Here is a 72,089-nt window from a genome sequence, read left to right as displayed (position 1 = left end):
GATACTATAGGGAAGTAGAGAGGAGGGAGAGATACTATAGGAAATAGAGAGAGAAGGAGGAGGAGAGATACTATGGGGAAATAGAGAGAGAGGAGGAGAGATACTATAGGGAAGTAGAGAGGAGGAGAGATACTATAGGGAAATAGAGAGGAGGAGGATGAGGAGGAGAGATACTAAAGGCAAATAGAGAGAGGAGGAGAGACTATAGGGAAGTAGAGAGGAGGAGAGATACTATAGGGAAATAGAGAGGAGGAGGAGAGATACTAAAGGCAAATAGAGAGAGGAGGAGGAGAGATACTATAGGGAAATAGAGAGAGGAGGAGGAGAGATACTATAGGGAGAGAGGAGGAGGAGGAGAGATACTATAGGGAAATAGAGAGAGGAAGAGGAGAGATACTATAGGGAAATAGAGAGAGGAGGAGGAGAGATACTATAGGGAAATAGAGAGAGGAGGAGAGACATACTATAGGGAAATAGAGAGAGGAGGAGGAAGAAACGATAGGGAAATAGAGAGGAGGAAATATAATATAGGGAAATAGAGAGAGGAGGAGGAGAGATACTATAGGGAAATAGAGAGGAGGAGGACATATACTATAGGGAAATAGAGAGAGGAGGAGGAAATATACTATAGGGAAATAGAGAGAGGAGGAGGAAATATACTATAGGGAAATAGAGAGGAGGAGGAGGAGGACAGATACTATAGGGAAATAGTGAGAGGAGGAGGAATATACTATAGGGAAAGAGAGAGAGGAGGAGGAGAGATACTATAGGGAAGTAGAGAGTAGGAGGAGAGATACTATAGGGAAATAGAGAGGAGGAGGAGGAGAGATACTATAGGGAAATAGAGAGGAGGAGACATACTATAGGGAAATAGAGAGAGGAGGAGAGATACTATAGGGAAATAGAGAGAGGAGGAGGAGAAATACTATAGGGAAATAGTGAGAGGAGGAGGAGAGATACTATAGGGAAATAGATAGAGGAGGAGGAGAGATACTATAGGGAAATAGAGACAGGAAGGGGAGAGAGAGGAGGAGGAGAGATACTATAGAGAAATAGAGAGAGGAGGAGGAGAGATACTATAGGGAAATAGAGAGAAGAGGAGGAGAGATACTATAGGGAAATAGAGAGAGGAGAGGAGAGATACTATAGGGAAATAGAGAGAGGAGGAGGAGAGATACTATAGGGAAATAGAGAGAGGAAGAGGAGAGATACTATAGGGAAATAGAAAGAGGAAGAGGAGAGATACTATAGGGAAATAGAGAGAGGAGGAGGGATACTATAGGGAAATAGAGAGAGGAGGAGGAGGAGAGATACTAAAGGGAAAGAGGAGGAGGAAAGATACTATAGGGAAATAGAGAGAGGAGGAGGAGAGATACTAAAGGGAAATGGAGAGAGGAGGAGAGATACTATAGGGAAATAGAGAGGAGGAGGAGGAAAGATACTATAGGGAAGTAGAGAGAGGAGGAGGAGAGATACTAAAGGGACATGGAGAGAGGAGGAGAGATACTATAGGGAAATAGAGAGAGGAGGAGGAGAGATACTAAAGGGAAATAGAGATAGGAGGAGAGATACTATAGGGAAATGAGGAGGAGGACAGATACTATAGGGAAATAGAGAGGAGGAGGAAATATACTATAGGAAATAGAGAGAGAGAGGAAATATACTATAGGGAAATAGAGAGAGGAGGAGGAGAGATACTATAGGGACATAGAGAGAAGGAGGAGGAGAGATACTATAGGGAAATAGAGAGGAGGAGGAGAGATACTATAGGGAAATAGAGAGAGGAGGAGAGGAGATATACTATAGGGAAGTAGAGAGGAGGAGGAGAGAGATACTATAGGGAAATAGAGAGGAGGAGGAGGAGGAGGAGAGATACTATAGGGAAATAGAGAGGAGGAGGAAATATACTATAGGGAAATAGAGAGAAGGAGGAGAGATACTATAGGGAAATAGAGATGAGGAGGAGGAGGAGAGATACTAAGGGAAATAGAGATGAGGAGGAGAGATACTATAGGGAAATAGAGAGAGGAGGAGGAGAGATACTATAGGGAAATAGAGAGAGGAGGAGGAGAGATACTATAGGGAAATAGAGAGAGGAGGAGGAGAGATACTATAGGGAAATAGAGAGAGGAGGAGGAGAGATACTATAGGGAAATAGAGAGGAGGAGGAGAGATACTATAGGGAAATAGAGAGGAGGAGGAGGAGAGATACTATAGGGAAATAGAGAGAGAGGAGGAGGAGGAGGAGAGATACTATAGGGAAATAGAGAGAGGAGGAGGAGGAGAGATACTATAGGGAAGTAGAGAGGAGGAGAGATACTATAGGGAAATAGAGAGAGAAGGAGGAGGAGAGATACTATGGGGAAATAGAGAGAGGAGGAGGAGAGATACTATAGGGAAGTAGAGAGGAGGAGAGATACTATAGGGAAATAGAGAGGAGGAGGATGAGGAGGAGAGATACTAAAGGCAAATAGAGAGAGGAGGAGGAGAGATACTATAGGGAAGTAGAGAGGAGGAGAGATACTATAGGGAAATAGAGAGGAGGAGGAGAGATACTAAAGGCAAATAGAGAGAGGAGGAGGAGAGATACTATAGGGAAATAGAGAGAGGAGGAGGAGAGATACTATAGGGAAATAGAGAGAGGAGGAGGAGAGATACTATAGGGAAATAGAGAGAGGAGGAGGAGAGATACTATAGGGAAATAGAGAGAGGAAGAGGAGAGATACTATAGGGAAATAGAGAGAGGAGGAGGAGAGATACTATAGGGAAATAGAGAGAGGAGGAGAGACATACTATAGGGAAATAGAGAGAGGAGGAGGAAGAAAGATACGATAGGGAAATAGAGAGAGGAGGAAATATAATATAGGGAAATAGAGAGAGGAGGAGGAGAGATACTATAGGGAAATAGAGAGGAGGAGGACATATACTATAGGGAAATAGAGAGAGGAGGAGGAAATATACTATAGGGAAATAGAGAGAGGAGGAGGAAATATACTATAGGGAAATAGAGAGGAGGAGGAGGAGGACAGATACTATAGGGAAATAGTGAGAGGAGGAGGAAATATACTATAGGGAAAGAGAGAGAGGAGGAGGAGGAGAGATACTATAGGGAAGTGTAGAGAGTAGGAGGAGAGATACTATAGGGAAATAGAGAGGAGGAGGAGGAGAGATACTATAGGGAAATAGAGAGGAGGAGACATACTATAGGGAAATAGAGAGAGGAGGAGAGATACTATAGGGAAATAGAGAGAGGAGGAGGAGAAATACTATAGGGAAATAGAGAGGAGGAGGAGAGATACTATAGGGAAAAGATAGAGGAGGAGAGACAGGAAGAGGAAGGGGAGAGAGAGGAGGAGGAGAGATACTATAGAGAAATAGAGAGAGGAGGAGGAGAGATACTATAGGGAAATAGAGAGAAGAGGAGGAGAGATACTATAGGGAAATAGAGAGAGGAAGAGGAGAGATACTATAGGGAAATAGAGAGAGGAGGAGGAGAGATACTATAGGGAAATAGAGAGAGGAAGAGGAGAGATACTATAGGGAAATAGAAAGAGGAAGAGGAGAGATACTATAGGGAAATAGAGAGAGGAGGAGGGATGCTATAAGGAAATAGAGAGAGGAGGAGGAGGAGAGATACTAAAGGGAAAGAGAGAGGAGGAAAGATACTATAGGGAAGTAGAGAGAGGAGGAGGAGAGATACTAAAGGGAAATGGAGAGAGGAGGAGAGATACTATAGGGAAATAGAGAGAGGAGGAGGAGGAAAGATACTATAGGGAAGTAGAGAGAGGAGGAGGAGAGATACTAAAGGGACATGGAGAGAGGAGGAGAGATACTATAGGGAAATAGAGAGAGAAGGAGGAGGAGAGATACTAAAGGGAAATAGAGATAGGAGGAGAGATACTATAGGGAAATGAGGAGGAGGACAGATACTATAGGGAAATAGAGAGAGGAGGAGGAAATATACTATAGGGAAATAGAGAGAGGAGGAGGAAATATACTATAGGGAAATAGAGAGAGGAGGAGGAGAGATACTATAGGGACATAGAGAGAAGAGGAGGAGAGATACTATAGGGAAATAGAGAGAGGAGGAGGAGAGATACTATAGGGAAATAGAGAGAGGAGGAGGAGGAGATATACTATAGGGAAGTAGAGAGAGGAGGAGGAGAGATACTATAGGGAAATAGAGAGGAGGAGGAGGAGGAGGAGAGATACTATAGGGAAATAGAGAGAGGAGGAGGAAATATACTATAGGGAAATAGAGAGAAGGAGGAGAGATACTATAGGGAAATAGAGATGAGGAGGAGGAGGAGAGATACTAAAGGGAAATAGAGATGAGGAGGAGAGATACTATAGGGAAATAGAGAGAGGAGGAGGAGAGATACTATAGGGAAATAGAGAGAGGAGGAGGAGAGATACTATAGGGAAATAGAGAGAGGAGGAGGAGAGATACTATAGGGAAATAGAGAGATGAGGAGGAGAGATACTATAGGGAAATAGAGAGAGGAGGAGGAGGAGATACTATAGGGAAATAGAGAGAGGAGGAGGAGGAGAGATACTATAGGGAAATAGAGGAGGAGGAGGAGAGATACTATAGGGAAATAGAGAGAGGAGGAGGAGGAAAGATACTATAGGGAAGTAGAGAGGAGGAGAGATACTATAGGGAAATAGAGAGAGGAGGAGAGATACTAAAGCCAAATAGAGAGGAGGAGGAGGAGAGATACTATAGGGAAATAGAGAGAGGAGGAGGAGAGATACTATAGGGAAATAGAGAGAGGAGGAGGAGAGATACTATAGGGAAATAGAGAGAGGAGGAGGAGAGATACTATAGGGAAATAGAGAGAGGAAGAGGAGAGATACTATAGGGAAATAGAGAGAGGAGGAGGAGGGATACTATAGGGAAATAGAGAGAGGAGGAGGAGAGATACTATTGGGAAATAGAGAGAGGAGGAGGAGAGATACTATAGGGAAATAGAGAGAGGAAGAGGAGAGATACTATAGGGAAATAGAGAGAGGAGGAGGAGAGATACTATAGGGAAATAGAGAGAGGAGGAGGAGGAGAGAGAAATGTGTGCGTACGCGGGCTGTGTGCACACCTGTGTCAGTGAGTATACATTTACTGTGTGTGAGGAAGTATGTGGTTTATGTGAGTCTGCAGAACTTCTCTGTTCGCCTTTCTCTCTTCCTCCCCCCTCTTCTCTCTCACTCCTCCTCACCTGCGTGTGGTATTTTATGAGATTTGTATGAGTCTGCAAAACACATGTTCTCCTTCATTCATCTCTCTCTCTCTCTCTCTCCTCATCCCTCCTTTTAATTACACTTAATATCCTTCCTCACACTGCACACCTGTCACATGGCAGGACACAAGTGTCAGCTATATTATCCCTGGTACAGCTTACACACCATGGCATTCGTAGTAAATTATAGCAGTAGTGAAGTGTGCTGTTAGCAGGTGAATGTCAGTTTGTGTGTGGGCGGAAGGGTATGAGTGACACTGCTCTTCAGCCCTGTCTCGGCCTTACCAGAATTAGAGTGTGGTTAGCTAAACGTGCGCTCACCGTGCTAACCTCAGACCGTATCATAACTACATTAACCTGTTTCTTACAGACATACAGTGTTGGAGCGTTGTAAATTAAACAACTAGAGGTGGGAGGAGTATCTCCCCCAATACAAAGTTTAAGAAAACAGAACCACCAAAGATTGCATCAACTGTTTAACCAGAACAAAACCTTAGCTCTAAGCCTCTAGGATTCTAACGTAAAGTGATTTCTCTGCAGTAAAACAATGTGGAATCTTCAGAATAAATACATTACAATGCCACAACTCTTTGTAGTGCTGGGATTACAGTAAAACCCCATTAAATATCCCTCCCACTCACACATTTAGCACTACCAGTGGCCATGCACATTAGTGAAGGAAATGTGCAGACAGACAGATGTAATGGTGAGTGTGGGAGTAATTGTTATCCTTGAAACAGTCTTCCTCATTCTTCCCGTTGAGCATGAGGTCATTTTATTATTGAGATTCATGGTTCTCTGTCTCCACACACACACACACACACACACACACACACACACACACACACACACACACACACACACACAGACCCGTTTTCATGATCATATTTAATACAGACGAGGTTATAAATGATAACATACCATAGACACATTCACAGTGAATTTTAGGTGCTTTATCAACATAGTGTAACAAGGTTACTAAGGTTAGTTGCTGTCACATAGTGCAACAAGGGTACTAAGGTTAGTTGCTGTCAACATATAGTCACTCTCTCTCTCACACACACAGAGACATACACACACAGACACACACACACAGACACACACACACACAGACACATACACACACAGACACATACACACACAGACACATACACACACAGACACATACACACACAGACACATACACAGACACGGACACATACACACACACGGACACATACACACACAGACACACACACACAGACACATACACACACAGACACATACACACACAGACACATACACACACACACAGACACATACACACACACACAGAGACATACACACACAAACACATACACACACACAGACACATACACACACAGACACATACACACACAGACACATACACACACACACAGACACATACACACACAGACATATACACAGACACGGACACATACACACACGGACACATACACACACGGACACATACACACACGGACACATACACACACGGACACATACACACACAGACACACACAGACACAGACACACACATAGACATACACACAGAGACATACACACAGAGACATACACACACAGACATACACATAGACACATACACACACAGACATACACACAGACACATACACACACACAGACACATACACACACGGACACATACACACACGGACACATACACACACGGACACATACACACACGGACACATACACACACGGACACATACACACACGGACACACACACACACGGACACACACAGACACATACACACACAGAGACATACACACACAGAGACCTACACACACACAGACACACACAGAGACATACAGACACATACACACAGACACATACACACACAGAGACATACACACACAGAGACCTACACACACACAGACACACACAGAGACAGACACACACAGAGACATACAGACACATACACACACAGACTCAGACAGAGACATACACACACAGACACAGACAGAAACATACACACAGAGACATACACACAGAGACATACACACACACACACACAGACACACACACACACACAGACACACACACAGACACAGACACACACACAGACACACACACACGGACATATACACACACAGACACATACACACACAGACACATACACACACAGACACATACACACACAGACACATACAGAGACACACACACATAGACACACAGACACACACACATAGACATACACACACACAGACATACACACACAGAGACATACACACACAGACACATACACACACACAGAGACATACACACACACAGACATACACACACGGACACATACAGACACATACACATACAGACACACACACACAGACACATACACACACACAGACACATACACAGACACAGAGACATACACACACAGAGACATACACACACAGAGACATACACACACAGAGACATACACACACAGACACATACACACACAGACACAGAGACATACACACACAGACATATAGACACATACACACACGGACACATACACACACGGACACATACACACACGGAGACAAACACACACAGACACAGAGACATACACACACAGAGACATACACACAGAGACATACACACACAGAGACATACACACACATACACATACACACACAGACACAGAGACATACACACACAGACACAGAGACATACACACACAGACACATACACACACGGACATATAGACACATACACACACGGACACATACACACACGGACACATACACACACGGACACATACACACACGGACATACACACAGAGACAGACACACACAGACACACACACAGACACACACACACAGACACATACACACACAGACACATACACACACAGACACATACACACACAGACACATACACACACAGAGACATACACACACAGACACATACAGAGACACACACACATAGACATACACACACACAGACACACACACATAGACATACACACACACAGACATACACACACAGAGACATACACACACAGACACATACACACACAGAGACATACACACAGACATACACACACGGACACATACAGACACATACACATACAGACACATACACACACACAGACACATACACACACAGAGACAAACACACACAGACACAGAGACATACACACACAGAGACATACACACACAGACACATACACACACAGACACATACACACACAGACACAGAGACATACACACACGGACACATACACACACGGACACATACACACACGGACACATACACACACGGACATACACACAGACACATACACACACAGACACATACACACACAGACACACACAGATACATACACACACACAGACACACAAAGAGACCTACACACACACAGACACACACAGAGACATACAGACACATACACACAGACACATACACACACAGACACATACACACACAGACTCAGACAGAGACATACACACAGAGACATACACACATACACACACACAGACACACACACAGACACACACACAGACACACACACAGACACACACACACGGACACATACACACACAGACACATACACACACAGACACATACACACACAGAGACATACACACAAACACACACAGAGACAGACACACACAGACACACACACACACAGACTCACACAGAGACATACACACAGAGACACACACACAGACACACACACAGACACACACACAGACACACACACAGACACACACACACGGACACACACACACACAGACACAAACACACACAGAGACACACACACAGACACATACACACACAGACACAAACACACACAGACACACATACACACACAGACACACACACACAGACACATACACACACAGACACATACACACACAGACACAAACACACACAGAGACAGACACACACAGACACATACACACACAGACACATACACACACAGACACACACAGAGACACACACACATAGACATACACACACACAGACACACACACATAGACATACACACACACAGACATACACACACACACACATACACACGCAGACACATACACACGCAGACACATACACACACAGAGACATACACACACAGACATACACACACGGACACATACAGACACATACACACACAGACACATACACACACAGACACATACACACACACACATACACACACACAGAGACAGACACACACAGAGACAGACACACACAGAGACAGACACACACAGAGACAGACACACACAGAGACAGACACACACAGAGACATACAGACACAGACACAGACACACACAGACAGACACATACACACACAGACACACACAGAGACACACAGACACACACAGAGACATACAGACACATACACACACAGACACACACAGAGACACACAGACACATACACACAGAGACATACACACACAGAGACATACACACACAGACACATACACACACAGATAGATACACATACACACAGACACATACACACATACACAGACAAACATTGCAGAGCAGTGTATATCTTGATGTTGGGGCACCGCACCACCGGCGGTTGGTACGTAAATGGCAGTGGATAAATCCGTTCCAGATGATGTGTAAAGATCATAATTATGACACACTCACACAGATGGGCTCCACAAGCCAACCAAACACACACTCACACACACACAGTACAGATGAGCTCCAAATACACCCACCCTGGGAAACGGTGAATTCCCCAAACCACAGAGTGCATGAGAGGGAGAGGGGAGTGGGGAGTCATGGGAAACAGAGGCACAGGATGCGTGCAGCTGCAGTGAACGGGACCAGGCCGGAGCAAAAACAGACAGAACGACGGCACAGAACAAAGCCGGAGAGAGAGTGAACACACCCTCGTCTATGGAGGAGGATGGATGACAACATCTCATGGTTCAAAGGCTGGTTGGTCTGAGTTATACACACTGTGGGTAAGGGGAGAGAGCCACACACTGTGGTGGTGGAGCAGAGAGGGAAGCCTGGGGTGAGAGGTCACTCACAGCTCCTACGTTTTTATGATTGACAAACTTTGGGAAAACCCAAATATGACACGTGCAAGCACACTCACACAATCCAAATCAGAGGTATAGGTGTCAGGGCCTCTGGGTTATGGGGGATGCCCATGTCTACCCCAACTCTGGGGCCTGGAAACGGTGACGAGGAGGGAAGGAAAGGAGGGAGGAGTGGAACGAGGAAGGGTGGTAAAACCCAGTCTGCATCAAGGCGAGAAGGTATCTGGAAGTTTTCATTTTTTATGATCTGGGAAAACCAGAGTGGAGGGTTGGGTGACTGGCTGGGTGACTGGTTGGGTGACTGGCTGGGTGACTGGCTGGGGGACTGGCTGGGGGACTGGCTGGGGGAGCAAGCGAAGCGCCTTTGGAAATTTCCACCCATTTGGCTGAGTTTACTGACGTATGTGAGAAAATCAAAAGGTTACAAATCACGTCAAACACTCCTGGACTCATGTGTGGTCACTATAATTACTTTGTGTTTCCTGCATTGTGAAACGGATTCGTTTCTTGTGGTTCTCTAATTAGTCATAATCAACTCATGGACTATATCTATGTAGTATAACTATACTGAACAAAAACATAAATGCAACATGTAAAGTGTTGGTCCCATGTTTCATGAGCTGAAATAAAAGATCTTAGACATTTTCCATTTGCACAAAAAGCTTATTTCTCTCAAATGTTGTGCACCAATTTGTTCACATCCCTGTTAGTGAGCATTTCTCATTTGCCAAGATAATCCATCCACTTGACAGGTGTGGCATATCATATCAAGAAGCTGATTAAACAGCATGATCATTACACAGGTGCCCCTTGTGCTGGGGACAATAAAAGGCCACTCTAAAATATTCCGTTTTGTCACACAACATAATGCCACAGATGAAACTGTGGGTTTGCAAAACAAAGAATTATCACAAACCATCTCAGGGAAGCTCATCTGCGTCCTTGTTGTCCTGACTACAGTTCGGTGTCGTAACTGACTTCAGTGGGCGAATACTCACCTTCGATGGCCCCTGGTACGCTGGAGAAGTGTGCTCTTCATGGATGAGTGCCGGTTTCAACTGTACCGGGCAGATGGCAGGCAGCGTGTATGGCGTTGTGTGGGTGAGCGGTTTGCTGACGTCAACGTTGTGAACAGAGTGCCCCAAGGTGGCGGTGGGGTTATAGTATGGACAGGCATAACCTACGGACAACAAACACAATTGCATTTTGACAATTTGAATGCACAGAGATACTGGGTTGAGATCCTGAGGCCCATTGTCATGCCACTCATCCACCACCATCACCTCAGGTTTCAGCATGATAATGCACGACCCCATGTCACAAGGATCTGTACACAATTCCTGGAAGCTGAAAATGTCCCAGTTCTTCCATGGCCTCCATATTCATGTCACCCATTGAGCATGTTTGGGATGCTCTGGATCAACGTGTACGACAGCGTGTTCCAGTTCCCGCCCATATCCAGCAACTTCACACAGTCATTTTAGAGGAGTGGGACAACATTCCACAGGCTACAATTAACAGCCTGATAAATTCTATGTGAAGGAGATGTGTTGCGCTGCATGAGGCAAATGGTGGTCACACCAGATACTGACTGGTTTTCTGATCCACGCCCCAACCTTTATTTTAAGGTATCTGTGACCAATAGATGCATATCTGTTTTCCCAGTGGTGAAATCCATAGATTAGGGCCTAATGAATTATTTAAATTGACTGATTTACATACATGAACTGTAACTCAGTAAAGTCTTTGAAATTATTGCATGTTGCGTTTCTATTTTTGTTCAGTTTACTATTAGTCATAATCAACACACGGACTGCATCTATCTAGTATAACTAGTATTTCTTATCTAGTTTGACAGTTTGTGGGCCTACATCGTTGTTTGCTGAATAACAATGTCCTGTAGTATACTGTATCTATACGACCCTGTTCTAGCTTTGGTACTGCTGTGACCCCTCCCCTATTCTTGTTTTGAAAAACCTCTCCATCTAACCAGAGCCACCTCTCTACACAAGCTGCTTGACTGAGCATATAGGTATATACAGTGCCTTGCGAAAGTATTCGGCCCCCTTGAACTTTGCGAACTTTTGCCACATTTCAGGCTTCAAACATAAAGATATAAAACTGTATTTTTTTGTGAAGAATCAACAACAAGTGGGACACAATCATGAAGTGGAACGACATTTATTGGATATTTCAAACTTTTTTAACAAATCAAAAACTGAAAAATTGGGCGTGCAAAATTATTCAGCCCCCTTAAGTTAATACTTTGTAGCGCCACCTTTTGCTGCGATTACAGCTGTAAGTCGCTTGGGGTATTTCTCTATCAGTTTTGCACATCGAGAGACTGACATTTTTTCCCATTCCTCCTTGCAAAACAGCTCGAGCTCAGTGAGGTTGGATGGAGAGCATTTGTGAACAGCAGTTTTCAGTTCTTTCCACAGATTCTCGATTGGATTCAGGTCTGGACTTTGACTTGGCCATTCTAACACCTGGATATGTTTATTTTTGAACCATTCCATTGTAGATTTTGCTTTATGTTTTGGATCATTGTCTTGTTGGAAGACAAATCTCCGTCCCAGTCTCAGGTCTTTTGCAGACTCCATCAGGTTTTCTTCCAGAATGGTCCTGTATTTGGCTCCATCCATCTTCCCATCAATTTTAACCATCTTCCCTGTCCCTGCTGAAGAAAAGCAGGCCCAAACCATGATGCTGCCACCACCATGTTTGACAGTGGGGATGGTGTGTTCAGGGTGATGCGCTGTGTTGCTTTTACGCCAAACATAACGTTTTGCATTGTTGCCAAAAAGTTCAATTTTGGTTTCATCTGACCAGAGCACCTTCTTCCACATGTTTGGTGTGTCTCCCAGGTGGCTTGTGGCAAACTTTAAAGGACACTTTTTTATGGATATCTTTAAGAAATGGCTTTCTTCTTGCCACTCTTCCATAAAGGCCAGATTTGTGCAATATACGACTGATTGTTGTCCTATGGACAGAGTCTCCCACCTCAGCTGTAGATCTCTGAAGTTCATCCAGAGTGATCATGGGCCTCTTGGCTGCATCTCTGATCAGTCTTCTCCTTGTATGAGCTGAAAGTTTAGAGGGACGGCCAGGTCTTGGTAGATTTGCAGTGGTCTGATACTCCTTCCATTTCAATATTATCGCTTGCACAGTGCTCCTTGGGATGTTTAAAGCTTGGGAAATCTTTTTGTATCCAAATCCGGCTTTAAACTTCTTCACAACAGTATCTCGGACCTGCCTGGTGTGTTCCTTGTGCTTCATGATGCTCTCTGCGCTTTTAACGGACCTCTGAGACTATCACAGTGCAGGTGCATTTATACGGAGACTTGATTACACACAGGTGGATTGTATTTATCATCATTAGTCATTTAGGTCAACATTGGATCATTCAGAGATCCTCACTGAACTTATGGAGAGAGTTTGCTGCACTGAAAGTAAAGGGGCTAAATAATTTTGCACACCCAATTTTTCAGTTTTTGATTTGTTAAAAAAGTTTGAAATATCCAATAAATGTCATTCCACTTCATGATTGTGTCCCACTTGTTGTTGATTCTTCACAAAATATATAAATACAGTTTTATATCTTTATGTTTGAAGCCTGAAATGTGGCAAAAGGTCGCAAAGTTCAAGGGGGCCGAATACTTCCGCAAGGCACTATATATATATATATCTACCCTGTCCCCTCCTTCCCTTCCCTCCTCCCCCCACACTCATCACACCACTCACTCTCACCTGATTGACTGTGTGACAAATTAGGCTTCTGAAATGATCAACAAATTTGACAGGTGAGTAAAATGAACATCTGTTTTTGTTGTATTCATTGTTTAATGAGTTGAGAAAAGGTATATGATATAATATCACATGACGGGATTAACTGATGCATGGTACATTTTTAAAACTAATCCCTGCCAATTGGTGATTGCTGTCCTATTTATTATTGATGATGCTTTATGAAACCACTCCTGTCATCTTTCTCTTATGCAGCACAATCAGAAGTTTCGGTGATGATGACAACAATGTATTGAATAGCTTTCGCTAGTTTCACTGAAAGCTGTCTGATTCAAACTGAGACCGAGAGAACCAGGGCCAGTTTGTTAGACACCAGTTCATTGACAGACGGTTAACCAAACCTGTGGTTTTGTGAAAGAAGAAGAGGAAAGTGTTGAGTTGTTAGTGCAGTCCTCATAACCAGAATATATGATTTTTCCACACCAGAAAAGACACTACAGGGGCAGAGGAGGGAAAAGCAATAGTAGTGGCTATAACCATTCACCTTTTCACCATAGGCCTGCCTCAGTTTGTGTATAAAAATAGATGTAGCATTCATCTCTACTACTTATTTCAGTGAAAACCTACTTTCTGTGTCTCAGTGTTCTGTTGGCCCAGAAGAAGTTTATCTACCACTATAAGAACATGCGCTGGGCCAAGGGCTGACACGAAACCTACCTGTGCATCGTGGTCAAGAGGCGGGTGGGACCAAACTCACTCTCCTTCGACTTTGGACACCTGCGCAACCGGTCCGGCTGTCATGTCTGGCCTGCTCGCCTCCCTACCACTGAGGAAGTACAGTTCCCGCGCAGCCCAGTCAAAACTGTTCGCTGCTCTGGCCCCCCAATGGTGGAACAAACTCCCTCACGACGCCAGGACAGCGGAGTCAATCACCACCTTCCGGAGACACCTGAAACCCCACCTCTTTCAGGAATACCTAGGATAGGATAAAGTAATCCTTCTCCCCCCCCCTTAAAAGATTTAGATGCACTATTGTAAAGTGGCTGTTCCACTGGAAGTCTTAAGGTGAACGCACCAATTTGTAAGTCGCTCTGGATAAGAGCGTCTGCTAAATGACTTAAATTAAATGTAAATGTAAATGTTGAGGAGAGGAGAGGAGAGGAGAGAGTAGGGAGAAGAGGGAGGGGAGAGAGTAGGGAGAGGACAGGAGAGGAGGGGAGAGGAGGGGAGAGGAGGGGAGGGAGGGGAGAGGAGGGGAGAGGAGAGAGAGAGAGGAGAGGAGAGAGAGGAGAGGAGAGGAGGGAGGGGAGAGAGTAAGGAGAGAGAGGAGGAGAGGAGAGAGTAGGGAAAGGAGAGGAGAGGGAAAGGAGAGGGAGAGAAGAGGAGAGAAGAGGAGAGGAGAGGTGAGGTGAGGAGAGGAGAGGAAGGGAGGGAGTAGGGAGAAGAGGGAGGGGAGAGGAGAGGAGAGAGTAGGGAAAGGAGAGGGAGAGGGAAAGGAGAGGGAGAGAAGAGGAGAGAAGAGAGAGAGAGAGGTGAGGTGAGGGAGAGGAGAGGAAGGGAGGGAGTAGGGAGAAGAGGGAGGGGAGAGAGTAGGGAAAGGAGAGGAGAGGGAAAGGAGAGGGAAAGGAGAGGGAGAGGAGAGGAGAGAAGAGAAGAGAAGAGAGGAGAGGAGAGGAGAGGAGAGGAGAGGAGAGGAGAGGAGAGGAGAGGAGGAAACATGGAACAAATTTTATCATCTGTCATCCGTCGTTATATATTTCCTATCTCTCCCATTTTCTTTATTTCCTTCCCATCTTCATCACTCTCTTTCCCCTCATTCTACTCTCCACTCTCTATCCATGCATTACCTCTCCTTTCTCTCTATCTACATCTTCCTCCCTCAGTCATCCCCCCCTCTCTCTCTCTCTCTCTCTCTCTCTCTCTCTCTCTCTCTCTCTCTCTCTCTCTCTTCCTCAACTACATCCATCACTCTCTCCCTCATTCCTCACCTGTCTACCTTCCTCACCTATCCTCATCACTCCCTCATTCCTCACCTACCTCCATCACTCACTCTCCCTCATCCCTCTCACTTCCTCCCCTATTTCCATCACTATCTCTCCCTCATTCCTCACCTACCTCCATCACTCACTCTCCCTCCTCCCTCTCACTTCCTCCCTATTTCCATCACTATCTCTCCCTCATTCCTCACCTACCTCCATCACTCACTCTCCCTCCTCCCTCTCACTTCCTCCCCTATTTCCATCACTATCTCTCCCTCATTCCTCACCTACCTCCATCACTCACTCTCCCTCATCCCTCTCACTTCCTCCCCTATTTCCATCACTATCTCTCCCTCATTCCTCACCTACCTCCATCACTCACTCTCCCTCATCCCTCTCACTTCCTCCCCTATTTCCATCACTATCTCTCCCTCATTCCTCACCTACCTCCATCACTCACTCTCCCTCATCCCTCTCACTTCCTCCCCTATTTCCATCACTATCTCTCCCTCATTCCTCACCCCTCTCCTTTTCTCACACACCTCCATCATGCTCTTTCCTTCCACCCCCCAGCTGCTGTTCCTGCGCCTCATGGAAGCAGGCGCCCTGTGTCCCTGCCTGTGGAGTTATGGAGCTCCAGACAGTGTGGGACTGTGTTACTCAGTCACCTGGTTGTTCCTGCGCCTCCTGGAAGCAGGCGCCCTGTGTCCCTGCCTGTGGAGTTATGGAGCTCCAGACAGTGTGGGACTGTGTTACTCAGTCACCTGGTTGTTCCTGCGCCTCCTGGAAGCAGGCGCCCTGTGTCCCTGCCTGTGGGGTTATGGAGCTCCAGACAGTGTGGGACTGTGTTACTCAGTCACCTGGTTGTTCCTGCGCCTCCTGGAAGCAGGCGCCCTGTGTCCCTGCCTGTGGGGTTATGGAGCTCCAGACAGTGTGGGACTGTGTTACTCAGTCACCTGGTTCTGTTCCTGCGCCTCATGGAAGCAGGCGCCCTGTGTCCCTGCCTGTGGGGTTATGGAGCTCCAGACAGTGTGGGACTGTGTTACTCAGTCACCTGGTGCTGTTCCTGCACCTCATGGAAGCAGGCACCCTGTGTCCCTGCCTGTGGGGTTATGGAGCTCCAGACAGTGTGGGACTGTGTTACTCAGTCACCTGGTTCTGTTCCTGCGCCTCATGGAAGCAGGCGCCCTGTGTCCCTGCCTGTGGGGTTATGGAGCTCCAGACAGTGTGGGACTGTGTTACTCAGTCACCTGGTTCTGTTCCTGCGCCTCATGGAAGCAGGCGCCCTGTGTCCCTGCCTGTGGGGTTATGGAGCTCCAGACAGTGTGGGACTGTGTTACTCAGTCACCTGGTTCTGTTCCTGGTCCCCCTGCTCAGACTGCTCCTACAGGCTGGCCCAGTTCCTCAGCCAGACCCCCAACCTCCGCCTCAGGATCTACGTCTCCAGGAGGACAGCAGTGCGAGAGAGGGTCTCCGCATGCTGCAGAGAGCCGGGGATCACTGTCATGAACTATGAAGGTAGAGAGGGTGTGTGTGAGTACGTCTCTCATTATAATTCTGTCTCTTCCCTGTAGACTATTTCTACTGTTGTCTACTGTTGGCAGACCTTTGTAGCTTGCAGACAGCGTGTGTTTAAGGCCTGGGACGGACTGCATCAGAACTCTGTTCAACTGGCCAGGAAACTTAATGACATCCTCCAGGTAGGACACACACACACTACACAACTAACATACACACACACACACACACACTACACAACTAACATACACACACACACACACACACTACACAACTAACATACACACACACACACACACACTACACAACTAACATACACACACACACACACACACACACACACATACACACACACACACACACACACACTACACAACTAACATACACACACACACACACATATGCACTGTACCCTTGAGTTAGGCTAATAATATTTACTGATTTGTCTTTCAGCCTGGTGAGGCAGACGATTGGGGAGATGCTTTCGAGCTACTTGGACTGTGATTCACCTCTATCCCTGTCATATTCGCTGATATGGAGCTATATTATTTCTGCTCCTCCCACTGGTGTCAGTGATATACTGTAAATGTCACTTTAATCTATCACGGTAAAGTAAATAATAATAACTGAAACAGGTCAACTGTACAACTCAATAATGTGTTTATATGCTGTTATTTAATCCATGGGATTTACATGTTTACCCTTTTTCCATTATTATTGTCTTGTAACACATCCATTAAATCATTCCCTCCAACTGTGATTGAGTCGTTTTGTGTTGACATTATCCTATCCTCTATTTACATTTGACCAGCTCTTTATCTCTCACATAGCCAACGATAAACAACCAAATAAAACGTAGGCTAATTGATTACAATGATCCCTAAACTATCACTGACAATGGTTGATTAATCTGGATAAATGACATTAGAAATGGATGTGAACGCTTCTTGTGCGCAAATACACAGTGTATTACGGTCTCGCACCCGTTAACGTGCACGATCACCACACACCGATTGAATTAAAGTCAAGATGGCGACCGAGGGCGAATACGAGTCGATCCTGTGTGTGAAACCTGACGTCAACGTTTACCGAATCCCGCCGCGGGCATCGAACCGGGGAGTCAGGTAAGAGACACGGTTCCGTCACCATCAACCGGTGACCTTGCCCTTGTCTGACTCCAGCATCCATTGTTGATGCGGCGATATATCAACCTCCCCGTAGGCAAAGCTCTTGTCCCCACATCAAGGCAATGCATAGCCCATATAAAGGCTATAATGCTCGTCTCTGTTGCCTTTGCAGTGCGCAATAGCTTTTTCTAAGGTGGTTTACTAGGCAAACTGGTTGGGGAGGAATAGTCTACCACCAGATGTCAAAGTTGTGCGTGGTGGGATGGATCGGGAGAATACACCTGCCATTATTGATGTCCACCTTTCGGTATCAGACAATGAATGACATGGAATCCTGTTTTCAGTGCGAAAACGTGACTGTGTCGTGTCCCCGTTTTATAAAATGCGCTTTGACTGCACTCTTATTTGGGGCGAATGTTGAATGAAAGGCTATAACAGATACTACGGTATTTAAAGGTCCAGAGGATTAGGTGAGATTTTTACTCCCTTTGAGGATTATCTGGGCATTTTCTCTGTTGTCGCCTATCCTATTACTTTCTGACCAGGGTTCGTTAAAGGATATCTTGTTGACAGTGACTTCAGTCCTGTTAGGGTACAGTCTATGTTTGGCAATGTGACTATATTGTGTTTACCCATTTGTTCATTGGCTGGTGTTTTAACGTGATCCAGTCTCCATGCTGACTGGACAGCGCTCCATACTGTATCTGTCTCCTGGGAGCTGATTGGCTGACCACCAGTAACGTGCCATGACCACGCACAAAGCTGAGTCTGTTGTGTGATGTAGTGAGTAATAATAATGAGGGGGTATTCCACCCCAGGTCTGGTGAACTGCCAGCTCAGACACTCTCATTTCAGTAGCAAAGTGTGGTGGTTGGCTATCAACATGGTCTCCCTCTTTCTCACACACACACCTATACAGTCAGTCTCATCTCTGATTGGCTGTCTGTGTCGCCCTCAGGGCTGCGGATTGGAAGCTGGACGCCCCTGATTGGACAGGCCGTATGAGAGTGACGGCTCGGGGAAAAGTGGCTTTCATCAAACTGGAGGACAAGATCTCTGGTGAGAGGCCAAATCTTTACAAATAATCATTTTTGTTCATGGACATAAAAGACTGTAAAATCACCAGGAAGAGATCAAAGTCATTTTAATGTAGGAAATCTGTTCCCAAGTATTCTCACGCATAAATAGAGAGGCATATGTGATCGTATCCCAATGTAATCAACGTTTGAAACTATTCTGTTTTTGTCAAATACTATATCTGTTTCTTGCGGTCAATTTGCAGTGTGCAAATAATTTATAACTATGTTCCGAGCATACGCTCAAGGAAAAATTGGCCCACTGCTGAATGTAATTGGGAACTCCTACCCTAGCCCCTAGCCCACCTCAAGGCACTTCTAGTCAGAAGATCATCGTGCCCAATTCCAAATTGTCCCCTGGGCACTTCTTGTTGATCTGAAAGGACTATGTTAACTTCTCCACCTTGCCCTCTGACTCTTGACTCGAACCATTAGTTATAATGCCTGAGTTCTAATTTCCCTCCGTCTCTGCAGGGGAGCTGTTTGCACAGGCACCAGTGGACGAGTACCCTGGTATTGCCATAGAAACCGTCAGTGACTCCAGTCGGTACTTTGTGCTTCGGATCCAGGATGAGAGTGGTGGGTTGTTGGTTGTCATCACTAGTCACCATCTGGCCAAATTAGAAAGAAGTATCACACACTACTTCCCCACATTTTCTATTAGCAGTTATTATACTGAACAAAAATATAAATGCAACATGTAAAGTTTTGTTCCCATGTTTCATGAGCTGAAATAAAAGATCCCAGAGATGTTCCATACAACCAAAAATCTTATTTCACAAAATACATTTGCACATATTTGTTTACATTCCTTGTAGTGAGCATTTCTCCTTTCCTAAGATAATCCATCTACCTTATAGGTGTGGCATATCAAGAAGCTGATTTAACAGCATCGTCATTACACAGGTGCATCTTGTGCGGGTGACAAAAAATGGCCACTCTAAAATGTTCAGTTTTGTCACACAACACAATGCCACAGATGTCTCAAGTTTTGAGGGAGTGTGCAACTGGCATGCTGACTGCAGGAATGTCTACCAGAGCTGTTGCCTGAGAATTTAATGTTTATTTCTCTACCATAAGCCACCTCCAACATCGTTTTAGAGAATTTGGCATTACATTCCACCGGACTCACTACCTCAGACCACATTCAACCACGCCAGCCCAGGACATCCAACCGGACTCACTACCTCAGACCACATTCAACCACGCCAGCCCAGGACATCCAACCGGACTCACTACCTCAGACCACATTCAACCACGCCAGCCCAGTACATCCAACCGGACTCACTACCTCAGACCACATTCAACCAGGCCAGCCCAGGACATCCAACCGGACTCACTACCTCAGACCACATTCAACCACGCCAGCCCAGGACATCCAACCGGACTCACTACCTCAGACCACATTCAACCACGCCAGCCCAGGACATCCAACCGGACTCACTACCTCAGACCACATTCAACCACGCCAGCCCAGGACATCCAACCGGACTCACTACCTCAGACCACATTCAACCACGCCAGCCCAGGACATCCAACCGGACTCACTACCTCAGACCACATTCAACCACGCCAGCCCAGGACATCCAACCGGACTCACTACCTCAGACCACATTCAACCACGCCAGCCCAGGACATCCAACCGGACTCACTACCTCAGACCACATTCAACCACGCCAGCCCAGGACATCCAACCGGACTCACTACCTCAGACCACATTCAACCACGCCAGCCCAGGACATCCAACCGGACTCACTACCTCAGACCACATTCAACCACGCCAGCCCAGGACATCCAACCGGACTCACTACCTCAGACCACATTCAACCACGCCAGCCCAGGACGTCCATATCTGTCTTCTTCACCTGTCACCTGGACAGCGGATGAAACTGAGAACTATTTCTGTCTGTATTAAAGCCCTTTTGTGGGGGGAAATCTTATTCTGATTGGCTAGACCTGCCTCCCAAGTGGGTGGGCCTATGCCCTCCCAGGCCAAACCCATGGCTGTGCCCCTGCCCAGTCATGTGAAATCCATAGATTATTGCTTAATTTATTTAATTCAATTTACTGATTTCTTTACATGAACTGTAACTCAATAAAATCGTTGAAATTGTTGCATGTTGCGTTCATATTTTTGTTCAGTATAGTAGTAGTAGTAGTAGTAATAATATACCACAGTAATAACAAGGTTTGTTTTGGATCATTTGAGTGTGTAGTATGAAACAGTATTCTACTACAGTATTTGGAGTACACAATCAGTTGTTTCTCACTGTGCTAGGTCTCTGTTTTAGGATCAGTGTGTGTAGGAAGTGATTTGATTTGTAATTTACATTGTTGTTCTTTTCTGGCCTCTTTCTCAGGTCGCAGTGCGTTCATAGGCATCGGGTTCGGGGACAGAGGAGACTCGTTTGACTTCAACGTGGCGCTGCAGGACCACTTTAAGTGTGTTGCTCTTACAGCTGTCACAACAGAGATGACACTCATAACATTAGCAAACAAGTGCAGCTCAGAGCTTCAATGTTGACTTCTAACTGACATGAATTAGTAATGGCCTGTCATCTGTTTCACTCTATAACTCTCGATTCAATTTCAAGGTGCTTTATTGACATGGAAAATATGTTTATATTCAAATCAAAATCAAATCAAATTTTATTAGTCACATTCGCAGAATACAACAGGTGTAGATCCTACAGTGAAATGCTTACTTACGAGCCCCTAACCAACATTGCAGTTTAAAAAAAATACGGATAAGAATAAGAAATAAAAGTAACAAGTAATTAAAGAGCAGCAGTAAAATAACAATAGCAAGACTATATACAGGGGGGTACCTGTGACAACGTGCGTCTAGGTGGTAGGTGTAGGAGTCAGGCGCAGGAGAGCCAGGATGTCTGAGAAGCGTGTTGAATAACAAAGTCCACCAACACAGGAATGGCAGAATCAAAAGGACAACGTCCTCGACAATAAAAAAACCCGTACAAAACGTACGGAGGAACAAACAAAGTTCCGACACTCATATACTTCAGAACCCGTGAAAACAAATAACGGTAATACCTAACCGAGCACCTCACAACTCAACGACTAATCCCGCACAAACTGAGGCAGGCAACGGGTTACAATTACACACACAGAAATTAACACAAATGAAACCAGGTGTGAAAAAGAACCAAAGACAAAACAAACAGAAAAGGAAAAAGGGATCGGTGATGTCGACCACCGAGCGCCGCCCGAACAGGGAGAGGAGCTCGAAGTCGTACCAGTACAGAGTCAAAGTGCAGGGGCACCAGTTAGTTGAGGTAGTTTGTACATGTAGGTAGAGTTATTAAAGTGACTATGCATAGATGACAACAGAGTAGCAGTGGTGTAAAGAGGGGGTGAGAGGGGCACTGCTAATAGTCTGGGTAGCCATTTGACTAGATGTTCAGGAGTCTTATGGCTTGGGGGTAGAAGCTGTTTAGAAGCCTCTTGGACCTAGACTTGGCGCTCTGGTACCGCTTGCTGTGCGGTAGCAGAGAGAACAGTCTATGACTAGGGTGGCTGGAGTCTTCCTCTGACACCGCCTGGTATAGAGGTCCTTGATGGCAGGAAGCTTGGCCACAGTGATGTACTGGGCCGTATGCACTCTCTCTGTAGTGCCTTGTGGTCGGAGGCCGAGCAGTTACCATACCAGGCAGTGATGTAACCCGTCAGGATGCTCTCGATGGTACAGCTGTAGAACCATTTGAAGATCTGGAGACCCATGTCAAATCTTTTCAGTCTCCTGAGGGGGAATTGGTTTTGTCGTGCCCTCTTCACGACTGTCTTGGTGTGCTTGGACCATGTTAGTTTGTTGGTGATGTGGACACCAAGGAACTTGAAGCTCTCAACGTGCTCCACTGCAGCCCCGTCGATGAGAATGTTGGCATGCTCTGTCCTCCTCTTCCTGTAGTCCACAATCATCTCCTTTGTCTTGCCAATGCAAGTGAAATAAACAATCACAAATTAAGAGTAAACATTATGCACAGAACATTTTTCAAAAGAATAAAGACGCTTGAAATGTAATATCTACAGATCATGTATATATCTAATAACTCTGTCCCTTTTTCCCTCTCATTCTTTCTCTCTGTTTACTGCTCGCTCGCTCGCTACCTCTGTCTCTCTGTCTCTCTCTCAGGTGGGTGAAACAGGAGCTTGAGATCAGTAAGCAGTCTCAGACTCCAGACAACACTCCTAAACTGGACCTGGGTTTCAAAGAAGGACAGACCATCACTCTCAATATCGGGGTAACTTCCTCAACTCATACCCATAATACTCCTTCCATGGTACCATCTGGTTAGCGCTTAACAACTAAAAAGCGAATATGCACGCACACGTTGCTCTGTTTATAAGCGTTGTCAAGCAGACACCTATACCTCTCCTTCCTTCTCACCCGTCGCACCTCTCTCTTTCTTTCTATTTCTGTTCCTCTCTCAGCAAGGCAGAAAGAGAGACAAGTCCCGCCCCCAGAGCGCTGGTGGCTTTGGGCTCCTCCCTCCTCCCCCTGGCGGTGGAGGCACCAAGATAGCCCCTCCCCCTATGTCAAGCTCCTCCAATGACAACGAAGGTTTATTCTCAGGGGGAGACTTATTCTCTGCGGGAAGTGACTCGTTTTCAGGGGGAAGTGACACATTTTCAGGAGGAAACAACACATACTCAGCAGGAAGTGACATGCTCTCAGGGGGAAGTAACACAGGTAGGTGAAGAGCATTTTGGGCCACGATCAGCGAAGTGTAATGCTACTGGTTGTTCACATACATTTGGCCATGGAGTGCATATCTATGTGGACACCTGCTCCCTGAACATCTCATTCCAAAATCATGGGCATTATTATGGAGTTGGTCCCCCCTTTGCTGATATAACAGCCTCCACTCTTCTGGGAAGGCTTTCTGTGAGGATTTGCTTCCATTCAGCCACAAGAGCATTAGTGAGGTCAGGCAATGATGTTCTGCAATTAGGCCTAGCTCGCAATTGGTGTTCCTATTCATCCCAAAGGTCTTCGATGGGGTTGAGGTCAGGGCCCTGTGCTGGCCACTCAAGTTATTCCACACCGATCTCAACAAACCATTTCTGTCTGGACCTCGCTTTGTGCACTGTGGCATTGTCATGCTGAAACAGGAAAGGGCCTTCCCCAAACTTTTGCCACAAAGTTGAAAGCACAGAATCGTCTAGAATGTCATTGTATGATGTAAGTTTAGGAATTCCCTTCGGGGAACAAAGGGGCCTAGCCCGAAACATGAAAAACAGCCCCAGACCTTTATTCCTCCTAAACCAAACTTGACAGTTGGCACTATGCATTGGGGCATGTAGCGTTCTCCTGACCCAAATTCGTCCGTCGGACTGCCAGATGGTGAAGTGTATTTATCACTCTAAAGAACGCGTTTCCACTGTCCAGAGTCCAATGGCGGTGAGCTTTACACCACTCCAGCCAACGCTTGGCATTGTGCATGGTGATCTTAGACTTGTGTGCGGCTGCTCGGCCATGGAAACCTATTTCATGAAGCTCCCAACGAATCGTTCCTGTGCTGATGTTGCTTTCAGAGGCAGTTTGGAAGTTGGTAGTGAGTGTTGCAACAGAAGACAGACAATTTTTACTCGCTACGCTCTTCAGCACTCGCCGGTCACATTCTGTGAGCTTGTGTGGCCTACCACGTCGCGGCTGAGCCGTTGTTGCTCCTAGACGTTTCCACCTTTCCATACAAAATAACAGCACTTACAGTTGACTGGGGCAGCTCTAGCAGGGAAGTTTGACAATTTGACAAACTGACTTGTTGGAAAGGTGGCATCTTATGACAGTGCCGCATTGAAAGTCACTGAGCTCTTCAGTAAGTCCATTCTACTGTCAATGTTTGTCTATGGAGATTGCATGGCTGTGTGCTCAATTTTATACACCTGTCAGCAACAGGTGTGGCTGACATAGCCAAATCCACTAATTTGAAGAGATATTCACATACTTTTGTGTATGTATATATATAGTGTATATAATAACCAAAAAATGAAACGCAACATGTAAAGTGTTGGTCCCATATTTCATGAGCTGAAATAAAATAGACATTTTTCATATGCACAAATAGCTCAATTCTAAATTTGTTTACATCCCTGTTAGTGTGCATTTCTCCTTTGCCAAGATACTGTAATCGTACCACCTGACAGGTGTGGCATATCAAGAAACTGATTAAACAGCATAACAATACACAGGTGCACCTTGTGCTGGGGACAATAAAAGGCCACTCTGAAATGTTCAGTGTTGTCACAAAAAATGCCATAGATGTCTAAAGTTTCGAGGGAGTGTGGAATTGGCATGCTGACTGCAGGAATGTCCACGAGAGCTGTCGCCAGAGAATTTAATGTTAATTTCTCTACCATAAGCCGCCTCCAACGCTGTTTTAGAGAATTTGGCAGTACGTCCAACCGGCCTCACAACCGCAGACCACGCGTAACCACACCAGCACAGGACCTCCACATCTGGCTTCTTCACCTATGGGATTGTCTTAGACCAGCCACCCGGACAACTGATGATATTGAGCAGTATTTCTGTCTGTCAGAAATACTGTCTGTCTGATTGGCTGGGCCTGGCTCCCAAGTGGGTGGGGCTATGTCCCCCCAAGCCCACCTATGGCTGTGCTCCTGGCCTCTCTTGTGAAATATATAGATTAGGGCCGAATTTATTTATTTCAATTGACTGATTTCCGTATATGATCTGTAACTCATTAAAATCATTGAAATTGCTGCATGTTGCGTTTATATTTTTGTTCAGTATAGATTTGCTCTGGCATGTAGATTAGGGAAGATGTCAGCTCCATACAAGACAATTCTATGTGCAACGTTCAGAGCGTTGTGTTCTCCTGAATGCAACCCTGTTTTTATATCGCTGCTTCTGATTCATCTGTTTGTTTATCTTGTTCGGTTACCCTAGTAACTGCTGTTTCTGTATATCGCATTTTGCTACCATTGTTGAAGACTATTTTTACAGTTCCCCAAACCATGCTGTGAATTCATTTGACTGAAGGGATAAAGTGTATGTTTTATATGCCACTGTGTAATTAGGTTAAGGATCGAATGGGGCCCTGCGTGTTTTTTCTTTTAGTTTTATGAGCTAACCAAGAAAAAAGGTTATTGTCGTTAGAGTATGAATGTAGAGAAAGCAGTAGAGGGTGTTTATTGAAGGGTTTGATGTGTGTTGTCTCCATAGAGATCCTATTACATTAGTTTCCTAATTCTATCGTTGTCTCTCTGTTCTCAGGCTGTTTGTTAGACCTGGACAGCAGTAACTCCAACTCTGTGGTGCAGCCGAACCCCAACCCTGCAGGCGGCTCGGACATGTGGGGAGACTTCTCTGCCCCAGAAAAGTAAGGGGAAATTTTTTTATCTTTCATCCTTTTCTCTCTTCTTTCATTATTCTGTTCCCCCCATTAATGCTCTCCTCTTTTCCCCCATAATGCAGGTCAATGTCTCCTCTCGCCAACGATGATGGCTCCACCAACTGGCAGCAGTTCTGAGGCCGTCCCACAATCCCTTTCACTTGACCTTCACCTGACCTTTAACCCCTGACCAGAGGAGGACTCCAGCAGAACACTGTATATTATCACCTCAACCTCAGTGTACTCTTTCTCTCTCTCTTCCCTCTCTCTTTATTTCTCTCTCTCTTCACCCCTCTCCTGGCTTCCTCTCCTTACCATCCTCTCCCTCTACATCTTTCCCTCTCAGCCCCAACTCTACACTCTCTCCCCCCATCTCCTCTCCTTACCATCCTCTCCATCTACATCTTTCCCTCTCAGCCCCAACTCTACACTCTCTCCCCCGTCTCCTCTCCTTGCCCTTCTCTTCCTCTACATCTTTCCCTCAGCCCCAAAGTTACACTCTCTCCCCGTCTCCTCTCCTTGCCCTTCTCTTCCTCTACATCTTTCCCTCTCAGCCCCAACTCTACACTCTCTCCCCCGTCTCCTCTCCTTGCCCTTCTCTCCCTCTACATCTTTCCCTCTCAGCCCCAAAGTTACACTCTCTCCCCCGTTTCCTCTCCTTACCATCCTCTTCCTCTACATCTTTCCCTCTCAGCCCCAACTCTACACTCTCTCCCCCCGTCTCCTCTCCTTACCATCTTCTCCCTCTACATCTTTCCCTCTCAGCCCCAACTCTACACTCTCTCCCCCATCTCCTCTCCTTGCCATCCTCTCCCTCTACATCTTTCCCTCTCAGCCCCAACTCTACACTCTCTCCCCCATCTCCTCTCCTTACCATCCTCTCCCTCTACATCTTTCCCTCTCAGCCCCAACTCTACACTCTCTCCCCCGTCTCCTCTCCTTGCCCTTCTCTTCCTCTACATCTTTCCCTCTCAGCCCCAACTCTATACTCTCTCCCCCATCTCCTCTCCTTACCATCCTCTCCCTCTACATCTTTCCCTCTCAGCCCCAACTCTACACTCTCTCCCCCTGTCTCCTCTCCTTGCCCTTCTCTTCCTCTACATCTTTCCCTCTCAGCCCCAACTCTACACTCTCTCCCCCGTCTCCTCTCCTTACCATCCTCTCCCTCTACATCTTTCCCTCTCAGCCCCAACTCTACACTCTCTCCCCCCGTCTCCTCTCCTTGCCCTTCTCTTCCTCTACATCTTTCCCTCTCAGCCCCAACTCTACACACTCTCCCCCGTCTCCTCTCCTTGCCCTTCTCTTCCTCTACATCTTTCCCTCTCAGCCCCAACTCTACACTCTCTCCCCCGTCTCCTCTCCTTGCCCTTCTCTTCCTCTACATCTTTCCATCTCAGCCCCAACTCTACACTCTCTCCCCCGTCTCCTCTCCTTACCATCCTCTCCCTCTACATCTTTCCCTCTCAGCCCCAACTCTACACTCTCTCCCCCCATCTCCTCTCCTTACCATCCTCTCCCTCTACATCTTTCCCTCTCAGCCCCAACTCTACACTCTCTCCCCCCGTCTCCTCTCCTTGCCCTTCTCTTCCTCTACATCTTTCCCTCTCAGCCCCAACTCTACACTCTCTCCCCCCGTCTCCTCTCCTTGCCCTTCTCTTCCTCTGTCTCTCTATCTATTGCAACAGATTATTTATTTATTACTGAGGGCAAATCTCTTTAAATGAAAGATGGTACAGAAAGGAATGATGGTGACTCACACTAATATAGTCTTGATAAATAAATACATTAATTAATTTATGTACATAATATATTATTGTAAATGTATATATTGTCAGTAGTTTGTAATTCCCATTGTTGTTGTGGTAGTGTTGTAGCTAATTTTCCTTTAGAATCTCCAGTACAACTGGAATTATCGCCTGAAATAACTGATTTACAGGCTTTCCTGGATGCATTAGTATATGACCAAGTTATCTCATATCTGATCTAAGGTCAGTTTTGCGTTTTCCTCTTAATTGCTAAGGTTAGGCCACGGTGAGTCTGGAGCTGTGCTTTGGAGCAGCTTCTGCTTTGAGTGGACACTGATCTACTGTAAGTTTACACAGCAGGCGTGCTGTTTGGCGCCCCTTAGTGGGCTATTGCGGTCCTACAACCACAGTCTGACAGGGAGAGTGGTGAGATGCACAACAGCAGCTGCTGTGTACATTATCACTGCTGGCTGGGGATGAGCACTTGTCTGGATCACTTGGCTGCATTGTTTTAACAGGAGGCTGGTGTTAGTTAACACAGAAATGGAGGGAGTGAGAGGAAAAAAGTTTTCTAATTGAGGGAAGGGACAGCAGAGTGAGGGGATGAAAGGGAAAGATGAGTGGGTTCTGAGGAGCGATGGAGGGTGAGGAAGGGCTTAAACCCATGGGGTGATAGACAGGCCTGATTTAGGCCTTGTGATGTAATAATTTAGGCCTTGTGATGTAAACAGTCCCTCTGGGTTTCTGGGTAGAGATGACTCATTTAAGGTCACGACTTTTGCCCTGCTGGATGAATAGCCCTGTGTGTGTACATACAACTGTCTGTCCGTCCGTCTGTCTGTCTGTATTCTATACGTTGAACCCTGGAACTAACGTAACTCTGTCAATGCAGTCAGACCATTCCAGTCCTTGTGAGATGCAGTGTTTCACTTTACTGTTGTGTTGTTATTGGGAGAGAAAGGATGGAGGGAGGGAGGGAGGGAGGGATGGATGGATGGATGGATGGAGGAAGGGAGGGAGGAAGGGAGGGAGGGATAGCTGAAGGGAGGGATAGCTGGAGGGAGGGATAGAGGGATGGATGGATGGAGGAAGGGAGGGAGGGATAGAGGGATGGATGGAGGAAGGGAGGGAGGGAGGGATAGAGGGAGGGATGATGGATGGATGGATGGAGGCAAAGCTGGAGGGAGGGATAAAGGGATGGAGGGAGGGAGGGATGGATGGAGGAATAGAGGGAGGAGGGATGGATGGAGGGAGGGAGGTGTAAAGGGATGGATGGAGGAATAGAGGGAGGGAGGATAGAGGGATGGATGGATGGAGGGATGGATGGAGGGATAAATTGATAGATGGATGGATAGAGGGGTGATAATGCTGTACAGGACATCATAATATTACAGTAAGCCAGTTATGTGGCTTTTGTACTTATCATTGTGTGTGTCTTTCTCTCATGGACACACATGGACTCAAACATTTGCATTGACTGATGACATGATGTTTATTAATGTTTATTTATTAATGATGTTTATTAATGAGGTGATAATTGATTGATTTCCTGTGTGAGAACACAGCTAGTGGGAGAATTGGTATGAACTGGTGAGAGTCTGTGTAGACTCATGTTGGTTTATGTGTTTATTCTTGACATTACAAATAAAATATGTGTATGTAAATGCTGATGTATTGAAAATCAAAGCATAAAGATATCAACTAATGTACATCAATAAAGTGATCCACACAAACCAATGAATGACATTTTATTGGCTAGTATTGCACTGCTTTGTAGTATTGCACTGCTTTGGTATTGGATTGTGATAGAGTGCTTTACAATAAGGTGTCAGTAATGACAGAGTGGATACATTGTTCTCAGACTGTCTCTACAGTACACAACTACAGGAACTCAACAGCGTTCCATCTGAACAGTATTATACAGCCCGCAACGGCACAGAACATGATCCGTGTCAAATAAAACACAGGTCCAATCTGTGGGGAGTGATTTCTCCCCTGATATTCACATACAGTTCTATTAAAACACAGGGCTAATATCAGAACTGAGAAATATGACTCAGACTGTTCATAACTGGAGTTACATGGACTGTGTTATATATATATGTTGTTTGTTTGTGTGTGTCTGGTTGTGTGTGTGTGTCTGGTTGTGTGTGTGTGTGTGTGTGTCTGGTTGTGTGTGTGTGTCTGGTTGTGTGTGTGTGTCTGGTTGTGTGTGTGTGTCTGGTTGTGTGTGTGTGTGTGGCTGGCTAGCACCAGGTGTTGAGCGGTGGATTTATGATGTTTTGGGGTGTTTTTATGGAGACAACCCAGTGTTCTGTCTCCAAGGGAGTCCTCCCTCCTACTCCTTCTCTCCTTCCTCCCTCCTACTCCTTCTCTCCTTCCTCCCTCCTACTCCTTCTCTCCTTCCTCCCTCCTACTCCTTCTCTCCTTCCTCCCTCCTACTCCTTCTCTCCTTCCTCCCTCCTTCTCCTTCCTCCCTCCTACTCCTTCTCTCCTTCCTCCCTCCTACTCCTTCTCTCCTTCCTCCCTCCTACTCCTTCCTCCTTCTCTCCTTCCTCCCTCCTACTCCTTCTCTCCTTCCTCCCTTCTTCCTCCGCCCCTCCTTCCATCTCCACCATCTTGGGCCCATCAGGCCTTGTTTTCCCAGGTTTTGGGGTTGCTATGGCGATTGCGACAGCGTTTCTTATTGGTGGTTGACCTCTGGAAGCGTTTGGGCCAGCCGGACCTCTCCCTGCAGAGCTCAGCTGGGATGGAGAGAAGAGAGAGAGGATGTGTGGGCTCAGATGTACATGCTGTCCTAAAACCAGTAAGTGTTTCATGCACTCAGATTGTTATGTTGTTGTAATCCTAACAACGGGTCTAATGAAGTGCTATCAGGTGGACTGTCTTACCCTTCAGGTACTCATCCTGTTGGCAGACAGTTCTAACACATATCTCCTTGTTGATCACATAGACACGAGGGAGGCTGAGACAAACCAGGAGACAGACATCATTACACTATAATCAGAGCCCAGCTGCTGTCTCTAAAACATGCCTCTCTGTACAGGCTCTCAGGTTGAAACCAATGAACTTTGACCGCATGACCAGGAGGCACTGAGTGTGTCTATGTTTTCCTGTGAGAGAGAACCTGTAGTTGCAGTTTACCTGTAAAGGCAGAGGGAGTGGATGCATCTCTTGATGGGCCGGTGGACAGAGTACATCCTGGTGCAGGGGTACGTCTCTTCCCTACAGTCTAGCACAGAGGATACACACAACAACCAGATAACTCACACACAATGTTTAGATAACACTGGACACCCCTGGTCATCCCTGGCCTAACATTGTTTAGTGATGTTTCTGTTCCACATTGAAGACCTTAGTCACCAGGCGACAGGGTAGAGACATACACCTCACTCACCAGGAGGTAGGGTAGAGACAGACACCTCACTCACCAGACGGTAGGATAGAGACAGACACCTCACTCACCAGACGGTAGGATAGAGACAGACACCTCACTGACAAGGCGGTAGGGTAGAGACAGACACCTCACTCACCAGGCGGTAGGGTAGAGACAGACACCTCACTCACAAGGCGGTAGGGTAGAGACAGACACCTCACTCACCAGGTGGTAGGGTAGAGACAGACACCTCACTCATCAGGTGATAGGGTAGAGACATACACCTCACTCACCAGGAGGTAGGGTAGAGACAGACACCTCACTCACCAGGTGGTAGGGTAGAGACAGACACCTCACTCACCAGACGGTAGGATAGAGACAGACACCTCACTCACAAGGCGGTAGGGTAGAGACAGACACCTCACTCACCAGACGGTAGGATAGAGACAGACACCTCACTCACCAGACGGTAGGATAGAGACAGACACCTCACTCACAAGGCGGTAGGGTAGAGACAGACACCTCACTCACCAGGCGGTAGGGTAGAGACAGACACCTCACTCACCAGACGGTAGGATAGAGACAGACACCTCACTCACCAGACGGTAGGGTAGAGACAGACACCTCACTCACCAGACGGTAGGATAGAGACAGACACCTCACTCACCAGGTGGTAGGGTAGAGACAGACACCTCACTCACCAGGCGGTAGGGTGGAGACACACACCTCACTCACCAGGTGGTATTGTAGAGACAGACACCTCACTCACCACGTGGTAGGATAGAGACAGACACCTCACTCACCAGGTGGTAGGGTAAGAGACAGACACCTCACTCACCAGGCGGTAGGGTAGAGACAGACACCTCACTCACCAGACGGTAGGGTAGAGACAGACACCTCACTCACCAGACGGTAGGATAGAGACAGACACCTCACTCACCAGGTGGTAGGGTAGAGACAGACACCTCACTCATCAGGCGGTAGGGTAGAGACAGACACCTCACTCACCAGACGGTAGGATAGAGACAGACACCTCACTCACCAGACGGTAGGGTAGAGACAGACACCTCACTCACCAGGCGGTAGGGTAGAGACAGACACCTCACTCACCAGACGGTAGGATAGAGACAGACACCTCACTCACCAGACGGTAGGATAGAGACAGACACCTCACTCACAAGGCGGTAGGGTAGAGACAGACACCTCACTCACCAGGCGGTAGGGTAGAGACAGACACCTCACTCACCAGGCGGTAGGGTAGAGACAGACACCTCACTCACCAGGCGGTAGGGTAGAGACAGGCACCTCACTCACCAGGCGGTAGGATAGAGAAAGACACCTCACTCCCCAGGTGGTAGGGTAGAGACAGACACCTCACTCACCAGACGGTAGGATAGAGACAGACACCTCACTCACCAGGTGGTAGGGTAGAGACAGACACCTCACTCACCAGACGGTAGGATAGAGACAGACACCTCACTCATCAGGTGAAGGGGTAGAGACATACACCTCACTCACCAGGAGGTAGGGTAGAGACAGACACCTCACTCACCAGGTGGTAGGGTAGAGACATACACCTCACTCACCAGGAGGTAGGGTAGAGACAGACACCTCACTCACCAGGTGGTAGGGTAGAGACAGACACCTCACTCATCAGGTGATAGGGTAGAGACATACACCTCACTCACCAGGAGGTAGGGTAGAGACAGACACCTCACTCACCAGGTGGTAGGGTAGAGACAGACACCTCACTCATCAGGTGATAGGGTAGAGACGTACACCTCACTCACCAGGCGGTAGGGTAGAGACAGACACCTCACTCACCAGACGGTAGGATAGAGACAGACACCTCACTCACCAGACGGTAGGATAGAGACAGACACCTCACTCACCAGACGGTAGGGTAGAGACAGACACCTCACTCACCAGACGGTAGGATAGAGACAGACACCTCACTCACCAGGTGGTAGGGTAGAGACAGACACCTCACTCACCAGACTATAGGGTAGAGACAGACACCTCACTCACCAGGCAGTAGGGTAGAGACAGACACCTCACTCACAAGGCGGTAGGGTAGAGACAGACACCTCACTCACCAGACGGTAGGATAGAGACAGACACCTCACTCACCAGGTGGTAGGGTAGAGACAGACACCTCACTCACCAGACGGTAGGATAGAGACAGACACCTCACTCATCAGGTGAAGGGGTAGAGACATACACCTCACTCACCAGGAGGTAGGGTAGAGACAGACACCTCACTCACCAGGTGGTAGGGTAGAGACATACACCTCACTCACCAGGAGGTAGGGTAGAGACAGACACCTCACTCACCAGGTGGTAGGGTAGAGACAGACACCTCACTCATCAGGTGATAGGGTAGAGACATACACCTCACTCACCAGGAGGTAGGGTAGAGACAGACACCTCACTCACCAGGTGGTAGGGTAGAGACAGACACCTCACTCATCAGGTGATAGGGTAGAGACAGACACCTCACTCACCAGGCGGTAGGGTAGAGACAGACACCTCACTCACCAGACGGTAGGATAGAGACAGACACCTCACTCACCAGACGGTAGGATAGAGACAGACACCTCACTCACCAGACGGTAGGGTAGAGACAGACACCTCACTCACCAGACGGTAGGATAGAGACAGACACCTCACTCACCAGGTGGTAGGGTAGAGACAGACACCTCACTCACCAGACTATAGGGTAGAGACAGACACCTCACTCACCAGACGGTAGGGTAGAGACAGACACCTCACTCACCAGGCGGTGGGGTAGAGACAGGCACCTCACTCACCAGGCGGTAGGATAGAGAAAGACACCTCACTCCCCAGGTGGTAGGGCAGAGACAGACACCTCACTCACCAGACGGTAGGATAGAGACAGACACCTCACTCACCAGGTGATAGGGTAGAGACAGACACCTCACTCACCAGGCGGTAGGGTAGAGACAGACACCTCACTCACAGGCGGTAGGGTAGAGACAGACACCTCACTCACCAGGTGGTAGGGTAGAGACAGACACCTCACTCACCAGACGGTAGGATAGAGACAGACACCTCACTCACCAGGTGGTAGGGTAGAGACAGACACCTCACTCACCAGACGGTAGGATAGAGACAGACACCTCACTCATCAGGTGAAGGGGTAGAGACATACACCTCACTCACCAGGAGGTAGGGTAGAGACAGACACCTCACTCACCAGGTGGTAGGGTAGAGACATACACCTCACTCACCAGGAGGTAGGGTAGAGACAGACACCTCACTCACCAGGTGGTAGGGTAGAGACAGACACCTCACTCATCAGGTGATAGGGTAGAGACATACACCTCACTCACCAGGAGGTAGGGTAGAGACAGACACCTCACTCACCAGGTGGTAGGGTAGAGACAGACACCTCACTCATCAGGTGATAGGGTAGAGACGTACACCTCACTCACCAGGCGGTAGGGTAGAGACAGACACCTCACTCACCAGACGGTAGGATAGAGACAGACACCTCACTCACCAGACGGTAGGATAGAGACAGACACCTCACTCACCAGACGGTAGGGTAGAGACAGACACCTCACTCACCAGACGGTAGGATAGAGACAGACACCTCACTCACCAGGTGGTAGGGTAGAGACAGACACCTCACTCACCAGGCGGTAGGGTGGAGACACACACCTCACTCACCAGGTGGTATTGTAGAGACAGACACCTCACTCACCACGTGGTAGGATAGAGACAGACACCTCACTCACCAGGTGGTAGGGTAGAGACAGACACCTCACTCACCAGGCGGTAGGTAGAGACAGACACCTCACTCACCAGGGTAGGGTAGAGACAGACACCTCACTCACCAGACGGTAGGATAGAGACAGACACCTCACTCACCAGGTGGTAGGGTAGAGACAGACACCTCACTCATCAGGCGGTAGGGTAGAGACAGACACCTCACTCACCAGACGGTAGGATAGAGACAGACACCTCACTCACCAGACGGTAGGATAGAGACAGACACCTCACTCACCAGGCGGTAGGGTAGAGACAGACACCTCACTCACCAGACGGTAGGATAGAGACAGACACCTCACTCACCAGACGGTAGGATAGAGACAGACACCTCACTCACAAGGCGGTAGGGTAGAGACAGACACCTCACTCACCAGGCGGTAGGGTAGAGACAGACACCTCACTCACCAGGCGGTAGGATAGAGACAGACACCTCACTCACCAGACGGTAGGATAGAGACAGACACCTCACTCACCAGACGGTAGGGTAGAGACAGACACCTCACTCACCAGACGGTAGGATAGAGACAGACACCTCACTCACCAGGTGGTAGGGTAGAGACAGACACCTCACTCACCAGGCGGTAGGGTGGAGACACACACCTCACTCACCAGGTGGTATTGTAGAGACAGACACCTCACTCACCACGTGGTAGGATAGAGACAGACACCTCACTCACCAGGTGGTAGGGTAGAGACAGACACCTCACTCACCAGGCGGTAGGGTAGAAGACAGACACCTCACTCACCAGACGGTAGGGTAGAGACAGACACCTCACTCACCAGACGGTAGGATAGAGACAGACACCTCACTCACCAGGTGGTAGGGTAGAGACAGACACCTCACTCATCAGGCGGTAGGGTAGAGACAGACACCTCACTCACCAGACGGTAGGATAGAGACAGACACCTCACTCACCAGACGGTAGGATAGAGACAGACACCTCACTCACCAGGCGGTAGGGTAGAGACAGACACCTCACTCACCAGACGGTAGGATAGAGACAGACACCTCACTCACCAGACGGTAGGATAGAGACAGACACCTCACTCACAAGGCGGTAGGGTAGAGACAGACACCTCACTCACCAGGCGGTAGGGTAGAGACAGGCACCTCACTCACCAGGCGGTAGGATAGAGAAAGACACCTCACTCCCCAGGTGGTAGGGTAGAGACAGACACCTCACTCACCAGACGGTAGGATAGAGACAGACACCTCACTCATCAGACGGTAGGATAGAGACAGACACCTCACTCATCAGGTGAAGGGGTAGAGACATACACCTCACTCACCAGGAGGTAGGGTAGAGACAGACACCTCACTCACCAGGTGGTAGGGTAGAGACATACACCTCACTCACCAGGAGGTAGGGTAGAGACAGACACCTCACTCACCAGGTGGTAGGGTAGAGACAGACACCTCACTCATCAGGTGATAGGGTAGAGACATACACCTCACTCACCAGGAGGTAGGGTAGAGACAGACACCTCACTCACCAGGTGGTAGGGTAGAGACAGACACCTCACTCATCAGGTGATAGGGTAGAGACGTACACCTCACTCACCAGGCGGTAGGGTAGAGACAGACACCTCACTCACCAGACGGTAGGATAGAGACAGACACCTCACTCACCAGACGGTAGGATAGAGACAGACACCTCACTCACCAGACGGTAGGGTAGAGACAGACACCTCACTCACCAGACGGTAGGATAGAGACAGACACCTCACTCACCAGGTGGTAGGGTAGAGACAGACACCTCACTCACCAGACGGTAGGGTAGAGACAGACACCTCACTCACCAGACGGTAGGATAGAGACAGACACCTCACTCACCAGGTGGTAGGGTAGAGACAGACACCTCACTCACCAGACTATAGGGTAGAGACAGACACCTCACTCACCAGACGGTAGGGTAGAGACAGACACCTCACTCACCAGGCGGTGGGGTAGAGACAGGCACCTCACTCACCAGGCGGTAGGATAGAGAAAGACACCTCACTCCCCAGGTGGTAGGGCAGAGACAGACACCTCACTCACCAGACGGTAGGATAGAGACAGACACCTCACTCACCAGGTGATAGGGTAGAGACAGACACCTCACTCACCAGGCGGTAGGGTAGAGACAGACACCTCACTCACAAGGCGGTAGGGTAGAGACAGACACCTCACTCACCAGGTGGTAGGGTAGAGACAGACACCTCACTCACCAGACGGTAGGATAGAGACAGACACCTCACTCACCAGGTGGTAGGGTAGAGACAGACACCTCACTCACCAGACGGTAGGATAGAGACAGACACCTCACTCATCAGGTGAAGGGGTAGAGACATACACCTCACTCACCAGGAGGTAGGGTAGAGACAGACACCTCACTCACCAGGTGGTAGGGTAGAGACATACACCTCACTCACCAGGAGGTAGGGTAGAGACAGACACCTCACTCACCAGGTGGTAGGGTAGAGACAGACACCTCACTCATCAGGTGATAGGGTAGAGACATACACCTCACTCACCAGGAGGTAGGGTAGAGACAGACACCTCACTCACCAGGTGGTAGGGTAGAGACAGACACCTCACTCATCAGGTGATAGGGTAGAGACGTACACCTCACTCACCAGGCGGTAGGGTAGAGACAGACACCTCACTCACCAGACGGTAGGATAGAGACAGACACCTCACTCACCAGACGGTAGGATAGAGACAGACACCTCACTCACCAGACGGTAGGGTAGAGACAGACACCTCACTCACCAGACGGTAGGATAGAGACAGACACCTCACTCACCAGGTGGTAGGGTAGAGACAGACACCTCACTCACCAGGCGGTAGGGTGGAGACACACACCTCACTCACCAGGTGGTATTGTAGAGACAGACACCTCACTCACCACGTGGTAGGATAGAGACAGACACCTCACTCACCAGGTGGTAGGGTAAGAGACAGACACCTCACTCACCAGGCGGTAGGGTAGAGACAGACACCTCACTCACCAGACGGTAGGGTAGAGACAGACACCTCACTCACCAGACGGTAGGATAGAGACAGACACCTCACTCACCAGGTGGTAGGGTAGAGACAGACACCTCACTCATCAGGCGGTAGGGTAGAGACAGACACCTCACTCACCAGACGGTAGGATAGAGACAGACACCTCACTCACCAGACGGTAGGATAGAGACAGACACCTCACTCACAAGGCGGTAGGGTAGAGACAGACACCTCACTCACCAGACGGTAGGATAGAGACAGACACCTCACTCACCAGACGGTAGGATAGAGACAGACACCTCACTCACAAGGCGGTAGGGTAGAGACAGACACCTCACTCACCAGGCGGTAGGGTAGAGACAGACACCTCACTCACCAGGCGGTAGGATAGAGACAGACACCTCACTCACCAGACGGTAGGATAGAGACAGACACCTCACTCACCAGACGGTAGGGTAGAGACAGACACCTCACTCACCAGACGGTAGGATAGAGACAGACACCTCACTCACCAGGTGGTAGGGTAGAGACAGACACCTCACTCACCAGGCGGTAGGGTGGAGACACACACCTCACTCACCAGGTGGTATTGTAGAGACAGACACCTCACTCACCACGTGGTAGGATAGAGACAGACACCTCACTCACCAGGTGGTAGGGTAAGAGACAGACACCTCACTCACCAGGCGGTAGGGTAGAAACAGACACCTCACTCACCAGACGGTAGGGTAGAGACAGACACCTCACTCACCAGACGGTAGGATAGAGACAGACACCTCACTCACCAGGTGGTAGGGTAGAGACAGACACCTCACTCATCAGGCGGTAGGGTAGAGACAGACACCTCACTCACCAGACGGTAGGATAGAGACAGACACCTCACTCACCAGACGGTAGGATAGAGACAGACACCTCACTCACAAGGCGGTAGGGTAGAGACAGACACCTCACTCACCAGACGGTAGGATAGAGACAGACACCTCACTCACCAGACGGTAGGATAGAGACAGACACCTCACTCACCAGGCGGTAGGGTAGAGACAGACACCTCACTCACCAGGCGGTAGGGTAGAGACAGGCACCTCACTCACCAGGCGGTAGGATAGAGAAAGACACCTCACTCCCCAGGTGGTAGGGTAGAGACAGACACCTCACTCACCAGACGGTAGGATAGAGACAGACACCTCACTCATCAGACGGTAGGATAGAGACAGACACCTCACTCATCAGGTGAAGGGGTAGGACATACACCTCACTCACCAGGAGGTAGGGTAGAGACAGACACCTCACTCACCAGGTGGTAGGGTAGAGACATACACCTCACTCACCAGGAGGTAGGGTAGAGACAGACACCTCACTCACCAGGTGGTAGGGTAGAGACAGACACCTCACTCATCAGGTGATAGGGTAGAGACATACACCTCACTCACCAGGAGGTAGGGTAGAGACAGACACCTCACTCACCAGGTGGTAGGGTAGAGACAGACACCTCACTCACCAGGCGGTAGGGTAGAGACAGACACCTCACTCACCAGACGGTAGGATAGAGACAGACACCTCACTCACCAGACGGTAGGATAGAGACAGACACCTCACTCACCAGACGGTAGGGTAGAGACAGACACCTCACTCACCAGACGGTAGGATAGAGACAGACAGGTGGTAGGGTAGAGACAGACACCTCACTCACCAGACTATAGGGTAGAGACAGACACCTCACTCACCAGGCGGTAGGGTAGAGAAAGACACCTCACTCACAAGGCGGTAGGGTAGAGACAGACACCTCACTCACCAGGCGGTAGGGTAGAGACAGGAACCTCACTCACCAGGCGGTAGGATAGAGACAGACACCTCACTCACCAGGTGGTAGGGTAGAGACAGACACCTCACTCACCAGACGGTAGGATAGAGACAGACACCTCACTCATCAGGTGAAGGGGTAGAGACATACACCTCACTCACCAGGAGGTAGGGTAGAGACAGACACCTCACTCACCAGGTGGTAGGGTAGAGACATACACCTCACTCACCAGGAGGTAGGGTAGAGACAGACACCTCACTCACCAGGTGGTAGGGTAGAGACAGACACCTCACTCATCAGGTGATAGGGTAGAGACATACACCTCACTCACCAGGAGGTAGGGTAGAGACAGACACCTCACTCACCAGGTGGTAGGGTAGAGACAGACACCTCACTCACCAGACGGTAGGATAGAGACAGACACCTCACTCACCAGACGGTAGGATAGAGACAGACACCTCACTCACCAGACGGTAGGGTAGAGACAGACACCTCACTCACCAGACGGTAGGATAGAGACAGAGACCTCACTCACCAGGTGGTAGGGTAGAGACAGACACCTCACTCACCAGACTATAGGGTAGAGACAGACACCTCACTCACCAGACGGTAGGGTAGAGACAGACACCTCACTCACCAGGCGGTAGGGTAGAGACAGGCACCTCACTCACCAGGCGGTAGGATAGAGAAAGACACCTCACTCCCCAGGTGGTAGGGCAGAGACAGACACCTCACTCACCAGACGGTAGGATAGAGACAGACACCTCACTCACCAGGTGGTAGGGTAGAGACAGACACCTCACTCACCAGACGGTAGGATAGAGACAGAGGCAGGGTAGAGACAGACACCTCACTCACCAGGCGGTAGGGTAGAGACAGACACCTCACTCACCAGGCAGTAGGGTAGAGACAGACACCTCACTCACCAGGTGGTAGAGACAGACACCTCACTCATCAGGTGATAGGGTAGAGACATACACCTCACTCACCAGGAGGTAGGATAGAGACAGACACCTCACTCACCAGACGGTAGGATAGAGACAGACACCTCACTCACCAGGTGGTAGGGTAGAGACAGACACCTCACTCACCAGGCGGTAGGGTAGAGACAGACACCTCACTCACCAGACGGTAGGATAGAGACAGACACCTCACTCACCAGACGGTAGGATAGAGACAGACACCTCACTCACAAGGCGGTAGGGTAGAGACAGACACCTCACTCACCAGACGGTAGGATAGAGACAGACACCTCACTCACCAGACGGTAGGATAGAGACAGACACCTCACAAGGCGGTAGGGTAGAGACAGACACCTCACTCACCAGGCGGTAGGGTAGAGACAGACACCTCACTCACCAGGCGGTAGGATAGAGACAGACACCTCACTCACCAGACGGTAGGATAGAGACAGACACCTCACTCACCAGACGGTAGGGTAGAGACAGACACCTCACTCACCAGACGGTAGGATAGAGACAGACACCTCACTCACCAGGTGGTAGGGTAGAGACAGACACCTCACTCACCAGGCGGTAGGGTGGAGACACACACCTCACTCACCAGGTGGTATTGTAGAGACAGACACCTCACTCACCACGTTGTAGGATAGAGACAGACACCTCACTCACCAGGTGGTAGGGTAAGAGACAGACACCTCACTCACCAGGCGGTAGGGTAGAAACAGACACCTCACTCACCAGACGGTAGGGTAGAGACAGACACCTCACTCACCAGACGGTAGGATAGAGACAGACACCTCACTCACCAGGTGGTAGGGTAGAGACAGACACCTCACTCATCAGGCGGTAGGGTAGAGACAGACACCTCACTCACCAGACGGTAGGATAGAGACAGACACCTCACTCACCAGACGGTAGGATAGAGACAGACACCTCACTCACAAGGCGGTAGGGTAGAGACAGACACCTCACTCACCAGACGGTAGGATAGAGACAGACACCTCACTCACCAGACGGTAGGATAGAGACAGACACCTCACTCACAAGGCGGTAGGGTAGAGACAGACACCTCACTCACCAGGCGGTAGGGTAGAGACAGGCACCTCACTCACCAGGCGGTAGGATAGAGAAAGACACCTCACTCCCCAGGTGGTAGGGTAGAGACAGACACCTCACTCACCAGACGGTAGGATAGAGACAGACACCTCACTCATCAGACGGTAGGATAGAGACAGACACCTCACTCATCAGGTGAAGGGGTAGAGACATACACCTCACTCACCAGGAGGTAGGGTAGAGACAGACACCTCACTCACCAGGTGGTAGGGTAGAGACATACACCTCACTCACCAGGAGGTAGGGTAGAGACAGACACCTCACTCACCAGGTGGTAGGGTAGAGACAGACACCTCACTCATCAGGTGATAGGGTAGAGACATACACCTCACTCACCAGGAGGTAGGGTAGAGACAGACACCTCACTCACCAGGTGGTAGGGTAGAGACAGACACCTCACTCATCAGGTGATAGGGTAGAGACGTACACCTCACTCACCAGGCGGTAGGGTAGAGACAGACACCTCACTCACCAGACGGTAGGATAGAGACAGACACCTCACTCACCAGACGGTAGGATAGAGACAGACACCTCACTCACCAGACGGTAGGGTAGAGACAGACACCTCACTCACCAGACGGTAGGATAGAGACAGACACCTCACTCACCAGGTGGTAGGGTAGAGACAGACACCTCACTCACCAGACTATAGGGTAGAGACAGACACCTCACTCACCAGGCGGTAGGGTAGAGAAAGACACCTCACTCACAAGGCGGTAGGGTAGAGACAGACACCTCACTCACCAGGCGGTAGGGTAGAGACAGGCACCTCACTCACCAGGCGGTAGGATAGAGACAGACACCTCACTCACCAGGTGGTAGGGTAGAGACAGACACCTCACTCACCAGACGGTAGGATAGAGACAGACACCTCACTCATCTAGAGACATACACCTCACTCACCAGGAGGTAGGGTAGAGACAGACACCTCACTCACCAGGTGGTAGGGTAGAGACATACACCTCACTCACCAGGAGGTAGGGTAGAGACAGACACCTCACTCACCAGGTGGTAGGGTAGAGACAGACACCTCACTCACCAGGTGGTAGGGTAGAGACAGACACCTCACTCACCAGACGGTAGGATAGAGACAGACACCTCACTCACCAGACGGTAGGATAGAGACAGACACCTCACTCACCAGACGGTAGGGTAGAGACAGACACCTCACTCACCAGACGGTAGGATAGAGACAGACACCTCACTCACCAGGTGGTAGGGTAGAGACAGACACCTCACTCACCAGACAGGGTAGAGACAGACACCTCACTCACCAGACGGTAGGGTAGAGACAGACACCTCACTCACCAGGCGGTAGGGTAGAGACAGGCACCTCACTCACCAGGCGGTAGGATAGAGAAAGACACCTCACTCCCCAGGTGGTAGGGCAGAGACAGACACCTCACTCACCAGACGGTAGGATAGAGACAGACACCTCACTCACCAGGTGGTAGGGTAGAGACAGACACCTCACTCACCAGACGGTAGGATAGAGACAGACACCTCACTCACAGGCGGTAGGGTAGAGACAGACACCTCACTCACCAGGCGGTAGGGTAGAGACAGTAGGCAGAGGGTAGAGACAGACACCTCACTCACCAGGTGGTAGGGTAGAGACAGACACCTCACTCATCAGGTGATAGGAGAGACATACACCTCACTCACCAGGAGGTAGGATAGAGACAGACACCTCACTCACCAGACGGTAGGATAGAGACAGACACCTCACTCACCAGGTGGTAGGGTAGAGACAGACACCTCACTCACCAGGCGGTAGGGTAGAGACAGACACCTCACTCACCAGACGGTAGGATAGAGACAGACACCTCACTCACCAGACGGTAGGATAGAGACAGACACCTCACTCACAGGCGGTAGGGTAGAGACAGACACCTCACTCACCAGACGGTAGGATAGAGACAGACACCTCACTCACCAGACGGTAGGTAGAGACAGACACCTCACTCACAAGGCGGTAGGGTAGAGACAGACACCTCACTCACCAGGCGGTAGGGTAGAGACAGACACCTCACTCACCAGGTGGTAGGGTAGAGACAGACACCTCACTCACCAGGCGGTAGGATAGAGACAGACCCCTCACTCACCAGGCGGTAGGATAGAGACAGACACCTCACTCACCAGGCGGTAGGGTGGAGACACACACCTCACTCACCCAGGTCACTACGTGGGGATAGAGACAGACACCTCACTCACCAGACGGTAGGGTAGAGACAGACACCTCTCTCACCAGGCGGTAGGGTAGAGACAGGCACCTCACTCACCAGGCGGTAGGATAGAGAAAGACACCTCACTCCCCAGGCGGTAGGGTAGAGACAGACACCTCACTCACCAGACGGTAGGATAGAGACAGACACCTCACTCACCAGGTGGTAGGGTAGAGACAGACACCTCACTCACCAGACGGTAGGATAGAGACAGACACCTCACTCACAAGGCGGTAGGGTAGAGACAGACACCTCACTCACCAGGCGGTAGGTTAGAGACAGACACCTCACTCACCAGGTAGGGTAGAGACAGACACCTCACTCACCAGGGTAGGATAGAGACAGACACCTCACTCACCAGACGGTAGGATAGAGACAGACACCTCACTCGCCAGACGGTAGGGTAGAGACAGACACCTCACTCACCAGACGGTAGGATAGAGACAGACACCTCACTCACCAGGTGGTAGGGTAGAGACAGACACCTCACTCACCAGGCGGTAGGGTGGAGACACACACCTCACTCACCAGGTGGTATTGTAGAGACAAACACCTCACTCACCACGTGGTAGGATAGAGACAGACACCTCACTCACCAGGTGGTAGGGTAAGAGACAGACACCTCACTCACCAGGCGGTAGGGTAGAGACAGACACCTCACTCACCAGACGGTAGGATAGAGACAGACACCTCACTCACCAGACGGTAGGATAGAGACAGACACCTCACTCACCAGTAGGGTAGAGACAGACACCTCACTCACCAGGCGGTAGGGTAGAGACAGACACCTCACTCACCATCAGACAGACACCTCACTCACCAGACGGTAGGATAGAGACAGACACCTCACTCACAAGGCAGTAGGGTAGAGACAGACACCTCACTCACCAGACGGTAGGATAGAGACAGACACCTCACTCACCAGACGGTAGGGTAGAGACAGACACCTCACTCACCAGACGGTAGGATAGAGACAGACACCTCACTCACCAGGTGGTAGGGTAGAGACAGACACCTCACTCACCAGGCGGTAGGGTGGAGACACACACCTCACTCACCAGGTGGTATTGTAGAGACAGACACCTCACTCACCACGTGGTAGGATAGAGACAGACACCTCACTCACCAGGTGGTAGGGTAAGAGACAGACACCTCACTCACCAGGCGGTAGGGTAGAGACAGACACCTCACTCACCAGACGGTAGGGTAGAGACAGACACCTCACTCACCAGACGGTAGGATAGAGACAGACACCTCACTCACCAGGTGGTAGGGTAGAGACAGACACCTCACTCATCAGGCGGTAGGGTAGAGACAGACACCTCACTCACCAGACGGTAGGATAGAGACAGACACCTCACTCACCAGACGGTAGGATAGAGACAGACACCTCACTCACAAGGCGGTAGGGTAGAGACAGACACCTCACTCACCAGACGGTAGGATAGAGACAGACACCTCACTCACCAGACGGTAGGATAGAGACAGACACCTCACTCACAAGGCGGTAGGGTAGAGACAGACACCTCACTCACCAGGCGGTAGGGTAGAGACAGACACCTCACTCACCAGGCGGTAGGATAGAGACAGACACCTCACTCACCAGACGGTAGGATAGAGACAGACACCTCACTCACCAGACGGTAGGGTAGAGACAGACACCTCACTCACCAGACGGTAGGATAGAGACAGACACCTCACTCACCAGGTGGTAGGGTAGAGACAGACACCTCACTCACCAGGCGGTAGGGTGGAGACACACACCTCACTCACCAGGTGGTATTGTAGAGACAGACACCTCACTCACCACGTGGTAGGATAGAGACAGACACCTCACTCACCAGGTGGTAGGGTAAGAGACAGACACCTCACTCACCAGGCGGTAGGGTAGAAACAGACACCTCACTCACCAGACGGTAGGGTAGAGACAGACACCTCACTCACCAGACGGTAGGATAGAGACAGACACCTCACTCACCAGGTGGTAGGGTAGAGACAGACACCTCACTCATCAGGCGGTAGGGTAGAGACAGACACCTCACTCACCAGACGGTAGGATAGAGACAGACACCTCACTCACCAGACGGTAGGATAGAGACAGACACCTCACTCACAAGGCGGTAGGGTAGAGACAGACACCTCACTCACCAGACGGTAGGATAGAGACAGACACCTCACTCACCAGACGGTAGGATAGAGACAGACACCTCACTCACAAGGCGGTAGGGTAGAGACAGACACCTCACTCACCAGGCGGTAGGGTAGAGACAGGCACCTCACTCACCAGGCGGTAGGATAGAGAAAGACACCTCACTCCCCAGGTGGTAGGGTAGAGACAGACACCTCACTCACCAGACGGTAGGATAGAGACAGACACCTCACTCATCAGACGGTAGGATAGAGACAGACACCTCACTCATCAGGTGAAGGGGTAGAGACATACACCTCACTCACCAGGAGGTAGGGTAGAGACAGACACCTCACTCACCAGGTGGTAGGGTAGAGACATACACCTCACTCACCAGGAGGTAGGGTAGAGACAGACACCTCACTCACCAGGTGGTAGGGTAGAGACAGACACCTCACTCATCAGGTGATAGGGTAGAGACATACACCTCACTCACCAGGAGGTAGGGTAGAGACAGACACCTCACTCACCAGGTGGTAGGGTAGAGACAGACACCTCACTCATCAGGTGATAGGGTAGAGACGTACACCTCACTCACCAGGCGGTAGGGTAGAGACAGACACCTCACTCACCAGACGGTAGGATAGAGACAGACACCTCACTCACCAGACGGTAGGATAGAGACAGACACCTCACTCACCAGACGGTAGGGTAGAGACAGACACCTCACTCACCAGACGGTAGGATAGAGACAGACACCTCACTCACCAGGTGGTAGGGTAGAGACAGACACCTCACTCACCAGACTATAGGGTAGAGACAGACACCTCACTCACCAGGCGGTAGGGTAGAGAAAGACACCTCACTCACAAGGCGGTAGGGTAGAGACAGACACCTCACTCACCAGGCGGTAGGGTAGAGACAGGCACCTCACTCACCAGGCGGTAGGATAGAGACAGACACCTCACTCACCAGGTGGTAGGGTAGAGACAGACACCTCACTCACCAGACGGTAGGATAGAGACAGACACCTCACTCATCAGGTGAAGGGGTAGAGACATACACCTCACTCACCAGGAGGTAGGGTAGAGACAGACACCTCACTCACCTAGAGACATACACCTCACTCACCAGGAGGTAGGGTAGAGACAGACACCTCACTCACCAGGTGGTAGGGTAGAGACAGACACCTCACTCATCAGGTGATAGGGTAGAGACATACACCTCACTCACCAGGAGGTAGGGTAGAGACAGACACCTCACTCACCAGGTGGTAGGGTAGAGACAGACACCTCACTCACCAGACGGTAGGATAGAGACAGACACCTCACTCACCAGACGGTAGGATAGAGACAGACACCTCACTCACCAGACGGTAGGGTAGAGACAGACACCTCACTCACCAGACGGTAGGATAGAGACAGAGACCTCACTCACCAGGTGGTAGGGTAGAGACAGACACCTCACTCACCAGACTATAGGGTAGAGACAGACACCTCACTCATCAGGTGATAGGGTAGAGACATACACCTCACTCACCAGGAGGTAGGGTAGAGACAGACACCTCACTCACCAGGTGGTAGGGTAGAGACAGACACCTCACTCACCAGACGGTAGGATAGAGACAGACACCTCACTCACCAGACGGTAGGATAGAGACAGACACCTCACTCACCAGACGGTAGGGTAGAGACAGACACCTCACTCACCAGACGGTAGGATAGAGACAGAGACCTCACTCACCAGGTGGTAGGGTAGAGACAGACACCTCACTCACCAGACGGTAGGGTAGAGACAGACACCTCACTCACCAGGCGGTAGGGTAGAGACAGACACCTCACTCACTCCCCAGGTGAAGGGGTAGAGACATACACCTCACTCACCAGGAGGTAGGGTAGAGACAGACACCTCACTCACCAGGTGGTAGGGTAGAGACATACACCTCACTCACCAGGAGGTAGGGTAGAGACAGACACCTCACTCACCAGGTGGTAGGGTAGAGACAGACACCTCACTCATCAGGTGATAGGGTAGAGACATACACCTCACTCACCAGGAGGTAGGGTAGAGACAGACACCTCACTCACCAGGTGGTAGGGTAGAGACAGACACCTCACTCATCAGGTGATAGGGAGAGACACCTCACTCACCAGGCGGTAGGGTAGAGACAGACACCTCACTCACCAGACGGTAGGATAGAGACAGACACCTCACTCACCAGACGGTAGGATAGAGACAGACACCTCACTCACCAGACGGTAGGGTAGAGACAGACACCTCACTCACCAGACGGTAGGATAGAGACAGACACCTCACTCACCAGGTGGTAGGGTAGAGACAGACACCTCACTCACCAGACTATAGGGTAGAGACAGACACCTCACTCACCAGGCGGTAGGGTAGAGAAAGACACCTCACTCACAAGGCGGTAGGGTAGAGACAGACACCTCACTCACCAGGCGGTAGGGTAGAGACAGGCACCTCACTCACCAGGTGGTAGGGTAGAGACAGACACCTCACTCACCAGACGGTAGGATAGAGACAGACACCTCACTCATCAGGTGAAGGGGTAGAGACATACACCTCACTCACCAGGAGGTAGGGTAGAGACAGACACCTCACTCACCAGGTGGTAGGGTAGAGACATACACCTCACTCACCAGGAGGTAGGGTAGAGACAGACACCTCACTCACCAGGTGGTAGGGTAGAGACAGACACCTCACTCATCAGGTGATAGGGTAGAGACATACACCTCACTCACCAGGAGAGACAGACACCTCACTCACCAGGTAGGGTAGAGACAGACACCTCACTCACCAGACGGTAGGATAGAGACAGACACCTCACTCACCAGACGGTAGGATAGAGACAGACACCTCACTCACCAGACTATAGGGTAGAGACAGACACCTCACTCACCAGACGGTAGGGTAGAGACAGACACCTCACTCACCAGGCGGTAGGGTAGAGACAGGCACCTCACTCACCAGGCGGTAGGATAGAGAAAGACACCTCACTCCCCAGGTGGTAGGGCAGAGACAGACACCTCACTCACCAGACGGTAGGATAGAGACAGACACCTCACTCACCAGGTGGTAGGGTAGAGACAGACACCTCACTCACCAGACGGTAGGATAGAGACAGACACCTCACTCACAAGGCGGTAGGGTAGAGACAGACACCTCACTCACCAGGCGGTAGGGTAGAGACAGACACCTCACTCACAAGGCAGTAGGGTAGAGACAGACACCTCACTCACCAGGTGGTAGGGTAGAGACAGACACCTCACTCATCAGGTGATAGGGTAGAGACATACACCTCACTCACCAGGAGGTAGGATAGAGACAGACACCTCACTCACCAGACGGTAGGATAGAGACAGACACCTCACTCACCAGGTGGTAGGGTAGAGACAGACACCTCACTCACCAGGCGGTAGGGTAGAGACAGACACCTCACTCACCAGACGGTAGGATAGAGACAGACACCTCACTCACCAGACGGTAGGATAGAGACAGACACCTCACTCACAAGGCGGTAGGGTAGAGACAGACACCTCACTCACCAGACGGTAGGATAGAGACAGACACCTCACTCACCAGACGGTAGGATAGAGACAGACACCTCACTCACAAGGCGGTAGGGTAGAGACAGACACCTCACTCACCAGGCGGTAGGGTAGAGACAGACACCTCACTCACCAGGTGGTAGGGTAGAGACAGACACCTCACTCTCCAGGCGGTAGGATAGAGACAGACCCCTCACTCACCAGGCGGTAGGATAGAGACAGACACCTCACTCACCAGGCGGTAGGGTGGAGACACACACCTCACTCACCAGGTGGTAGGATAGAGACAGACACCTCACTCACCACGTGGTAGGATAGAGACAGACACCTCACTCACCAGACGGTAGGGTAGAGACAGACACCTCTCTCACCAGGCGGTAGGGTAGAGACAGGCACCTCACTCACCAGGCGGTAGGATAGAGAAAGACACCTCACTCCCCAGGCGGTAGGGTAGAGACAGACACCTCACTCACCAGACGGTAGGATAGAGACAGACACCTCACTCACCAGGTGGTAGGGTAGAGACAGACACCTCACTCACCAGACGGTAGGATAGAGACAGACACCTCACTCACAAGGCGGTAGGGTAGAGACAGACACCTCACTCACCAGGCGGTAGGTTAGAGACAGACACCTCACTCACCAGGCGGTAGGGTAGAGACAGACACCTCACTCACCAGACGGTAGGATAGAGACAGACACCTCACTCACCAGACGGTAGGATAGAGACAGACACCTCACTCGCCAGGGTAGAGACAGACACCTCACTCACCAGACCAGAGACAGACACCTCACTCACCAGGTGGTAGGGTAGAGACAGACACCTCACTCACCAGGCGGTAGGGTGGAGACACACACCTCACTCACCAGGTGGTATTGTAGAGACAAACACCTCACTCACCACGTGGTAGGATAGAGACAGACACCTCACTCACCAGGTGGTAGGGTAAGAGACAGACACCTCACTCACCAGGCGGTAGGGTAGAGACAGACACCTCACTCACCAGACGGTAGGATAGAGACAGACACCTCACTCACCAGACGGTAGGATAGAGACAGACACCTCACTCACCAGGTGGTAGGGTAGAGACAGACACCTCACTCACCAGGCGGTAGGGTAGAGACAGACACCTCACTCACCAGACGGTAGGATAGAGACAGACACCTCACTCACCAGACGGTAGGATAGAGACAGACACCTCACTCACAAGGCAGTAGGGTAGAGACAGACACCTCACTCACCAGACGGTAGGATAGAGACAGACACCTCAATCACCAGACGGTAGGATAGAGACAGACACCTCACTCACAAGGCGGTAGGGTAGAGACAGACACCTCACTCATCAGGTGGTAGGGTAGAGACAGACACCTCACTCACCAGACGGTAGGGTAGAGACAGACACCTCACTCACCAGGCGGTAGGGTAGAGACAGGCACCTCACTCACCAGGCGGTAGGATAGAGAAAGACACCTCACTCCCCAGGTGGTAGGGTAGAGACAGACACCTCACTCACCAGACGGTAGGGTAGAGACAGACACCTCACTCACCAGACGGTAGGGTAGAGACAGACACCTCACTCACCAGACGGTAGGATAGAGACAGACACCTCACTCACCAGACGGTAGGATAGAGACAGACACCTCACTCACAAGGCGGTAGGGTAGAGACAGACACCTCACTCACCAGGCGACAGGGTAGAGACAGACACCTCACTCACCAGGTGGTAGGGTAGAGATACACACCTCACTCACCAGGTGGTAGGATAGAGACAGACACCTCACTCACCACGTGGTAGGATAGAGACAGACACCTCACTCACCAGGTGGTAGGGTAGAGACAGACACCTCACTCACCAGACGGTAGGATAGAGACAGACACCTCACTCACCAGACGGTAGGATAGAGACAGACACCTCACTCGCCAGACGGTAGGGTAGAGACAGACACCTCACTCACCAGACGGTAGGATAGAGACAGACACCTCACTCACCAGGTGGTAGGGTAGAGACAGACACCTCACTCACCAGGCGGTAGGGTGGAGACACACACCTCACTCACCAGGTGGTATTGTAGAGACAAACACCTCACTCACCACGTGGTAGGATAGAGACAGACACCTCACTCACCAGGTGGTAGGGTAAGAGACAGACACCTCACTCACCAGGCGGTAGGGTAGAGACAGACACCTCACTCACCAGACGGTAGGATAGAGACAGACACCTCACTCACCAGACGGTAGGATAGAGACAGACACCTCACTCACCAGGTGGTAGGGTAGAGACAGACACCTCACTCACCAGGCGGTAGGGTAGAGACAGACACCTCACTCACCAGACGGTAGGATAGAGACAGACACCTCACTCACCAGACGGTAGGATAGAGACAGACACCTCACTCACAAGGCAGTAGGGTAGAGACAGACACCTCACTCACCAGACGGTAGGATAGAGACAGACACCTCAATCACCAGACGGTAGGATAGAGACAGACACCTCACTCACAAGGCGGTAGGGTAGAGACAGACACCTCACTCATCAGGTGGTAGGGTAGAGACAGACACCTCACTCACCAGACGGTAGGGTAGAGACAGACACCTCACTCACCAGGCGGTAGGGTAGAGACAGGCACCTCACTCACCAGGCGGTAGGATAGAGAAAGACACCTCACTCCCCAGGTGGTAGGGTAGAGACAGACACCTCACTCACCAGACGGTAGGGTAGAGACAGACACCTCACTCACCAGACGGTAGGGTAGAGACAGACACCTCACTCACCAGACGGTAGGATAGAGACAGACACCTCACTCACCAGACGGTAGGATAGAGACAGACACCTCACTCACAAGGCGGTAGGGTAGAGACAGACACCTCACTCACCAGGCGACAGGGTAGAGACAGACACCTCACTCACCAGGTGGTAGGGTAGAGATACACACCTCACTCACCAGGTGGTAGGATAGAGACAGACACCTCACTCACCACGTGGTAGGATAGAGACAGACACCTCACTCACCAGGTGGTAGGGTAAGAGACAGACACCTCACTCACCAGGCGGTAGGGTAGAGACAGACACCTCACTCACCAGACGGTAGGATAGAGACAGACACCACACTCACCAGACGGTAGGATAGAGACAGACACCTCACTCACAAGGCGGTAGGGTAGAGACAGACACCTCACTCACCAGGCGGTAGGGTAGAGACAGACACCTCACTCACAAGGCGGTAGGGTAGAGACAGACACCTCACTCACAAGGCGGTAGGGTAGAGACAGACACCTCACTCACAAGGCGGTAGGGTAGAGACAGACACCCCACTCACCAGGCGGTAGGGTAGAGACAGACACCTCACTCATCAGGAGGTAGGGTAGAGACAGACACCTCACTCACCAGACTGTAGGGTAGAGACAGACACCTCACTCACCAGACGGTAGGATAGAGACAGACACCTCACTCACCAGACGGTAGGATAGAGACAGACACCTCACTCACCAGACGGTAGGATAGAGACAGACACCTCACTCACCAGACGGTAGGATAGAGACAGACACCTCACTCACAAGGCGGTAGGGTAGAGACAGACACCTCACTCACCAGGCGGTAGGGTAGAGACAGACACCTCACCCACAAGGCGGTAGGGTAGAGACAGACACCTCACTCACAAGGCGGTAGGGTAGAGACAGACACCTCACTCACAAGGCGGTAGGGTAGAGACAGACACCTCACTCATCAGGTGGTAGGGTAGAGACAGACACCTAACTCACCAGACTGTAGGGTAGAGACAGACACCTCACTCACCAGACGGTAGGATAGAGACAGACACCTCACTCACCAGACGGTAGGATAGAGACAGACACCTCACTCACAAGGCGGTAGGGTAGAGACAGACACCTCACTCACAGGCGGTAGGGTAGAGACACACACCTCACTCTCCAGGTGATAGGGTAGAGACAGACACCTCACTCACCAGGCGGTAGGATAGAGACAGACACCTCACTCACCAGGAGGTAGGGTAGAGACAGACACCTCACTCACCAGGCGACAGGGTAGAGACAGACACCTCACTCACAGGCGGTAGGGTAGAGACAGACACCTCACTCACCAGGCGGTAGGGTAGAGACACACACCTCACTCACCAGGCGGTAGGATAGAGACAGACACCTCACTCACAGGCGGTAGGGTAGAGACAGACACCTCACTCACCAGGTGGTAGGATAGAGACAGACATCTCACTCACCAGGTGGTACGATAGAGACAGACACCTCACTCACCAGGTTGTAGGGTTGAGACAGACACCTCACTCACCAGGCGGTAGGATAGAGACAGACACCTCACTCACCAGGTGGTAGGGTAGAGACAGACACCTCACTCACCAGGTGGTAGGGTAGAGACAGACACCTCACTCACCAGGTGGTAGGATAGAGACAGACACCTCACTCACCAGGCGGTAGGATAGAGACAGACACCTCACTCACCAGGCGGTAGGGTAGAGACAGACACCTCACTCACCAGGCGGTAGGGTAGAGACAGACACCTCACTCACCAGGTGGTAGGATAGAGACAGACACCTCACTCACCAGGTTGTAGGGTTGAGACAGACACCTCACTCACCAGGCGGTAGGATAGAGACAGACACCTCACTCACCAGGCGGTAGGGTAGAGACAGACACCTCACTCACCAGGCGGTAGGGTAGAGACAGACACCTCACTCACCAGGTGGTAGGATAGAGACAGACACCTCACTCACCAGGTTGTAGGGTTGAGACAGACACCTCACTCACCAGGCGGTAGGATAGAGACAGACACCTCACTCACCAGGCGGTAGGGTAGAGACAGACACCTCACTCACAGGCGGTAGGGTAGAGACACACACCTCACTCCCCAGGTGATAGGGTAGAGACAGACACCTCACTCACCAGGCGGTAGGATAGAGACAGACACCTCACTCACCAGGCGGTAGGGTAGAGACAGACACCTCACTCACCAGGCGACAGGGTAGAGACAGACACCTCACTCACAGGCGGTAGGGTAGAGACAGACACCTCACTCACCAGGCGGTAGGGTAGAGACACACACCTCACTCACCAGACGGTAGGATAGAGACAGACACCTCACTCACCAGACGGTAGGATAGAGACAGACACCTCACTCACAAGGCGGTAGGGTAGAGACAGACACCTCACTCACAGGCGGTAGGGTAGGACACACACCTCACTCTCCAGGTGATAGGGTAGAGACAGACTCACCAGGCGGTAGGATAGAGACAGACACCTCACTCACCAGGAGGTAGGGTAGAGACAGACACCTCACTCACCAGGCGACAGGGTAGAGACAGACACCTCACTCACAGGCGGTAGGGTAGAGACAGACACCTCACTCACCAGGCGGTAGGGTAGAGACACACACCTCACTCACCAGGCGGTAGGATAGAGACAGACACCTCACTCACAGGCGGTAGGGTAGAGACAGACACCTCACTCACCAGGTGGTAGGATAGAGACAGACATCTCACTCACCAGGTGGTACGATAGAGACAGACACCTCACTCACCAGGTTGTAGGGTTGAGACAGACACCTCACTCACCAGGCGGTAGGATAGAGACAGACACCTCACTCACCAGGTGGTAGGGTAGAGACAGACACCTCACTCACCAGGTGGTAGGGTAGAGACAGACACCTCACTCACCAGGTGGTAGGATAGAGACAGACACCTCACTCACCAGGCGGTAGGATAGAGACAGACACCTCACTCACCAGGCGGTAGGGTAGAGACAGACACCTCACTCACCAGGCGGTAGGGTAGAGACAGACACCTCACTCACCAGGTGGTAGGATAGAGACAGACACCTCACTCACCAGGTTGTAGGGTTGAGACAGACACCTCACTCACCAGGCGGTAGGATAGAGACAGACACCTCACTCACCAGGCGGTAGGGTAGAGACAGACACCTCACTCACCAGGCGGTAGGGTAGAGACAGACACCTCACTCACCAGGTGGTAGGATAGAGACAGACACCTCACTCACCAGGTTGTAGGGTTGAGACAGACACCTCACTCACCAGGCGGTAGGATAGAGACAGACACCTCACTCACCAGGCGGTAGGGTAGAGACAGACACCTCACTCACAGGCGGTAGGGTAGAGACACACACCTCACTCCCCAGGTGATAGGGTAGAGACAGACACCTCACTCACCAGGCGGTAGGATAGAGACAGACACCTCACTCACCAGGCGGTAGGGTAGAGACAGACACCTCACTCACCAGGCGACAGGGTAGAGACAGACACCTCACTCACAGGCGGTAGGGTAGAGACAGACACCTCACTCACCAGGCGGTAGGGTAGAGACACACACCTCACTCACCAGGCGGTAGGATAGAGACAGACACCTCACTCACAGGCGGTAGGGTAGAGACAGACACCTCACTCACCAGGTGGTAGGATAGAGACAGACATCTCACTCACCAGGTGGGATAGAGACAGACACCTCACTCACCAGGTTGTAGGGTTGAGACAGACACCTCACTCACCAGGCGGTAGGATAGAGACAGACACCTCACTCACCAGGTGGTAGGGTAGAGACAGACACCTCACTCACCAGGTGGTAGGGTAGAGACAGACACCTCACTCACCAGGTGGTAGGATAGAGACAGACACCTCACTCACCAGGCGGTAGGATAGAGACAGACACCTCACTCACCAGGCGGTAGGGTAGAGACAGACACCTCACTCACCAGGTGGTAGGATAGAGACAGACACCTCACTCACCAGGTTGTAGGGTTGAGACAGACACCTCACTCACCAGGCGGTAGGATAGAGACAGACACCTCACTCACCAGGCGGTAGGGTAGAGACAGACACCTCACTCACCAGGCGGTAGGGTAGAGACAGACACCTCACTCACCAGGTGGTAGGATAGAGACAGACACCTCACTCACCAGGTTGTAGGGTTGAGACAGACACCTCACTCACCAGGCGGTAGGATAGAGACAGACACCTCACTCACCAGGCGGTAGGGTAGAGACAGACACCTCACTCACAGGCGGTAGGGTAGAGACACACACCTCACTCCCCAGGTGATAGGGTAGAGACAGACACCTCACTCACCAGGCGGTAGGATAGAGACAGACACCTCACTCACCAGGCGGTAGGGTAGAGACAGACACCTCACTCACCAGGCGACAGGGTAGAGACAGACACCTCACTCACAGGCGGTAGGGTAGAGACAGACACCTCACTCACCAGGCGGTAGGTAGAGACACACACCTCACTCACCAGGCGGTAGGATAGAGACAGACACCTCACTCACAGGCGGTAGGGTAGAGACAGACACCTCACTCACCAGGTGGTAGGATAGAGACAGACATCTCACTCACCAGGTGGTACGATAGAGACAGACACCTCACTCACCAGGTTGTAGGGTTGAGACAGACACCTCACTCACCAGGCGGTAGGATAGAGACAGACACCTCACTCACCAGGTGGTAGGGTAGAGACAGACACCTCACTCACCAGGTGGTAGGGTAGAGACAGACACCTCACTCACCAGGTGGTAGGATAGAGACAGACACCTCACTCACCAGGCGGTAGGATAGAGACAGACACCTCACTCACCAGGCGGTAGGGTAGAGACAGACACCTCACTCACAGGCGGTAGGGTAGAGACACACACCTCACTCCCCAGGTGATAGGGTAGAGACAGACACCTCACTCACCAGGCGGTAGGATAGAGACAGACACCTCACTCACCAGGCGGTAGGGTAGAGACAGACACCTCACTCACCAGGCGACAGGGTAGAGACAGACACCTCACTCACAGGCGGTAGGGTAGAGACAGACACCTCACTCACCAGGCGGTAGGGTAGAGACACACACCTCACTCACCAGGCGGTAGGATAGAGACAGACACCTCACTCACAGGCGGTAGGGTAGAGACAGACACCTCACTCACCAGGTGGTAGGATAGAGACAGACATCTCACTCACCAGGTGGTACGATAGAGACAGACACCTCACTCACCAGGTTGTAGGGTTGAGACAGACACCTCACTCACCAGGCGGTAGGATAGAGACAGACACCTCACTCACCAGGTGGTAGGGTAGAGACAGACACCTCACTCACCAGGTGGTAGGGTAGAGACAGACACCTCACTCACCAGGTGGTAGGATAGAGACAGACACCTCACTCACCAGGCGGTAGGATAGAGACAGACACCTCACTCACCAGGCGGTAGGGTAGAGACAGACACCTCACTCACCAGGTGGTAGGATAGAGACAGACACCTCACTCACCAGGTTGTAGGGTTGAGACAGACACCTCACTCACCAGGCGGTAGGATAGAGACAGACACCTCACTCACCAGGCGGTAGGGTAGAGACAGACACCTCACTCACCAGGCGGTAGGGTAGAGACAGACACCTCACTCACCAGGTGGTAGGATAGAGACAGACACCTCACTCACCAGGTTGTAGGGTTGAGACAGACACCTCACTCACCAGGCGGTAGGATAGAGACAGACACCTCACTCACCAGGCGGTAGGGTAGAGACAGACACCTCACTCACAGGCGGTAGGGTAGAGACACACACCTCACTCCCCAGGTGATAGGGTAGAGACAGACACCTCACTCACCAGGCGGTAGGATAGAGACAGACACCTCACTCACCAGGCGGTAGGGTAGAGACAGACACCTCACTCACCAGGCGGTAGGGTAGAGACACACACCTCACTCACCAGGCGGTAGGATAGAGACAGACACCTCACTCACAGGCGGTAGGGTAGAGACAGACACCTCACTCACCAGGTGGTAGGATAGAGACAGACATCTCACTCACCAGGTGGTACGATAGAGACAGACACCTCACTCACCAGGTTGTAGGGTTGAGACAGACACCTCACTCACCAGGCGGTAGGATAGAGACAGACACCTCACTCACCAGGTGGTAGGGTAGAGACAGACACCTCACTCACCAGGTGGTAGGGTAGAGACAGACACCTCACTCACCAGGTGGTAGGATAGAGACAGACACCTCACTCACCAGGCGGTAGGATAGAGACAGACACCTCACTCACCAGGCGGTAGGGTAGAGACAGACACCTCACTCACCAGGCGGTAGGGTAGAGACAGACACCTCACTCACCAGGTGGTAGGATAGAGACAGACACCTCACTCACCAGGTTGTAGGGTTGAGACAGACACCTCACTCACCAGGCGGTAGGATAGAGACAGACACCTCACTCACCAGGCGGTAGGGTAGAGACAGACACCTCACTCACCAGGCGGTAGGGTAGAGACAGACACCTCACCCACAAGGCGGTAGGGTAGAGACAGACACCTCACTCACAAGGCGGTAGGGTAGAGACAGACACCTCACTCACAAGGCGGTAGGGTAGAGACAGACACCTCACTCATCAGGTGGTAGGGTAGAGACAGACACCTCACTCATCAGGTGGTAGGGTAGAGACAGACACCTCACTCACCAGACTGTAGGGTAGAGACAGACACCTCACTCACCAGGCGGTAGGGTAGAGACAGACACCTCACTCACCAGGCGACAGGGTAGAGACAGACACCTCACTCACAGGCGGTAGGGTAGAGACAGACACCTCACTCACCAGGCGGTAGGGTAGAGACACACACCTCACTCACCAGGCGGTAGGATAGAGACAGACACCTCACTCACAGGCGGTAGGGTAGAGACAGACACCTCACTCACCAGGTGGTAGGATAGAGACAGACATCTCACTCACCAGGTGGTAGGGTAGAGACAGACACCTCACTCACCAGGTGGTAGGATAGAGACAGACACCTCACTCACCAGGCGGTAGGATAGAGACAGACACCTCACTCACCAGGCGGTAGGGTAGAGACAGACACCTCACTCACCAGGCGGTAGGGTAGAGACAGACACCTCACTCACCAGGTGGTAGGATAGAGACAGACACCTCACTCACCAGGTTGTAGGGTTGAGACAGACACCTCACTCACCAGGCGGTAGGATAGAGACAGACACCTCACTCACCAGGCGGTAGGGTAGAGACAGACACCTCACTCACCAGGCGGTAGGGTGGAGACAGACACCTCACTCACCAGGTGGCAGGATAGAGACAGACACCTCACTCACAGGCGGTAGGGTAGAGACAGACACCTCACTCATCAGGCGGGAGGGTAGAGACAGACACCTCACTCACCAGGCGGTAGGGTAGAGACAGACACCTCACTCACCAGGCGGTAAGGTAGAGACAGACACCAAAGCCTCCTCTTCATTCCAGTCACCTCTGTGGAGTTCCACCTCTACCAGCAGGGAAACAACACAATCAGCATGGGAACAACCTCCACCCACGGCATGACTCACAGACAGAGACATATCATGTAACTTAAATGTCTGTTTAAATAACGTGTGACCATTGAATAGAGGGCATTATTACCAGCCTGCGGGGCTTGGGCTACAGCTGTGAGGACTGTGGAACAGAAAACCATATGAGGGGAATGTTTTATGGAGTTAAAACAAACAGTGATGGACTCAAACCTAATTGAAGGTGATGATTTGTGTGTTGTGTTTGTCAGGGGTTACCGTGGAAACCGCAGAGGAGCAGGGCGATTGGAAGACTGCCCATCCTTGTAAGAGCTGGATGTTTACGAGCTGAAGGAAACAGGACCCACAAAAGCCCAAGAGGAAAATAGTTTATATGTTTCAATTCACACACAGGAACTCTTCAATATCTCGACTTTACATTTCCTCCTTCTGCTCTGCCCCTGGCCCTACCTCTGCTGTTTCTAATGCAATGTATACTCTTCTCTAAGGCAGTTGTAGGAAATGTGTACCTGATGAAATCCAGGTAAATGAGCTAGATACAGTATATGTGCTGTTGATAGTATCAGTATATGTGTTGTTGGTAGTATCAGTATATGTGCTGTTGATATTATCAGTATATGTGCTGTTGACAGTATCAGTATATGTGCTGTTGATAGTATCAGTATATGTGCTGTTGATAGTATCAGTATATGTGTTGTTGATATTATCAGTATATGTGGGGTTGATATTGTCAGTGTATGTGCTGTTGATAGTATCAGTATATGTGCTGTTGATAGTATCAGTATATGTGCTGTTGATAGTATCAGTATATGTGCTGTTGATATTATCAGTATATGTGGGGTTGGTATTATCAGTGTATGTTCTGTTGATAGTATCAGTATATGTGCTGTTGATAGTATCAGTATATAGAGACAATCACCTCACTCTGTCTCTCTCTCTCTCTCTCTCTCACACACACACACACACACACACACACACACACACACACACACACACACACACACACACACACACACACACACACACACACACACACACACACACACACACACACACACACACACACACACACTCCCTCAGCTCTCTCCCTGCATCATTCCTCTTGTGATGTGTCAGTGTGAGTTTGGAGTCCAAGACATGAGTTCTCACAAAGGAATGTGTTTTTTGTGCCCTATCTGAGCACCCCTCTACTCCTTTCTCATACACACTCTTTTCATACACGTCTCTTTTCACACACGTCTCTTTTCGTAAACCTTATTAAAAATGTTCTAAAGCGTCCGAACAGTTTTGTCACTCGATATGTTTAACACCCCGTTCCTCCTTTACCAGCATCTTACCCAGGCCCTGAATACGTTAAATTGATTTAACTTGCTTTGACTCATTTATACACTCTTGTATGCCAGGGCACATAGCTTTCTAAAATACATTAGTTCTGAATGACATATTGTCATCCATGACCGAAGTTCACAAACAGTATTCTATTAGGATGACTTCATGAAAAGTTAGTTTTTTGCAGTAAAATATAGTTTGGTTTCTCTATGCATCTTTTATATATGTACTTCATGTTATTTATTTTAAACATTCTATATACAGTACTGCAGTGCTACTAATGTCTTTATAGTCTTCAAAATTAAGAAAAGAACACAATGTTTTCATACTCACAACTTTTTCTGTCGTCCAAAAGCGTCCTTTGTTTTGAATATTTTGTCCTCTCTCCTTTCCCCTCCTTCTCTCTCCATCCCCTCCTCCTTCTTCTCCTCCACCCCTTGTCCTCCCCTCTCATTAGAATTCTCTTTCTCTCAGACTTTCCTCTCCTCCAATCTGGTAGAGATTCAGAGAGAAGTGTTCTAGTCCAGAGTTGGTTTCGTATACACCCAAACAACACAAACTCATTATCAAAAATATATATCTGTTAATTTCACACTAACCATCACTAATAGTAAACACATCTATCAGCGCATTGAACTAGGAACTTACCCTTTACAAATACAAACAACTGAAAGAATAATAATCAACACACGATGATAGGTAGAATATTGCATAATAAATATGAACAATAACAATTAGCCCAGTATGCTTTAGAGCAGCTGAAGGAATATGTTGGAATGACTGGTACAGGTCTGGCAGACCTTGCGTTTGCAGTGATCCCCTTTCTCCACTAGGTGGGGCAGTAAACTTGGTGAGTTTTTATTATTTTTTATTATGAACACAACAAATACAAAAACAGAAATATACAAACAAGAGTACATAAACCTAACAGACCTAACAGTACCTAACATACCTAACAGACCTAACAGACCTAACAGACCTAACAGTACCTAACAGACCTAACAGACCTAACAGACCTAACAGTACCTAACAGACCTAACAGACCTAACAGACCTAACAGACCTAACAGTACCTAACAGACCTAACAGACCTAACAGACCTAACAGACCTAACAGACCTAACAGACCTAACAGTACCTAACAGACCTAACAGACCTAACAGACCTAACAGACCTAACAGACCTAACAGACCTAACAGACCTAACAGACCTAACAGACCTAACAGACCTAACAGACCTAACAGACCTAACAGACCTAACAGTACCTAACAGACCTAACAGACCTAACAGACCTAACAGACCTAACAGACCTAACAGACCTAACAGACCTAACAGACCTAACAGACCTAACAGACCTAACAGACCTAACAGTACCTAACAGACCTAACAGTACCTAACAGACCTAACAGACCTAACAGACCTAACAGTACCTAACAGACCTAACAGACCTAACAGACCTAACAGACCTAACAGACCTAACAGACCTAACAGACCTAACAGACCTAACAGTACCTAACAGACCTAACAGACCTAACAGACCTAACAGACCTAACAGTACCTAACAGACCTAACAGACCTAACAGACCTAACAGACCTAACAGTACCTAACAGACCTAACAGACCTAACAGACCTAACAGACCTAACAGACCTAACAGCATTACATATCAAATACATTTTCAATTTGTCACATTTTTTATGGTGTGTTTTGCATTTTTGTTTTTACATTTACTGATCATTTCAAATAATATTTCAATTCTATCTTAAATCATGTGAAGAAGAGTTTGGTCTCTTCCCACTTTATTTTATGGATAAAGAATCTTCCATGAAAAATAAACACATGAACAATGAAAGTTAAATCAGGGTCCATATCATTTGGATCAAAATAAAACATAAAATCAGAGTCTCTCAGATTAACATTAATAGTTGTTTATTTTCAAATAAAATCTTCTAACTCACTCAAAAAACTTCTGACATAAGAACAGTTCTAAAATAAATGGTTGAGTCACTGGGTCACAACCACAAAGTACACATTTGTTATCAACATCTATTTTAAATCTGTGTATAATAAAGTTCTTTACAGGGTAGATTCTATGAATGAGTGTGTATGATACTTCAACTTATTAGATATGCTATATTCACCAGACAACAACAGTGTAGTTGGTGAGTGTGGTCTCAGCTCAGAAGTGGCCAATTTTTTGAAAGAGCAGCAGTGTGTGCAGGTTTTGTTTCAGCCCAGCTCTAACTGTACACCAACTTATCATGGTCTAGATTGAATGAGGCATGCTAGTGTGGGGCTGGAGTAAAAGCTTGCACGGCCTGTATCACTGTCCAGAGTTGCTTGTAGCTAAAGGTCACACATATTTCTGTATTCATGGGGTTCTTAATCCTGGTCCTGGGAACCCACATGGGTGCATATTTTGATCGTGCCCAGCACTAACACACACCTTATCATGCTAATCAAGGGCTTACGTTAGGTTGGGTAGTTGAATCAGGTGATGGGCTGAAGCAGAAATGTGCTGTGGGACCCGAAGGACCGTGCAGGATTAAGAAACTAGAGTAGACAATTATATTGCTACATCAAAAGGCATTGCAACAAAGATGAGTGAATATCACGACCGAAACACCTGACCCTTTGTTTGATCCCCTACTTGTGTTGAAAAGAGGGTTTCCATGGGGACCATTAATAGCTTTTATGGGGGAAACCTGATCACAGCAGGCTTCCATGAACTTGACCAATATAAATATTGTCACACATGCTACCAGAGTCACAGACAACAAAACTCAGCTGGCGCGCTCTCTCCCAAAGTCACTTCAAGAGGGTCACACACTCATCATCCCCCTGACATATTGGGGCTACAAAGTCTCTGGGATGAGGCTGGGGGTGAGGAGAGGTGAGGAGGGGTGAGGGGGAGAGAAGTTCTGCCTAACAAGGTCAGGCAGGCATGGCTGATGACAGGTTGAGTGATGGAGAGATCAGGCCAGGGAACACACTGACCTGCCATTCTGAACACTCTGCTTTCACCCTGAGAAATAGGGAGGGAGGGAGGGCATAGTGAGCAAGACCCAGTCAGCAAGACATAGAAAATATGACTCTGCCTGATGTCCAGAGTGAAAGTTTAAACAACCTCTTTTATGGATGTTGAAAAAAAAACAATTTTGCAGCCAAATCAAGGCCGGTCTGGCCAGGCCAGATTGGCTCAAAAATCAACATCTGTAGACGTTAAAATCAAGGAATGGGGGGACTGACCCAATTTTTTACCAATAAACAACCTCCAGACTTGGCCTTTCTCCCCGTCCCTCCACAAGACTGCCCGTTCTTGTCTGGTGCATATTTTCTCCACACAACCCCTTGTTAAAGATGCACTCTGGGATCTTAAGCACAACACATTTGTATCATTTGCAAAAACTGGATTCTTTTAACATATCACACAAATTGCATAAAATGGGATGATATCACACAAATGTGTAGGGTGGCAGGTAGCCTAGTGGTTAGAGCATTGGACTAGTAACCGAAAGGTTGCCAGATTGAATCCCCGAGCTGACAAGGTAGAAATCTGTTGTTCTGCCCCTGAACAAGGCAGTTAACCCACTGTTTCTAGGCTGTCATTGAAGATAAGAATTTGTTCTTAACTGGTCAACAAACAAACAAAAAATCATAACATATCACACAACCTGGATGACATTGTACACAAAAAACAGGGACCAGTTTTGGCTTGTGAGCACCACTAGTGGCTGAAATGATACAAAAGTTTGAGAGTGCATCTTTAACCCTGCAGCACCTTTCTCTCCCTCTCTCTTTTTATTCTCCTTTAGTTGTTCTTAGCCCCACAGGTCCACACAAGTGTTCCGTATCTATTTGCAACAACACAAACATGGCCTTAACTACACAAGGACACTCACTTGCATTGTCGATCTTTTGATGATTTGTTCATCACGCTGCGCTCCTGCCAGAGCTGTGCTTTCAGCCTCTTCAACAGTGTCATGACTGTCTGTTGCTGGTCCCCTTAGATTAGAAGATCACAGCGATTTCTCCATAGAACAGCGCCATCTTCTGTTCGTATGTTGTATGACCTTGGCTGTACTTCCGTACCTGTTCCTTTTTGTGTCCATGCGTTTGTTTCGTCTTTGTACCTCATGTTGTCACCAGGTTGGAGTTCAGATAGGTTTCTTGTTCCTCTGTCATTGTAGAACTTTTGATTTGTTTTCGGTTGTTCTTTGAACTTCCTCACTTTCTCTCTGTCTTTCCTTTTTAGGAGGTCCTGCGTGATGGGTCAGTTGGTCCTCAGTCTGCATGAGGAGGTGTGCTGGGGAAAACTCCCAGTCAAGTGGCAACGTGCGGTAAACAAGCAGGCTCCTGTAGAAGGCAGTTCTTTTGCGTTGTACATCAGTCTCTCCACTGTCTGAACAGATTTCTCCACGAGTCCGTTCGATTGTGGGAAGTGTGGACTTGACGTAGCGTGGACGAAGTCCCAGTCCTTGCTGAATTGTTTGAACTTTTGCATTAGAGAATTACGGTCTAGTATCGCTGAAGACTTCACTTGCCACTCTGTGTCTGGATAATATGGATTTCATACACATTACCTCAGTGTCTGAGGTGGTGGTGTTCAGCCGACAAACCTCTGGATACAGGGAGTTGTAGTCTGTAAGAACAAGGTCATCCATTCCATTAAATCAAATCTAATTTTATTTGTCACATGCGCCGAATATAACAGGTGTAGACCTCACCGTGAAATGCTTACTTAGAAGCCCTTTACCATCAGTAGAGTTCAAGAAATAGAGTTAAGAGAATATTTAATAAATAAAATAAAGTTTTTAAAAGTTTTTAAAAAGTAACACAATAAAATAACAATAGTGAGGCTATATACAGGGGTACTGGTACCGAGTCAGTGTGTAGGGGTACAGGAAATAGTCATTTTTTTATTTTTGAGGATCTGAGGACCCATGCCAAATCTCGTCTCCTGAGGGGGAAAAGGTGTTGTCGTGCCCTCTTCACTACTGTCTTGGTGTGTTTGGTCCATGATAGTTTGTTGGTGATGTGGACACCAAGGAACTTGAAACTCTCGACCCGCTCCACTACAGCTCCGTCGATGTTAATGGGGGCCTGTTCAGCCCGCCTTTTCCTGTAGTCCACGATCAGCTCCTTTGTCTTGCTCACATTGAGTTAGAGGTTGTTGTCCTGGCACCACAATGCCAGGTCTCTGATATCCTCCCTATAGGCTGTCTCATTGTTGTCGATGATCAGGCTGTTGTGTCATCAGCAAACTTAATGATGACATTGGAGTGACATTGGTCACGCAGTCATAGGTGACCAGGGATAGTAGAGAGTAGAGAGAATAATAGTAGAGAGAATGATTTATTTCAGATTTTATTTCTTTCATCACATTACCAGTGGGTCAGAAGTTTAGATACACTCAGTTAGTATTTGGTAGCATTGCCTTTAAATTGTTTAACTTGTCAAAAGTTTTGGGTAGCCTTCCACAAGCTTCCCACAATAAGTTGGGTGAATTATTCCTCCTGACAGAGCTGGTGTAACTGAGTCAGGTTTGTAGGCCTCCTTGCTTGCACACACTTTTTCAGTTCTGCCCACAAATTTTCTATAGGATTGGAGGTCAGGGCTTTGTGATGGCCACCCCATTACCTTGGCTTTGTTGTCCTTTAGCCATTTTGCCACAACTTTGGAAGTATGCTTGGGGTCATTGTCCATTTGGAAGACCCATTTGCGACCAAGCTTTAACTTCCTGACTGATGTCTTGAGATGTTGCTTCAATATATCCACATAATTTCCCTGCCTCATGATGCCATCTATTTTATGAAGTGCACCAGTCCCTCCTGTAGCAAAGCACCCCCACAACATGATGCTGGCACCCCCGTGCTTCACGGTTGGGATGGTGTTCTTTGGCTTGCAAGCCTCCCCCTTTTTCCTCCAAACATAACGATGGTCATTATGGCCAAACAGTTCTATTTTTGTTTCATCAGACCAGAGGACTTTTCTCCTAAAAGTACGATCTTTGTCCCCATGTGTAACTGCAAACCGTAGTCTGGCTTTTTTAGGGCGGTTTTTGGAGGAGTGGCTTCTCCTTGCTGAGCGGCCTTTCAGGTTATGTCGATATAGGACTCGTTTTACTGCGGATATAGATACTTTTGTACCTGTTTCCTCCAGCATCTTCACAAGGTCGTTTGCTGTTGTTCTGGGATTGATTTGCACTTTTCGCACCAAAGTACGTTCATCTCTAGGGGACAGAATGCGTCTTCTTCCTGAGCGGCACAACGGCTGCTTGGTCCCATTGTCACGTTCTGACCTTTATTTCCTATGTTTTGTCATTATTTAGTATGGTCAGGGCGTGAATTGGGTGGGCAGTCTATGTTTGTTTTTCTATGTTTCGGCCTAGTATGGTTCTCAATCAGAGGCAGGTGTCATTAGTTGTCTCTGATTGAGAATCATACTTAGGTAGCCTGGGTTTCACTGTGTGTTTGTGGGTGATTGTTCCTGTCTCTGTGTTTTGCACCAGATAGGGCTGTTTTTGGTTTTCCACGTTTATTGTTTTGTAGTGTTCATGTTTATCTGTTTTTATTAAACATGAGTCAATATAACCACGCTGCGTTTTGGTCCTCTACTTCACCACAGGAAAACCCTGACACCCATGGTGTTTATACTTGCACACAATTGTTTGTACAGATGAACGTGGTACCTTCAGGTATTTGGAAATTGCTCCCAAGGATGAACCAAACTTGTGGAGGTCTACAATTTATTTTCTGAGGTCTTGGCTGATTTCTTTTGATTGTCCCATGATGTCAAGCAAAGAGGCACTGAGTTTGAAGGTAGGCCTTGAAATACATCCACAGGTACCCCTCCAATTGACTCAAATTGTGTCAATTAGGGTTAGGGTTATCAGAAGCTTCTAAAGCCATGACATCATTTTTGGGAATTGTCCAAGCTGTTTAAAGGCACAGTCAACTTAGTGTATGTAAACTTCTGACCCACTGGAATTGTGATACAGTGAATTCTAAGTGAAATAATCTGTCTGTAAACAATTGTTGGAAAAATGACTTGTGTCATGAACAAAGTAGATTACGACTTGCCAAAACTATAGTTTGTTAACAATACATTTGTGGAGTGGTTGAAAAAGGAGTTTTAATGACTCCAACCTAAGTGTATGTAAACTTCCGACTTCAACTGTAGGTATTACAGACTCGGTCGGTGCAGACACTTGCCAGTTAGTCCACGCATGCTTTGAGTACATGTCCTGGTAATCCATCTGGCCCCTCGGCTTTGTGAATGTTGACCTGTTTAAAGGTCTTGCTCACATTGGCTACAGAGAGCGTGTTCACACAGTCGTCCGGAACATTTGGTCCTCTCATGCATGCTTCAGTGTTGCTTGCCTCGAAGCGAGCATAAAAGGCACTGGGCAGCATCTGGGTTTCACTTTGTAATCTGTAATCATTTGCAAGCCCCTCAACTACTGAATGCTCAGCTCAGCATTCCAGTATTCGGTTAAGTCTTGTTCCATGTTAGACCATCCGTTGATTATTATTTTCTTTCTTTTTCTGTCTCAGTCCCTATGTTTCCATCTTCCATCTGCAACTGGCAATGCTGGTGTGATCATATCCACTTCTGCTCTCACTTCTTCATCTGCTTTGGTCCTTGCTGGCGCCTTTGGGTCCACAGCTCTAGAAATAGTGTCTGCTGTGTGCATCATCTTTCCTGGAGTGTATTCTACATTCATAGCATAGCGTTGTAGTTTGAGCATCATTGTTTGGACTCCCAGCGGACAGTCATTCAGTGGTTTTTGAAACAGCGGAATCAGTAGTTTGTGATCCATTTCAACGCTGATCACTTGTCCTGACACAAACTGATGAGATCTCTCACAAGCATATGTTATGCTGAGCAGCTCCTTTTCAATTTAAGTGGGTCTCAGGGTCAGTCATTGAACAAGATGCATATGCCACTGGTTGCCAGTTGTTGTCGTACTTCTGCAACCGAACAGTCCACTCTGTGATGCATCTGATGATATCTTGATGGGTCTCGCTGGGTCGTATAATCTCAAGACTGGTTTCTCTGTCAGCTGTTATTTCAAGTTGTTTAATGCGGTCTCATGTTCATGACTCCATTCCATTTTCTTTTCCGTCATTCTTCTCAGTGGAGCAATCTTCTCTGAGATGTTGGGTGTGAATTTTCCCAAGTACTTGACCATCCCATTAAACCTCTGGGCATCCTTTTTGCTTTATTGTTTTGGCATGTTATCCACAGCAGATATCTTTCTCGGGTCAGGTCTGATGCCTTCACTGCCGATGATGTCTCCAATGAAAGTCAACTCCGTTACACCAAGCTGGCATTTCTCTTTGTTCAGTTTCAAGTTTGCTTTCCTTACTGATTCTAGCACTTTTTTCAGTCTTGTGTCATGCTCTGCTTTCGATGTCCCCCATACAATAATGTCATCCATTGACATGTCCACACCTTCAATGTGTTCGTAGATCAGATGTATGGTTTTGTGATAAACTTCAGGAGCTGAGGCAATGCCAAATGGTAATCTCAGGAACCTGTATCTGCCATAAGGGGTATTGAATGTACATCATTTAGAGCTGGCCTCGTCTAACTGCCACGAGTGTCATTCCTGCACATGCTTTATCCTGCCCAGGCATGGTAATCAATCTAGCAAACACTATTTTCTTATATCATTACAAGTATCTAAATATATTCTTGATCTGACCGAGTTCTAATCGCGCATGCCTCTTTGCGAATGAGTGGAATCAGTGGATTGTTTATTATTATTTGCCTCCCAGATTAGCCTTTTTAGTAGCACATTCACCCCCACTCAAATGGTAAACTTGGTCTTCTCGAGGAACAGGCCGAGGGCCTGAGACATGAAACAAACTACCCCAGCTCGTATCCGGCTCACTTACAATGCGTTTGCGAGATGCAGGACCAAAGGCAATTTAAAACAGTCCTGCAACTCCTACCATGTCTCAGACATCCCCCAAACAAACAAAAACAACTCTTGGAGAATGAGTGCACAAATGGTAGTCACTTTTAGATACAGTATGTCAGTCAGTCAGTCAGGTGGCTATAGCTGCCGGGAGAGACTTCTATTGCAGTAACCTGAAGGGCTCTGGCTAGTATTACTTAGCCAGCTAGAAGGGTGAAGTAAGAAGGAATCTAACGTTAAATGGAGCCTCAGCAAGAGCAAACAAAGTTCTCATAATCATTTTGCTTTACAGAGAATTGGCTACTAAGACAGACAGTGATGTTGCGCTCAGTGGTGAGGCTGAGGCAGGCTGCAGTGCATGCAGGAGGAAGCAGAGACAGAGAGGGGAAGCAAGGAAAGCGAGAGGTTAGTCCAGTGGTTCCCAAACTTGGGGTCGGAGCCCCATATGTGGTCCTATGAGAAGACCTGCAATAATCTTATCAAACAGGTTAGGAACTTTAAAAAACAACATACAGTTGAAGTCGGAGGTTTACATGCACTGAGGTTGGAGTCATTAAAACTCCCTTTTCAACCACTCCACAAATGTATTGTTAACAAACTACAGTTTTGGCAAGTCGGTTAGGACATCTACTTTGTTCATGACACAAGTCATTTTTCCAATAATTGTTTACAGACAGATTATTTAATTTATAATTTACTGTATCACAATGCGTCAAACGTTTACATACACTAAGTTGACTGTGCCTTTAAACAG

General features: G+C 49.0%; 2 protein-coding genes, 1 long non-coding RNA gene and 1 pseudogene across 3 annotated transcripts; 2 read left to right on the top strand and 2 right to left on the bottom strand.

Moving 5' to 3' along the window:
* The first annotated feature begins 14,029 nt into the window (after positions 1–14,029).
* Positions 14,030–17,994, top strand: LOC135563060 (single-stranded DNA cytosine deaminase-like; annotated as a pseudogene).
* Positions 17,995–18,487: 493 nt separating this feature from the next.
* Positions 18,488–27,257, top strand: LOC115111947 (adaptin ear-binding coat-associated protein 1-like). The gene is made up of 8 exons (XM_065007391.1): positions 18,488–18,614; positions 19,576–19,676; positions 20,168–20,272; positions 22,054–22,135; positions 23,844–23,952; positions 24,143–24,401; positions 26,949–27,054; positions 27,150–27,257. Exons 1-8 carry the CDS (start codon positions 18,520–18,522, stop codon positions 27,202–27,204), a joined length of 912 nt encoding a protein of 303 aa, XP_064863463.1. The 5' UTR covers positions 18,488–18,519; the 3' UTR covers positions 27,205–27,257.
* A 3,289-nt stretch (positions 27,258–30,546) lies between these two features.
* Positions 30,547–62,854, bottom strand: LOC115125788 (microfibrillar-associated protein 5-like). Its single transcript, XM_065007389.1, has 7 exons — positions 62,746–62,854; positions 61,342–61,410; positions 61,196–61,228; positions 60,993–61,061; positions 31,956–32,043; positions 31,703–31,776; positions 30,547–31,555 (listed from the first exon to the last, which is right to left on the bottom strand). The coding sequence occupies exons 2-7, from the start codon at positions 61,382–61,384 to the stop codon at positions 31,440–31,442; spliced, it is 423 nt and encodes a 140-aa protein (XP_064863461.1). The 5' UTR covers positions 61,385–61,410; positions 62,746–62,854; the 3' UTR covers positions 30,547–31,439.
* Positions 62,855–64,321: 1,467 nt separating this feature from the next.
* Positions 64,322–66,403, bottom strand: LOC115125790 (uncharacterized). Its single transcript, XR_003863024.2, has 2 exons — positions 66,312–66,403; positions 64,322–65,434 (listed from the first exon to the last, which is right to left on the bottom strand). It is a non-coding gene; the product is annotated as an uncharacterized LOC115125790 (long non-coding RNA).
* Between the last annotated feature and the right edge of the window lie 5,686 nt (positions 66,404–72,089).

Source organism: Oncorhynchus nerka, linkage group LG3, assembly GCF_034236695.1.
Source record: "Oncorhynchus nerka isolate Pitt River linkage group LG3, Oner_Uvic_2.0, whole genome shotgun sequence".
Taxonomy (NCBI): Eukaryota; Metazoa; Chordata; class Actinopteri; order Salmoniformes; family Salmonidae; genus Oncorhynchus; species Oncorhynchus nerka.
The sequence above is the reverse complement of the archived record's forward strand: the minus strand, read 5'-3'. Positions and strand labels throughout refer to the sequence as shown.

Bases quoted from the DNA above. Each gene is read 5' to 3' on its own strand.
- LOC115125788 (XM_065007389.1), bottom strand. From the start codon at position 61,384: ATGGGCAGTCTTCCAATCGCCCTGCTCCTCTGCGGTTTCCACG. The intron at 32,044-60,992 runs GTGAGTGAGGTG...CCTCTGTGCTAG, and splicing joins TGTCTCTACCTTACCGCCTG to ACTGTAGGGAAGAGACGTAC. The intron at 31,777-31,955 runs GTAAACTGCAAC...GGTTTGTCTCAG, and splicing joins CACTCCCTCTGCCTTTACAG to CCTCCCTCGTGTCTATGTGA.
- LOC115111947 (XM_065007391.1), top strand. From the start codon at position 18,520: ATGGCGACCGAGGGCGAATACGAGTCGATCCTGTGTGTGAAACCTGAC. The intron at 20,273-22,053 runs GTGGGTTGTTGG...CCTCTTTCTCAG, and splicing joins TCGGATCCAGGATGAGAGTG to GTCGCAGTGCGTTCATAGGC. The intron at 24,402-26,948 runs GTAGGTGAAGAG...CTCTGTTCTCAG, and splicing joins CTCAGGGGGAAGTAACACAG to GCTGTTTGTTAGACCTGGAC.